The sequence below is a fragment of the Podarcis cretensis genome (assembly GCF_951804945.1).
Source record: "Podarcis cretensis genome assembly, chromosome: 5".
NCBI classification, from domain to species: Eukaryota; Metazoa; Chordata; class Lepidosauria; order Squamata; family Lacertidae; genus Podarcis; species Podarcis cretensis.
The window spans coordinates 80,939,528-80,993,953 of record NC_137174.1 but is presented as its reverse complement, the minus strand read 5'-3'; the positions used below and the strand labels follow the sequence as shown (position 1 = coordinate 80,993,953).

Below are 54,426 nucleotides of genomic sequence, written 5' to 3'. Positions count from 1 at the left end.
ACCAGACTTTTAGAAGACATCTGAAGGCAGCCCTGTTTAGGGAAGCTTTTAATGTTTGATGTATCACAGTATTTTAATATTCTTTTGGAAGCCGCCCAGAGTGGCTGGGGAAGCCCAGCCAGATGGGCGGGGTATAAATAATAAATTATTATTATATTATATTAAACACACATTTAAAGCATATGACTCCTCCCCCCAAAGAATCCTGTGGGCTGTAGTTTGCTCTGTGAGGGAGAAACTGCATTTCCCAGGATTCTCTGGGGGTGGGTAGAGTCATGTGGTTTAAATGTGCATTGAGTATGCTCTAAATGTTTAGGGTGGAGCTGATCAACGTATCTGTGGGTGTGTACACACCATACAGGTAATTTAAAACACATAGCAACTCCAAAGAAACACAGGAACCAGTGCTGGATTTATGTATAAGCTAAACAAGCTATAGCTTAGGACCCCACTCTCTCGGGAGGCCCCCCCCCAAATTTCACTATTAATATACTTCTTCTTAATTGTATTTCAGTTCACATACATATTTTGCTATGTGCAAATGGCTTTAGATACCTATTAGGTCCATAAATTACCATATAGTAAAGGTAAAGGTGGGACGCAGGTGGCGCTGTGGGTTAAAGCCTCAGCGCCTAGGACTTGCCGATCGAAAGGTCGGCGGTTCGAATCCCTGCGGCGGGGTGCGCTCCCACTGCTCGGTCCCAGCGCCTGCCAACCTAGCAGTTCGAAAGCACCTCCAGGTGCAAGTAGATAAATAGGGACCGCTTACCAGCGGGAAGGTAAACGGCGTTTCCGTGTGCGACTCTGGCTCGCCAGAGCAGCGATGTCACGCTGGCCACGTGACCCGGAAGTGTCTTCGGACAGCGCTGGCCCCTGGCCTCTTAAGTGAGATGGGCGCACAACCGTACGGGCCAGTCTTGACAGACTCTGGGGTTGTGCACCCATCTCACTTAAGAGGCCAGGGGCCAGCGCTGTCCGGAGACACTTCCGGGTCACGTGGCCAGCGTGACATCGCTGCTCTGGCGAGCCAGAGCCGCACACGGAAACGCTGTTTACCTTCCCGCTGGTAAGCGGTCCCTATTTATTTACTTGCACCCGGAGGTGCTTTCGAACTGCTAGGTTGGCAGGCGCTGGGACCGAGCAGCGGGAGCGCACCCCGCCGCAGGGATTCGAACCGCCAACCTTTCGATTGGCAAGCCCTAGGCACTGAGGCTTTAACCCACAGCACCATATAGCATATATTAAAACACAAAAAAACAGTGACAATTTGTTGTTGACAAAGGACAGCTGGACATATAAAGGGCCCCATTACCTTCAGCAGCTTAGGGCCTCATCAGGAACTGTAGGAACTGTAGTTTAAGAGTGCTGGGAGTTGTAGTTCTTGAAGGGAACTGCAGCTCCCAGAATTCTCTGGGGGAAGCCATGTGCTTTGACTGAATGCATGGCGCTTACACAACCTCTGGCTGCCCTGCAGATATTCAGCCTCGGTTCCCTTTGCCTCTCCCCTTTCCTCCCCTGATGCCTCCTCCGCTGTTGAAATGTATATTGTAAACTCCTCAGGGTAGGCTTATGATCCTCTGCAAAGTGCCAAGTATGCTGCATAAACATATAGCATAGCTGGAATCAGTTTATTTGCTTAGTGGGCAAAATAAATACGTAACGTATACCCAGTGGTCTTATTTGCGGCAGCTGCCACTAAACAGAAATATGTGTGGATTCTGAACTAGTGGGTTGCCATGAAGCTGTTGATACATATAGCTAGGGAACAGGATCAGCTCCATGGTTGAGAGGACAACCTTGACAAAGTGGTGGGCCCCTCGTACGCTGGTGGGGTGCCCCGATTGTGGGTTTACCTGACTACAGCAACAGGTGACTGTAAATCTGCCATTTACATTTCCCACAGTGCCCTGGGGAAGCACTGGTGCATTGTGGGAAATTTAGAAGGGCACACTACACTACACTACACTACACTACACTACACTACACCACACCACACCACACCACACCACACCACACCACACCACACCACACCACACCACACCACACCAGTGTGGTGTAGTGGTTAAGAGCGGTAGACTCGTAATCTGGTGAACTGGGTTCACGTCTCCACTCCTCCACATGCAGCTGCTGGGTGACCTTGGGCTAGTCACACTTCTTTGAAGTCTCTCAGCCCCACTCACCTCACAGAGTGTTTGTTGTGGGGGAGGAAGGGAATCTTCTTCTACTCTACCGGTTGGCTCTGCCAGGGAGCAAAGATCCCAGCAGCTTCCAAGGCTTCCACATTATGCCCTCAAGCCTGCCTAGGAAGACTTGTTGATCAGAAAAACAAATGGGGCACTGCATCAAAATTGTTGCAGCATGCAGTGCTTCTCATCAGGGTTCCTGTCACTCCATTCTGTCTCCCCTCCCCCAGGTCAATCAATATTCTGTGCTCACTAAGCTAGTAGCTCTGTCCTTATTAGGGTGTTACTGTTTATGGGGGGTCCCCTCCATTTTTGTTTCGTTTGGATGGACAGTTGGACACCCTGATGCTCAATCCTGGGTGGTTGGGCTGCACACTCTTGCTCTGAATCCCAGCAACTTCAATTATTTGCTTTCTCTCTTGAAGTTTATGGGCAGATCTGCCCCTGAGGACATCTTAGTTCTCCTTATGATCCCTCCAGACAGTGAGATGGTTCTTCCTACTCTTTATGTATGTTAGAGGTAGAGTTGAACTGTTCATGTGCATGCCAACAGGACATTGTGCACGTTCAACACACAATCTCTCCATGAAGCAGGAATTGTGCACATTCCCCAGTCAATCTGCATATTGGCCCAGTAAAGGTGTATTGTTTCAAAACAATCTCTTTTGGAGATTATGTATAATGCCTGGAGAATGTTGACGCATTATGCACATTCCCCCAAGACCTATTGAGGAGTATTATAGTGACTGAATAATGTGTGCAATCTCATCTTCATGGGCACCTTATGTGCAGCTAACACCACCTAAATGTCAGAGTATCCCATCCCCCCAGCGCCCACCACATCAGTTTCTCAATTTTCCATGCCAACAAGTTGTTATGAGGCTGTTTTGGGGTCTTGCCTACCCCCTTAGTTCCCCCCCCCTGCCACAAAAAAATATTTTCAATGTTTTTGAATATGTGTGTATGTTGGGGTCTGCCAATACATCTCCCTTCTATTTTGGTGATGTGGTTTTGCCTACATAAGCATAGTCCCAGAGTATTGATATATAGAATTGCAGATGAGTGGCTTTTGTTGCTTTACTGTGCTAAATGTGCTCTGCCAAAGCCTTTTAAGTTTTGAAAGCAAAGTTATGTTTAAGTGAACTGGCAACAACGGTGAAGGCTAGGCAAACACAGTCTACTGCTTTCTGGACATCAATAACAGCCCGTCATCATAAGTTGCCAACAACAAGCTAGTTCCATGGGATTCCTGATGTGAGATGACTTGAGGGAGAGAAATCACATTGAGTTCATGTGAGTCCACCCACCCCTCTCTGTCCATAGTTCTCTTCTGGAAAATGGATTTAGGCAAAGCCTTTGTGGAGCCCCTGTGGCTAGATATGCAGAGCCTCTCATGTGGGTGTTGTAAATCATGAAAGGATGCTAAATCGTTGATCCACAGAGAACTTGACTATGCACACGAGGCAACAAAACGCCTCAAATAGGGGAGACAAACAAACATTCTGGAGACATTGGAATTCTTGCTGGTTTAGAGCATGCATAGCATGCATAGTTGCAGGAAGGAAACTCTCCCAGTTCAGATGACATGAACCCAATCCACCAGCCCCAGCCTCGCTCCCTCATGTTCCCTGGCCTGCAACTCAGTGGCCCAGTCGCCTGCATCTCTGAGAAAACATTCCCTGCTGGAAACCCTGGAGAGCTGTTGCCGGTCAGTGTAAACAACACTGGGCTAGGTTGGTCTCACTTGGTACGAGGCAGTGTCTTATGTTCCTCCTCTTCGGTCGCTTGGCATGCTCTTAATCGTAGTTTGCCAGGATGTCCAAATTGCCAAGCTATGTTTTGCACTGCCTCTAGATTACATCTTGCAAACCTACATTGAACCATGGTTCCAAACCATGGTTTTGAGCCTGGTTGGTGTTGAATTCAGAGGCCCTAGACTCTTGGAAATGAGAAGCTGGGCTAAGGCTATGATTGTTAAATGAAGACGTTTATTTCGGGGTACTTTCCAACCCTTGCACTCACCTTCTACACTATATACTGAAATTGAGGAAGACAGCAGAAAGGGACCTTAAGAAGTGTAGCAGGGCGCAGGGCCCCAGTACAGTGGTACCTCGGTTTACATACGCTTCAGGTTACAGACTCCGCTAACCCAGAAATATTGCTTCAGGTTAAGAACTTTGCCTCAGGATAAGAACATAAATCGTGCTCCGGCGGCACGGCGGCAGCAGGAGGCCCCATTAGCTAAAGTGGTGCTTTGGGTTAAGAACAGTTTCAGGTTAAGTACGGACCTCCGGAACAAATTAAGTGCTTAACCCGAGGTACCACTGTATCTGCCTTGGCCTGATGGATTGCACCAAACATGTCGTGGGCTGGTCCCTTCAGCAAAAACAAAGAGTTTATCGATGAGGCCTCACCGCTCCAAGTTCAGCTAAAATGCCAAATGGGAAACTATAAATCAAACAGCACTGCGGTTAAAATAAGTGTCCGACCACATTATCGTCTTATAAAAGAATACCAGTTCAACATAATGGCCTGGTTCAGATGTCTTAAGAGCTACAGTCGGAGGTTCTGGAAGGCGCTAAAGGCTCTTGAGCTCTATTTGCACACACTCCCTGCTTCATATTCTCTCAACATAGTTGGCCATGGTGCCCAAATTGGCAAATGATAGTTAGCGCCTTTGCCTCTAAAGCAGGGGTTGGGAACCTGGGGGCTGGCTCTGACCTGCTAAGCCACTGCAGGGAGCTTCTCAGGGCCTTGAAAAACTCAGGCAATCCCTCCATCACAGACTTGGTAACTTAAATCCATTGACTTTGATCAGTCTACTCTGAGTATGACATGTTCGGGTATCACTGCAATTATTAAAAATGCAAGAACACAAAGACGCTGAAAAGTCTAAACAGAGGAGAATGTTAAAGCCAGTGCTATTTTTCTTGAAAAAGAGGTGCCGGAACTCACCATGAACGCCTCCCTTGTTCCCTTATAATGGCAATGGCACCTACCTGAGAGGTGCTGGAACTGAGTTCCGGCAAGTTCCTGCCGAAAAAAAAGCCCTGGTTAAAATACTAGTTCCACATTATTATTATTTTACAGTCATGTTGTTGTTGTTGTTTCGTCGTTTAGTCGTGTCCGACTCTTCATGACCCCATGGACCTGAGCACGCCAGGCACTCCTGTCTTCCACTGCCTCCCGCAGTTTGGTCAAACTCATGTTAGTAGCTTCAAGAACACTGTCCAGCCATCTCGTCCTCTGTCGTCCCCTTCTCCTTGTGCCCTCCATCTTTCCCAGCATCAGGGTCTTTTCCATGGAGTCTTCTCTTCTCATGAGGTGGCCAAAGTATTGGAGCCTCAGCTTCACGATCTGTCCTTCCAGTGAGCACTCAGGGCTGATTTCCTTAAGAATGGATGCGTTTGATCTTCTTGCAGTCCATGGGACTCTCAAGAGTCTCCTGCAGCACCATAATTCAAAAGCATCAATTCTTCGGCGATCAGCCTTCTTTATGGTCCAGCTCTCACTTCCATACATCATACAGTCATACCTCAGGATAAATGTCCTTTAAGTTAAGTATTTTCGGGTTGCGCTCCGCGGCAACCCGGAAGTAATGGAACGCGTTAGTTCCGGGTTGCGTTGTGCGCGTATGTGCAAACAGTCAAAATGATGTCACGCGCATGCGTGGAAGCGGTGAAACGCGACCCACGCATGCACAGATGTGGGTTGCGTTCGCTTCAGGATGCGAACGGGGCTCCGGAACGGATCCTGTTCGCATCCCGAGGTACCACTGTATTTAAAAAAACCTAGAAAGACTGAAGTCACTTCCAGGCTGCAAGACTATCAAAGAGAAGGTTTGACAACACTCACAGCTTGCTAATTTTAGATCATTGTTGTTAATTTCCACCCACTGCCTTTACCAACTACAATGAAGGCACACTAAATCTTATCGCTTTAAGTGCTAACTGGGCTTTGTTGGGATTCATTCAGTCCAGTGAATGGTAACTATGTTATGCAACCAAAACAAGAGCCCACGACACCCATTCCGAACAATATTCTTTCTGTTCAGAGAGCAAAGTGCTGGTGCAAGGCGAGCGAAGGTTCCACAGGCCAGCAATAAATTCTCTTGTAACACAGTCTATTATGTTTGTCTGTTTGGAGCTGGAAATAGCTGGAGAGTCTTTCAGGTTGCACTGGGGCAAGTCCCATAATTCTCGTTACAGGGTTTTCCTGTCCTGTCACTTGTGGCATAGTAATGGGCTGAGATAATGTTTAGATTGCCATGCTAACATGTTCGGATGGCTCCCTACTGAGCAGTTTTAGAGGGAGTGCTCTACATACAACTCCAGAAACACACACACATCCCTATTCTAAGGATGAAGGAGCCGCAACATTTGCAGAATCAAATGTTTTAAACAAGGTAAGGTGTACCAGCTATTTACCACAGGATGCTTCCTTTTATTTATATTACCTTTGGTTACTGATGATGGTTATCCATCTAATTTCTCCACATTTTGAGATGCAGTTCTTCAGCCCAATAAGGTGGACCAAACGTGTGTCTTGAAGTAATCATAAGGTGCATATGCAAGTGAAAATAATGTACAAAAGGCATTCTATTAGGGGAAATTACTTGCAGAAATGTGCATTTTAGGCAAAACAGCATACAGAAATGGAGAGAAATGCATGCTTTTATAAAACTCTTTTTTAGAAAAAAAAAGTTTGCAAACTGTTTTGGAAATTTAGCACACTGAACCTAAGAGTGAAAAAAATAAGAATCAGAGAGAAACCAAAATTGAAGGATTCACTCATCCCGTATTTTATCTACACTGTCATGACGGTGCAAAGAGATTGGTGGTTCAATGGGTGTGATCCCAAACGTATCAAATGTTGTAGCAGTTTGCTACCAAACACCTACTTTCCTAGAGTTGTCCCTGACAGTAGAGAAGAGGGCCAAATTGAGAGGGCTGCATTCAGACCCCTGGCCGGAAGTTCCCAACTTCTGCCGTACGCGGTCTGTGCCCTCATACATTCTTTTAAATGCCTGAATGGCTTGTTACATTGACATTAAACGGACTCATACGCTTGTTCCTGTGCTATGCATTCATTTCATGTTCTCCCTAATTCAGTTGCTTATACACTATACAGCCTGCAGAATAAATGTTTGGCAGTGGTGAGCCATGTACTGAAAACTCCCACCTCGCACCTTGTTCCCGTGCATCTGTGCCAGGATGTCTGCTTTCTGTTAGACTAAAGCTGTGTGCAAACTTCCCTCTCCTGCTGCTCCAGTGAGAAGCAAAGGGAAAGTTCATAAAGTACTTTGCTAACCTTAAATCACAGCTGGCGTAGCATGGAGTGATCTGGGACCAGCCCCCCACACTGAGCCCTAAGAGCAAAAACCCTGACAAAGTGAGCACATCAGCGTGTTCTGCAATCTGCTGGCTGGTTTCGACATCTCAGTGGGGTATGAATCTTGAAGCAACTGACAACCAGCTCGTGCAGTGCATTGGATCTCACACATTACCTGGCTGTGCATTGGGACAGGAATCGCGTGCTGCTGATCTCTGCTCTAAATATTCATGTCACAGAAAAGAGCAATTAACACAAACGCCAAATCATCCTTCAGACTCAACTGTTGCTTGTGTCGAAACACCATCCACCAGAGATGGCCAACTCCCTCGGAAATGAATCAATTTGATTCAAGAATAAGGTATTTATTCTTGAATATTTCTTGAGCCAGCTCAAGGGGTGAAGGCAAGGAGAGGGAACCTCATGTCTGGGGGGCCAAATGTGGCCCTCTGAGTCTCTCTACATGGCCCACAGGACTCATAATATTAATAATTTATTATTTATACCCCACCCATCTGGCTGGGTTTCCCCAGCCACTCTGGGTTGATCCCAACAGAATAATAGTAATAATAAAGCGATAAAACATCAAACATTAGAAACTTCCCTAAAGAGGGCTGCCTTCAGATGTCTTCTACAAGTCAGATAGTTGTTTATTTCCTTGACATCTGATAGGAGGGCATTCCACAAGGCGGGAGCCACTACCGAGAAGGCCCTCTGCCTGGTTCCCTGTAACTTGGCTTCTCACAGCGAGGGAACCACCAGAAGGCCCTCGGAGGTGGACTTCAGTGTCCGGGCAGAACAATGGAGGTAGAGACACTCTTTCAGGTATACAGGGCCAAGGCCATTTAGGGCTTTGAAGGTCAGCACCAACACTTTGAATTGTTCTCGGAAACGTACTGGGAGCCAATGTAGGTCTTTCAGGACTGGTGTTTTGTGGTCTCGGCGGCCACTGCCAGTCACCGGTCTAGTTGCCGCATTCTGGATTAATTGTAGTTTCCAGGTCACCTTCAAAGGTAGCCCCATGTAGAGCGCACTGCTGTAGTCCAAACGGGAGATAACTAGATCATGCACCACTCACTTCAAGACACATACCCTCCCCAGACCTGCTCTGCACCCTCCTCAAGTTTCCTTGCCCGGGCGAAAGGCACCCTTGCACTCTTATAATGCTTCTTGCTGGCCTAGATAGAGAGGGGTGTGTGAATGTGAGGAAACTGGCTTACTGTACAAAGTTGAAACACACCTTTTACTTCTGGCACTACCCTCCAATAGTATGCATCCCCCCCCCAAGATGGCTGCCCAGAAAGGGATGTGGCCCTCGGGTTGAACATGTTTCCTTACCCTTGAGCAAAATAAATGAATGCCCACCCAACCAGCTCTCAGGACACCCACCCCCCGTTCTTCCCCTCATGTATGGTTGGTGGCGGCAGGTGGAAGGAGCAGGCCGAAGGAGGCCCAAGCGCCAACGTCCTGTCAATCTTTTTTATATATATTTTTATATTTTACAAGGTTGTTATTGTACTTCACCAGATACCTTCTGCCAAAAATCGTTCAATATAGAACAGTGAAAAAACATACGTTTTAGAGAAACATTATCCCTATTGCATCTCCAACAGTTAAATACCTTAGATAACCCTTTTCTAAACAAACATAATGGGGTCCAGTCAGTGGCGTAGCGTGGGTTGTCAGCACCCGGGGCAAGGCAAGTAATTTGCGCCCCCTAACCTGAGGATTTTGGTAGGGGCAGAGAGCTGCGAGTGCGAGCGCCCCCCCCGATGTTGCGCCCGGTGCGGCCGGCCCCCCTGCATCCCCCCACGCTACACCACTGGGTCCAGTATATTCCAAATCAGGGGTCGGCAACATGTGGCCCATGGGCCGGATGTGGCCCACGAAGACCATTTTACCGGCCCACGAGCCACCCCTGAACTGAGCCACCACCACCCCACGTGCAGCGCTAAACCGGTGCAGCGCGGCGCAGGGACTCACGAGTGGCACCGGAAATTGCGTCCGTGCATGTGCAGATACTGGAAATCGCATCTGCACATGTCCAGATGTCAAAAATCACTTCTGCGCAGGCGCGATTTTTTGTGTCTGGGCATGCGCAGAAGCAATTTCTGGCGCCGCCAACATGCGCAGACGCGATTTCCGGCATCGTGCTGCACCAGTCCAGCCCACGGACAATCTCCGTGGGAGTAATCCAGCCCATGACCGGTAAACCTTGCCGACCCCTGTTCTAAATATTATTTTTTATTGTATGAGTCTCAATTTAAGATCCAGAGACACCCTTGTTATAGCAGTTAAAACAGTTTCCCACTGTGTGGTCAAAATCGAGATATCTAATTCTTTATTCCAATCCTCCCTCGGTACCTGTATATCAAATTGGTTTGCTAATAACAAAGATTTATATATACTGATGTCCGGTTTTTTTGTTGCGTAAGAATTAAGCAACTGCTTCAACCCGCCCGTTGCTGCCCGCGCTGCAGGACACGTCAAAGGGCTTTCTCAGAGACGTGCTCTTTCTTCAGGACAGATTCCTTCTGATTCAGGATGGTTAAAAGAAAGTTCTTCTTTAAATAGAGTAAGCCCACAACGTCTGCACATTTAACTTGTGCGTATTCAGCTTTATGCGTTTGACAAAAAAAAGAAAGAAAATTACGTACCGTTAAAGGGGGTAGAAGGGCCACAGGTGGCGCTGTGGGTTAAAGCCTCAGCGCCTAGGACTTGCCGATTGAAAGGTCGGCGGTTCGAATCCCTGCGGCGGGGTGCGCTCCCGCTGCTCGGTCCCAGCGCCTGCCAACCTAGCAGTTCGAAAGCACCTCCGGGTGCAAGTAGATAAATAGGGACCGCTTACCAGCGGGAAGGTAAACGGCGTTTCCGTGTGCGGCTCTGGCTTGCCAGAGCAGCGATGTCACGCTGGCCACGTGACCCGGAAGTGTCTCCGGACAGCGCTGGCCCCTGGCCTTTTAAGTGAGATGGGCGCACAACCCCAGAGTCTGTCAAGACTGGCCCGTACGGGCAGGGGTACCTTTACCTTTTAAAGGGGGTAGAAAGCAGGCAGGCACCTGGGGGGAAAGGCTTTGGCAATTGAACCCAGTGTGTTTTGATTATGGTTTTGTTTTAAGGTCCCCACACGCTGCACCTTAATGTGCTTGTAGGACCAGGTGGTTCAATTGGTATTTGAATAGCTGAACTATAAATTGTGGAGTACCATTATCCAGAAGTGTTCTAAATGAGCGAGTATTTAGTTCATCTTTCTTTTTACCTGTTCAGCACTTTTTGGATAATTCTTATAGTGGAATGCTGCCTCCTGCTGGATCGAACAGAACATGGCAAAGGGAATGTGCTTCATTTAGGAGACGTGCTTAATTTTCACCAACAGGATGGCTATATTTAACATTAGAAACTAAAGAGTAGATTTTCCGAAGACATCAGAGGTGACACATTTATATTGATGCTTTCTTTTTATGTATCCAGATATACACCCACACCACTTAATAAAAACCTCTAATGAGTTTACATACATTTAAAAAGCAAATACACATAAAATTTATCAAAATATAGATAAAGCCATCAGTTCTAAAACAAATCTACATAATAAAATTACATATCTGGGTAACCTTGTCTAAACAAAAAAGTTTTTGGGAGGTTTTGAAAACTTTACAGCAAAGGTTCCTGCAGGAAATTCAGGGGAATAGGTGCTGCCACAATGAAGGGTCAATTTCTGGCAATTGCAGAACAAACATTTTGTAGCACTTGAATAAGTTCCACAGATTGAAGCAGTCAAGTGGGCACATATGGGTTAAGATAAACTGGTCCCAAGCTGTTGAAGTTTTTATTTGTTGATTGTTGGCACCCACCTGGCATCTGGGGAGACAATGGAGGAGGGTGCCTTTGGGGGTGAAGTCAAGCTGTTGAAAGATTGCAGCATTAGTTGGGGCTGTAGAGGCTGATATGGAAGAGAAAAATGTCTTGTCGTATCTGGTGCAGATGAAGGTGTCTGCCTGCTATCAAAGTGGCAGTATTACCAGAGGAAAAACTAGAACAGAGAATATATGAATAATTTCTTAACTGTGTCTAAAAACTGTTTTGGCGAAATGCTGGAAGGCAGGAACAATGCTGGATGAGAAAGAATGGGGAAACTGGGTTATCTGTCATCACACCTTTCCTGTTCGACAAGATACAAAGCATCTCACATAGCCCAATCCTGTGTGTGCTTGACTTTAAGTCCCACAAAGGATACCTAGGACTCAGCTATAAAATGTTTTAAGGGTGTTTTAACTGCAATATATAATGTGACACTAGATGGCGATGGTGAGCCTTATGGAAAATTCAACGTGTTTTTAAAAATGCTTTTTAAAAAAGCATTTTCAGAATGTTTTTTTTTATATGTGTGTAGATTCCACCTTCGTGTGTGAGAGAGAAACCGTCACCAAAAGAACTGACTCAAAGCATGTGTGTGTTGCTTTTAAATCAAAGTGAAGATGCCCTGATTCTCAGCACATCCTGAATTTCACAATCTGCGCTGCACAATCAGACTGAGTCCCACTACTGCACACAGCAGATAGAAAAATTTCAGGGTCATCAAGAGTGGAAAAGTCCACAGAGAGGAATGCTGGACTTAAGCCTGATCACTATTGACCCCCTCCCTTCCTGGTGACTGAACGAGAACAGTGACTCACACACGACAACATGTACTGGGATCTAAAATGGCCACAACTTTCATTACCAATATCAGATGTAGGAAACCTTGGCTTAGGCATTGGGTGTGTATCCCTCTCACACCCCCAGCCGGTGGAGCTGAGGCACAGCAGGGTTAATAAGCCTGATCACTATTGTTTCTCAGCTACCGTTTACTAAACTTTAATTTTAGCACTGAACCAAGAGAGTTCAAAAGTCTCATACATAACTGCTGTGCTCACCTTGATTCTCCAAACAGTGAGACCCGACCTCCTTTGGAATGAGGTCACCAGAAGCCTTTGAACATACAGTATTTGTGTTTATTTACATTTATACAGGTTGAACATAGATGGAGGGGCAACATTAAACCAGCAGACACCCCAAGTTCGCAGTATTCACATCCGGTCTTTAAGGGAGGGAACTGGCAGCCCTAGATACTGTTAGGCTTTTCAGAGTCTAAACTCAGCCCTCTCTCTCCTGTGTCTGTCTCAAAGAAACAGAGTTTGTCCTTTCCTTTCTAACACTTATTAGCCAGTTGAGAGGCATCCCCGTTCCAGAAGCCGTTCTTAAAACCAGCTATTGTGAGCCATCAATAAAGCCCATCTACCGGGTGGTGCTATGGGTTAAACCACAGAGCCTAGGGCTTGCTGATCAGAAGGTCAGTGGTTCGAATCCCTGCAACGGGGTAAGCTCCCGTTGCTTGGTCCCTGCTCCTGCCAACCTAGCAGTTCGAAAGCACGTCAAAGTACAAGTAGATAAATAGGTACCGCTCCGGCGGGAAGGTAAATGGCATTTCTGTGCACTGCTCTGGTTCCCCAGAAGCGGCTTAGTCGTGCTGGCCACATGACCCAGAAGCTGTACGCCGGCTCCCTCGGCCAGTAAAGCGAGTTGAGCGCCACAACCCCAGAGTCAGTCACGACTGGACCTAATGGTCAGGGGTCCCTTTACCTTTTACCTAAGAAAAGGGGATCTCTGCCAAACTAAACTGGCTCAATACATTTGACCCATATGAGCAGCTGCCTTCTTACAAACGCAGAATCACAGGGTAGAAAGGGACCCCAGGAGTTCATTTAGCCCAGCCCTTAGCAATAGGATTGCTGAACACAAATTCCAAGTGTGAATGGCAAAAGGCAGCCATTGCAATAAAAGGATCTGGCTTTGAATGAATGTTCGGACTTGTCAGATGGAGCGACATTGCCCTGCGCCTTGCTTGGAATGAAGGCCAATCCGTCAGACTGAGCGATACACACAGCACTCTACATCACCATGCACACATTACAAAATAGTTGCTTTCTCAGGCACTCATCTCCGCAAGAAATTGTCCCGGCAAACTGAATACCTCTGTGTAGGATTCATTTGTCAACTGCATTGGTAAGGACGGTTATGTGAAACCAAATAATTCCACTAGATGGCACAAGATTATTGGCGTTGGAAAGGGAGCACAGCTAAAATGAAATTCTACGGACCTGCAAATTCTACCTAAAAGCAAAATGCAAGCTTAGTTTCCCGTTCAAGCTCTGTTTAGGCCCAAAGTACAGCTTACAAGCTAAAGAGGAGGTGCAGACCTTTGTTCAAAGTGAAAGCTCAGATTGTAGCCCAGTCTTAAAACTTGACTGTGTAAGTTTGGAAAAGTGCACACCGAGGCAGGGAGTATAATGAGCTGAATATTTGAATTCCCAGAGGAATGTTCACACCCTCTCCTTAATCCTCACTCAGTCGTCCATTAGAGTGTCTGACTAGGACCTGGGAGATCAGCGTTCAAATCCCTACTCAGCCACGAAGCTCACCTTGGACCAGTCACTGCCTCTCGACCTAACCCACCTCACAGGGTTGTTGTGGGAATTGAGGAGGGGAGAACCATGTATGCCATCTTGAGCTCCTCAGCAGAAAAATTGGGATATAAAGGCATTTTTTAAAATAAATAAATCACCATTTCCAGGAAGGGGAGGGGAGTGTGAATTGATTTAACAGCACCATCCCCTTTTAAATTTCCACTCACTCGAGTCTAGAGCACTTGATTCACACACTTATTTTTAAGTAAGCTCCTGCTACTTTAAATGGCTGCTACAACAACTAGGGGACGCCAGCCAGGAATGTGGCTAGCCACAGCTGACAAAGCATCTTAGTCCCAATGACAAAGGGTCAAAGTTAAACAGGCAGGTGAGTTAGCCACCTGTGTGACTTTAGCAACAGGATAAGGCCAGAGGAATCAACATTCCCTTTTTTTATCTCACAGATTGCAAATTTCCAAGTAAACAGCCCTAATTTACCGTATTTTTCCATCTATAAGATGCCCCCATGTATAAGACTGTTTTGGGGGACTCAAAAATACACAGTCCACCCTCGGCACTATCTGTGTATAAGATGCCCCCTAATTTCTGACATTATTTTTTAGGGGGGAAACCTAGTCATACACGGGAAAATACGGTAATTTTTTAAAAAAGCGATTATGAAGGTAGTTAGCCAGCAGAGATGTGGCCCTGACCTGGTGTGCTGCAGAGTTAAATGTCCAATGATTTGCCTGCAGGCAGTTGTGTGCAATGCTTTTTTTCTGGAGGGACGCAGGAGGACACATGCCCCTAAACATTTTGTGAAAATGAGGGGTGGTTTTTCAATATGAGTAGGAAAATGAGAGTACCACTAAACTTTTTTTTTTTTAGGGTAAAAAAGCACTGGTTGTATGTGTGATAGGTATAAGGAGACCTCTAAACTTTTTTTTTTTTTAGGGTAAAATAGCACTGGTTGTATGTGTGATAGGTATAAGGAGATATTGACCAAAAAGGCTGGCTACTATGAACTAGGCAATAGGGTATAATAGCCAGCCAAAGGTCGTAAGAGAAAACACATGTGACCCTTAGATGAGAACAACCATGAAGATGTTGACTCAGAGGACACCAGCTGCGAAAAGGGAATGTTCAGTGCTAGGGATCGTTAGGAAATGGAAAATGAAACTGCCCAATTCATGATGCTTTTATGCAGATCTATGGCGTGGCCACATGTGGAATGACGTCCGTAGTTCTGGTCACTGTGCGAAGGTTTATATAATTTAGCAGAGTTTAAACAATCCCCTGTTTGAGTTTATGCAGCAATAAGCGGGTTGCTAACTCGTTTGAGTCCTATCAATAATTATACCTTCCTGGTTGATAATCCCTTTCTGTCCCTCTTAAAGAAAACACACATGAATCTGAATCATATTAACATAAACTACTTTACTATCAGATTCATTCAGGTTTACAGAGTTGTTCCTGAAGGCAGGCTTCGGTTACATAACAGATAAACTATATACTAGATAGTAGTGAGTCAAGAGAAGACTGCATCCGTGCAGTTACCAGTTAACACTCCTTGCAGCAACCAACTGACTAAACTGCCTGCCACATAGAGGGCAGTTAGTCCTCTTGGAATGTTGGACTTGACTGACAGCTTTATATCCCACAGTCCCTGCATCTGAAACATCCTGTTGCAAGACAGGAAAAGGTGCAGAAAATGACGACCAAAATGACCAGGGGGCAGGAGCAAGGAAAGTTTACAACATCTGGGATGTCTAGAGAACAAGTCAAATAAGTGAGGGCATGACAGAGATGTAGAAAGTCAAGCATAACGTGGAAAGTGTTGATAAAAGGCTTTTCTCTTCTCATAATCCTAGAACCTGGGTCCTAGGACAAATAGTGGGAAATTTGCGACAGGCAACAGGAAGTTGTTTTTTCAAACACAGTGTGTTTAAACTCTAGGACATGGGCAGGCAAACTAAGGCCCGGGGGCCGGATCTGGCCCAATTGCCTTCTAAATCCGGCCCACAGACGGTCCGGGAATCAGCGTGTTTTTACATTAGTAGCATGTGTCCTTTTATTTAAAATGCATCTCTGGGTTATTTGTGGGACATAGGAATTTGTTCATTTTCCCCCCTTCAAAATATAGTCCGGCCCCCACAAGGTCTGAGGGACAGTGGACCAGCCTCCTGCTGAAAAGGTTTGCTGACCCCTGCTCTAGGACCTGCTGCCTCAAGTTGTGGCGATTGCAGCCAACGACTTTAGAAGGTTAGGCAAATTTATAGTGAAGACGACTAAGAGCAGCTGCGAGTCGTAATAAATATACGCTATGTATAGGATCCTAGACAGGTGTGGCTCCACATTTGGGAGCGGGGGCTGAGGAAGCTACCCACTTGGGACCCATTGATGGAGCAGCTGCCAATCTCCCCTCTCGTTTGCGAGGGTGAGGAGTCAGGCAGCCAGCAGTGACCCGACTCCGCTGCTTGTTCACAGCGTTATTCGGCAAAAGCATCGTTGCCTCTGGCTAGGAGACCGGTGGCCACTTGGCTTCTGCCCCACTACATTGCCAGCAGCGTTGATAAAGTGTGCCAGCAAGCGGTGGAAGGAGGAGCAGGACGTCAGCTCTGTGGCAGCAGACACTGGGCAGCAAGCAGGCAAGCCTCACAGGGTGCCTTGGGCCCCAGCAAATGCTCAGGTATGCTGGGGGCTGCCACCAAGCCTCCATAGCTAGTATGCCTCTAATAGTAGTTGGGGGGGGTGGGGGCGGCATGTTACAGGACCAGTTTTTTTCTTATAACACTGCATACATGCGCAAGTTGAACTTCGTTGGAAGTTCAGGAGAGGTCGTGGGCGCAAACAAACCACACACTTCAGTAATCCTCATAGAACTCTAGCCCAATGGTTGCCATTAATTTGATTCTGAATTGATTTTAGAATGTATTTCAATTAATTGTGATTTTATCTAAACTCTGTTGTTTTTACTGTTGTTAGCCGCTCTGAGCCCAGCATTGGCTGGAGAGGGCAGGATATAAATAAAATTATTATATTTTTATTATTATTAAGCGAAAGCATCCTCAACCCTTCCTCTCCTGTGTGCACAGCAACCTAAAAACGTGATTTGCAAGTGCAAAGCCAGTATTTTTTTAGGGAGGGCAGGCTTTTGTTGGAGGGGGGTTCAGCACCTCAGATTCGCATTGGTTTGTATTGATTTTGATTGATTTAGCAGCTCCCCCCCCCCTTGGGGGGAAGGAGAGAAGGACCTCGCTGTCCTTCAAGCCTCTAAGGTGTGCCCTGAGAACGGGAACCGAGCGCCTGCCACATTATAACTGCTGCCACATTATTTCTCTGTCAACCACGGCACGTTCCCCCCTTGCCCGCTTCTTCGGCTCTGTGCCGAAAGAAGTCCCGGCTCGCCCTGGAGGCTGCGGAAGGATACGAGACCGACCAGAAAGCCGCGGAATGACGACGGTGCCGATTCCGAAAAGTCGGCTGGCATGCTGGGAATTTCCCACGTGCGCGTGCGAGCTGCGCCAAGCTCTTGCGAAAAGCCGGCGAGGGCGGAGACTGGCGGAGAGGGACGAGGGGACGGCGGAGGTTAGTTTGCAAGAGGTCGCAGCAGTGAGAGAAGAGACTCAGCCGCTGAAATATGGAGTGGAAGTCTGTTGGGTTTGCATCCTTCCAGGCGCGCTTTTTTTATAACAAGAACACAAAGCTGAAAATGAAGAAACTGCAGCTAAAATATTACGTTCATTTTTCACATGGTCTAGTATTAATCTGAAATCTTAGGCGCGGGACCATAGCTGTCGACTTTTCCCTTTTCTTGCGAGGAATTCTATTCGGAATAAGCAAATTTTCCTGGAACAGAAAGGTTGACAGCTATGCGCAGGACAGTACCCAGAGCTCAGAAGCAGCTTGCGGTAATGGAATTCCCGGTCTCAAAATGCACCTAGAACAGGGATCAGCAACCTTTTTCAGCTGTGGGCCAGTCCACTGTCCCTCAGACCATGTGGGGGGCCGGACTATATTTTTTTGGGGGGGGGAGAACGAATTCCTATGCGCTACAAATAACCCAGAGATGCATTTTAAATAAAAGCACACATTCTACTCATGTAAAAACATGCTGATTCCCAGACTGCCCGCGGGCCAGATTGATAAGGCGATTGGGCTGCATCCGGTCCACGGGCCTTAGGTTGCCTACCCCGGCCTAGAACAATGGGAGTTTTGGACACTGCTCCTGAGCATACGCAGAGTGCACCTTTCTCTCGCTTACCAGGAAACTCCAGCCAGAGCACTTATGATGCAGACAAGGAAGTCTCACCTCCTGGCATTTGTTCGCCTCGTAAAATGAAGCGCAGTTTGGGACATTTGCTCAGTCACTCAGCTGAACAGAGGGAAGGCAACTATTTTGACCTGCGTTCAAAAAGCGTGACTGGGATAAGAGGCCTTCATATTGGCTCAGAACTCTGTGTTGCTTCTTAACTGTCTTCACTTTGATGGGATTTCTTCATCTGATGCTTTGTTACATATGTAAATGTTGCAGTGAGGTATAGTGGTTAGAGTGACAGACAAGAATATGGCGCGGGGGAGTGAGGTCCTAAGCTACTGAAGGTAATGGGGCCCTTTATATGTCCAGCTGTCCTTTGTCAACAAGAAATTGTCGTTTTTGTGTGTTGAATATATGGTAATTTATGGACCTAAAAGGTGTTGCTGTATGTAGGTTTTATTTTATTTGTTTTTTATCTTATATTTTGGAAATGTACATCCAGTTGTTTTTTTCCTTTAATTTTTTAGGGGGCTCCCAAGAGAGTGGGGCCTTAAGCAATAGCTTGTTTAGCTTATACGTAAATCTGACACTGGGAGATACTATGTATATAGCCTTAAGCTCTTTGCAGACAAATGTCGACAAACAATTACTGTATTTCCTACACAGAAAGCACTTTTTAAAGCATTTAAAAAAAAAAAAAAAAAAAACAACCCACAAAAACACCCACTTGTGAATAGATGTATAATACACGACGTGAGTTTTCTGTGGCAAAATAGTGTGGTGTTTGAAACAGCTGTGAATCAGACAGGAACACCATCTTGTGGTTTGCTTCAGGTGCCAAAATGTCTTGGGCGAGTCCTGCATCCATCTTCTTTTGGGCCTTTGCCCAAACTTGCAACAGCATGGAATGGTGCAAGCAGATCTGTGAACAGAACTATTTCTAAGAGCACATAAAGGGAACATACTTCTCATGCTTCCCTTTGTGTGTTCACGTGCATAATATACAGGGGAGCAACCAGGAAACTGGGGGGGTGGAGGTAAGCCACTCCCCACCTAACTGATCACAAGATGTGGCACACATGCACCATTTGAATGGCAATTCCCATCCACTTCCCACAAAATACTTTATGGAAGGCCGTTGGTTCCTATGCATGGGCGTATCCAGGATTTTTGTGGGGGGGGGGGGAACAGAAGCTCAGATTTGTATTTTTATAGGAGGGGCAGCTGTCCCCCTCCTTGGCTATGTTCATGCTCCTATGGCAATTTTTTATGTCCTTGCAAGTAGAAACATAGCAGAGCAGCGACAGGCTGAACTAAAACATCCCTGAAATGCTACGTTTCTTACTTGCAGGAGGAAGTGGACTGCCAACTAGCAGCTGTTCGTAATTTTTTTGTAACATCAAGCAACATTTCCCGAAACTGTATTCTGACGCCCTGAAATCGCAGGCCTGAAATAGCTTTCCAAGCGCCTCTTTGCAGCTCGAGCTCACCATCCCCTCCCCTCGCCGTCTCGCGCAGGCGAGTTCACGCGCGAAGAACGTGCCGCTCGCCTGACGTCAGCGCGGGAGGGACTCTTTTTTCCCAGGGCGCCCCGCTCCGCGCTGCGTCATCAGGCGCCGGGCGCAAACGCGTTATTCCGTGCGTGGCCGGCTCCGGGTGCGGTCGTTCGCCATGGCCTCCTCCAGCGGGACTCATCCTTCCCCGGCCGCCTCAGGCGCCTCGCTCGCCCCGGCCGCGTCCTCCTCGGCTCCCCCCGCGGGGATCCTCATCGGGGACCGCCTGTACTCGGAGGTGTCGCTGACTATCGACCACTCGCTCATCCCCGAGGAGCGGCTCTCGCCGACGCCCTCCATGCAGGACGGGCTGGACCTCCAGAGCGAGACGGACCTGCGCATCCTGGGCTGCGAGCTCATCCAGGCCGCCGGCATCATGCTCCGCCTGCCGCAGGTCAGCGCCGGGGGAGGGGGGGGGGCTGCCTCCGACGGGGCCTACCGCGGAGCCCAAGGCCTCGGCCTCGGCTTTGTGGGCAGGGGAAGGAGAGTGAGGGCAGGGAGGCCGCCGCCGCCGCCACCTAAGGGCGCCTCTTCTCTTCTCCCGCCCGCGCTGACCCGAGACGGGGCTCCGTGAGGGGAAAGGAGGGCGCTGGACACAAGATGGCGGCGGATTGGCGACCTCGGCCTGCTTGACAGGCCCGGCGCCGATGCCGCTTCCGGAAAAGGGAGGGTGGGAGGCGTTAGCTGGCCTCCGCGCATGCGCGCTTCGCCTGTTACTAACATGGCTTATCTTCCTGTCTCTTCCCCGCCGGGGGATTGTCTTCGCAGGTGGCGATGGCGACCGGGCAGGTGTTGTTTCACCGCTTCTTTTATTCCAAGTCGTTCGTCAAGCACAGCTTCGAGGTGAGTTTTTTTGGTGGGTGTAGGCAGGCTTAATGTTTTCGTTGGTTGTGGTTTTTTGGGGAGGGAGCAAGAGGTACTGAAGGCCATTCAAACGTATGAAGTGAGTGTTTTCAGCTAGGATTGTTCATCTTGACTCCACTCTTTTGCCTCAGGCAAGGAGTCTCCACAGCAGTGTTTCTGGCTTGGGTGGATGTCTCTTTGGCGTATCTCCCATTAGGGTTAGCTCCTAGCCGTGTTTATAATGTGTTGTGTATGAACTCCTGGGGAAAGCAAGTTTCTCACGGCAATGAGCTTCTTTTTCAGATTGTTGCGATGGCCTGCATCAATCTTGCTTCCAAAATTGAAGAAGCGCCTCGTCGCATAAGAGATGTGATCAACGTTTCCCATCACTTGCGCCAGTTAAGAGCTAAAAGGTAAGATCAGCTCCACTTTTGGTATACACAATGTACCACTGTACACTGTCCCACTGTAATGTAGTCCAAAGGCTGTAGAGGTTCCGCTTGGGTAGGTTGGCTTGATCAGGTTGAAGGTGATAAACAGCTGACATAGGCTTGAATTTTGTTGATTTTGTGTGTTAGTGTGACTTAGTGGATTGAAGTATCTCTTAACTCTGGATCTTGATGAGCTGGATGAAGTCAGGTCTGAGCTAGTATTGTTTGATTTGTTTTGCTTTGCTTTTTTGTTTTGTAGTGGAAACTTGTAGTTATCTTTTATTACATGTTAACTACTGAAAATGTATATTGGGTCTTGTTGGACCACTGTCCATGTTTAGTGTAGTAGAGAGTGTATAATTGTCTCTCAAGCTCTTAGCAGAAGACTGAAGTTTACCCTATTTACGTTTATAGTAGTGGTTTTGTTGGGAAAGTTGACAGCTTGGTTTGGTTTACAGCATATACCTGTTTTAATGGTATCTTCACGATATAAACAAAGGAATCCTGGAAGCAATGTGCATCTAGAATTACAGGAACAACACTTGTCATTCAGCATGATTGTCTATACATCAGATGAGTCTCAATTTTGTGTGTGCTTTTGTGATTGTTGTAGAGCTGTCCCTATTTGTGGGTTTGTAAAGCTTTAAATATAAAGGAGTAAGGAAAGATTAAACATAGGAAAACTTGCAGACTATCTTGAATATTTTTTTCTGAAACTGTCTCTTGATTAATTAGTAAATACGTATAGGCTTGATATCAATGATATCCTCACTACTTAGGGACATTTTTAAGAGCTTATTTTTCTTTGCCAAATCTTGTGGGATACTGAGGCATCCTAAAAACAACATACAAATATGTGTCTTACCGCTTAAAAGCATATCTAGGCAAAACAAGTTATTTTTCAGAAAGGTAGATTTAGTTTATACACAGGTAACGTGCACATGTACTAATATACTTTCTTTTCAAGTCTTTTTTATTTTAAAAAGAATATTCAGCTTCATTTGAATGAAACAGTTGCACCTAAGACTTTCTCCCTCACTGTCTAGATTTCAAGTGAAGTTATAATTAATTAATAATATAAATATTTATTGTCCGGCCAGGATTTGAAAAGTAGCATGGCGGGTAGATGAAAAACATAATTCTTTAAAAAAGAAGTCTTCCCATAAAAAACCTGGCATGTCATGTTGGGTGCTGATGTCTTACTCAAGCAGATGTACTTTACTTGATTCATTTTTAGCTAACTTAAAAACAAATACTGTCTGAAAAGTCTGGAGCAAGTCAAGTATAAGAAATCTTACATTTTTGGCATGCAGGCTCATTTTTTAAAATGGGATGAAAGCATTATTCTGTGCGTGTTACAGTTTTACAAACAAATCAGTTGTACATGTTATTAACTTTAGCTCTTTTTTCCCTTGCAACCGACTATACAGCGACCAGCTACATTTACCAAAGCCTGGGTGATGTGGAGTGGTTCATAGAGATGAAGCTGTCGTCATGGCAACAGTGAGTGACGTATGGAAAATCCCCAAGGAGAAGCCAGTGCTCTGAGAATAGGTCACTGGAATCGGGGAACTGACAGGTTGGCCGTTGGTGAACCATTTGGAAGAACTCCTGTATCTTGTTTTAAGCTTTCATCTTTGCTGTCCAGGTTTTTGGAAATTAGCCAAATGTTAGAATTTTAACTAGCAAATTTAGGTATGCTGTGCTTAATAGTTTGTCTGTCACATTTCAATGCTTTATTTTGTGTATTTAATGAAATCTTCACCTTTAATGTAGTTCACTCAAGTACAATTGTAGTATTTGTTACTAAAATCTAGTACTCGCTGGAAAAAGACTCATTAGAAAAGTTTTTACTTTAGAATGCAAAAAGTGGTTGATGTTGTATAGCACTGACTGCCACAAACACGCACATTTTTGTTTAAGAACATAAATAGCATTTAGTAAACCAGAGTGCTTTTGCTGCTACCAAGGTTATTCACAATTAGTAAATTTTGTGCACATTCTATATGATGTACAGTTTTGTAACAACTGGGGGAAATAAATACTTTAAAAGTAAAAAGCATTGCAATCATAGGCAGGTGTGCACTAAAAAAATCAAATTTTTAAGCTCTCTGCACATGGGATTTTTTTACTGGGAGGAGCAACATCTCATTTGGCTTTGCTTGCCTGGAGTAATTCTCAGCATCTCCAGTTAAAAAGGGATCTTTGGTAGTAAGGCTGGGAAAGCTGCTACAAAAGTCAATTGTCAGCAGACAAGAATGGTTGGATTTTTGTCAACAGTACATACTGTTAATGTGAAGCATTTGGAATTAGCACAACATTTGTGCATGCATTGGAGCTGTCACATAATTTGTATCGAAGGCTATGCCAACAAACCAACAGCAGTGAAAACATAACAAATATAATTTTCTCTTTGCTTGTACATATTACTGCATTCCTAGTGGGTCAAGTCACTCTTCTTTAGTATTTCACAGGTTGGGGCTTAGATCCTTAACCTGACATCCTTTTAGGCAGAATTTGAAAGAGTGTCATCATAACTCATGCCATATCTGCAAATATACATGAATGTTGATGGGCTGCTCGATGTAACTTCTGGATACATTTATACAAGGAATGTTAAAAGTTAGTTACCTTGCAGACTTGCTGCTTGATCCCAATCGTGTGCATGGTTTAATTGGAAGCAAGTCTCACAAGTGAGGATGAAATTAATTGGGAGTAACCTCTGTTGAACTCTAAAGTCGGACTTTGATTTGATATGCATGTGTAACTGATAAGATGCCTACTGCCATCTTAGTAAGAAGTGCTTCCCCTTGTTGAGCCATTATTCCAGCGCTGAAGCAGTGGAGTGAAATATGTGGGAAAGTTTTTTCCTCAGGGTATTATGCTTCAGAGAATCATGTTCTTGTCCCTCTAAAATTGTAATAATTACACTTTTTAACACAACTCTAAATTTATGCAGCGCCATGGCTGTTTTCAGTGCCTAATATTTAAGCATAGCTGATGTAATTCTTGGTTTGATATGAAAGCACCCTTTTTGCGTTCTTACTGTTAATGCTACGGTGAACTCTACACACAACTGCATAAAATTTGCATATGCCAAGGAAAGGAAGCCTGTCACTCTGCCTGTCCTTTTGCCAGCTGAGGGCATTCTTAAAAGTAGTCTCCCAAGATGCTAGTAACCTGCATTTTCATAGTAGGTGCAGAGAGGGGGACTTCCACTTTTCCCTGCCCAGCGTAGAAATGTAGGATAGCTAGCCACTTGGCAGTCTGTGGGCTTACTTGATTGAACTGGACAGGTTGCATAGAGCCGAACAGGAGTTTGGTATGTAGTTAAAATGCAAAAATGTAATGACCACAACCCAGGACTCTAAGCCCAATAATTGACATGCTATCGCAATAAATATAAGATCTAAAAAATTTTGGTAGACAACTAATCCGGTATCTTGAGACAGTTTCTACAATCTTTTTTTGGCTCTATAAGGTGGCATCTATTCCCCCTCCCAACTACTTTTTCATAAAATATCGGTATTCAGGTTAACAAGTTGCCAAGTCTAATTAGATTTGCACCTAAATTAGAAGTAAATTAATTTGCGAAGTTAAAAAGGTATATTTCTCTCTCAGAAACAGTTTAGTAGGGCTGATATTGCAAATATGCGCTTTGAGACATTTAGTAACTTGCATTAAGTTGTGGATAAGGTAGCTGTGCAGGTCTGTAACAGCAAGATGACTGAGAGTTACATTTGGAACAGGGTGTGCATGATAATGAACATTCCTCTGAGAAGTATATAGTGCATCAACACTCTGCCTTACAAATATTTGAATTAACCTTGGGCAGTATACCAACAAGAAGTGGAAACAGGAAATACCTGTATGTTATGAAGCCTCTTTCACAAGTGCTAATATACAGATTTCTTAAGGTTTTCTATGTTGAGCACAAGGTAAATTTATATCAGTGCACAGAATCTTACAGGCTGTTTTGCCTAGGTTAGCACTACCAAATAATTTAGCGAAGCTAAGCTGTCTTCAGTGCAGTAATGTGCATTTGGTTTTTGGATCAGGATAATCTAGGAAATATATAGTGCAACCTCACTATCAAGTTTTCATGAATGAAGTGTCATTCTACCATAAACAGCTAAAGAATGCAGTTTGAATTGCTTTTATCCCTGTTTTAGTTAAATGCAGGGGCAGAATTCAGATGATGTGCTGTAGGCAGTTTATGATTCTTATACATAAAAGGATTTGAAACACCTCCTAAAAAAGCCCCATAATCTTCAGTCAGTTTGCTGAATGTCAAACATTGTAAAACGCAGTAAATAGTACTGATTGTGTATATAGTTCAATCCCTGTGCATGGTGCTTTAGACTATAAGAGGACACATCACTACCTGAAGATGTTTACAATCTCAACATAGAAAACAATGGAAATGAAGGTAGGGGAATACACACACACTACACACATGCAAGCTAAAATATTTTAATATTAAAATGGTATTCTGTGTGCATCTTTACATAGAAAGGCATTCTATTGCTTGTAGATAGTACATAACTAATGAGAAGAGACTTTGTTTTAAGGCTATCCATAACCAGTATAAATTATTTATACATAAAGATGCTTGTATTATGCTCCATAATAATGCCACAGTAAAATATTTTTAACTTGCTCCTTGCAAGATATTTTAAATTTAACTAATGGAGAACAGTATAATGTTGCCTCAACTGTATTAACAAACTAGGTTATGTGCTTTCTTAGTGATTTGTGACATAGATACAAGATAAAACAGATGATTAAAGGGATTTAGAGGTAGGGAATATGTTCATCATAATAATAATTTATTGCTTATACCCTACACATCTTGACTGGTTTTCCCTAGCCACCCTAGGGAAATATTTAAGAATATAAGAAACATAACGAAACATTAAAAACCTGCCGATACAGGGCTGCCTTCAGATGTCTTCTGAAAGTCGTGTACTTGTTTATCTGTGTGACATGATGGGAGGGCATTGGGACAGGGCAGGTGCCACTACTGAGAAGGCCCTCTGCCTGGTTCCTTGTAACTTCACTTCTTGTAGTGAGGAAACCACCAGAAGGCCCTCTGAACTGGACCTCAGTGTCTCGGCTGACCGGTGGGGGTGGAGACGTTCCTTTAGGTATACAGGGCCAAGTCCGTTTAGGGCTTTCTGATAACATAGTTCTCGTTACTATAGCATAGTATTCATTTTTTGTTTGTTAGTACATTTTTAAAAATAAGTCTACATACAATTTAGAAATCTAGATTATTCTGTGATCAAGATAAATGACTGAAGCATAACTTTGTTTTATTTCCCATGCGTAACACATTTATTTTTACAGATGTTGAAACTATAGTGGTAATTTGAATGATGAATTCACCACTATGCTCCTTTTCAGAGTGGAATCTTCCCAAAAGACATCACTAGGAATTACTTGGAATTTAGCCTTGTATATCATCTCTCTTATGTGAAGTGAAATGTTTTTGAATGTGAAATTCTGAATGTTAATAGGAAAACTTTTTAAAGTTAACATAGTTGTACTGAATTAGTTAACTTGGACAGCACAAGATTAAAGCTAAAACTTGTTTGCAGGAGTTTAGAATCTGGTTTCTGTTGCCATTAGTTGGTTGGAAGGGAAAACAGAAAAGCCGTTGTCTTCGATATAGAAAACCGTTTTGACTCTATTTCTTACAAACTGTAGGACTCCAAGCCCATTGATACTTGATCAGAACTACATAAACACCAAAAATCAAGTAATCAAAGCAGAAAGGAGGGTGCTGAAGGAATTGGGATTTTGTGTTCATGTCAAGCATCCACATAAGGTGAGTCCACGAAAGTTTCTTCAATATTGAACTGCGAAAATGTCTTGATGGTGACAGGAAAGGTAAACAATTCCTAGACATGACAACCTGTATAACTCAAGAACACATGCCTGTTTCTAGGAAGAGGGTAAAACTCCTAATTGTAAGCTAAGGTTAGGGGGAGTGGAATTTTGAATTTTCATCAGAAATGGGGGTTGATAGATTATGAGATCTAAGACTTAAGTTTGCCTTGCTTTATGTTCAAGATGGATGTGGATACAGATGTTCCTTAACATTTAAATGGTGTTTTAATTACCTTTTTGTTTTTCTTCTTCTCTCAGATCATTGTTATGTACTTACAAGTCTTAGAATGTGAACGTAATCAAACACTCGTCCAAACAGCCTGGTAAGTTTTCCTCTTCTCTCTCTTAGCCAGGAAAATAGTAGCAGAAAAAAAACAAGCTTGGTGTCCAATATACCAAAGAATGAACTGTAAGTTTGTAAACGCTTTGTGAAATGTGTGTCGTTGCTTGTTTTCTGCCTACTATTTTCGTGGCTTTCATAGCACATTTTCTTGGAGAACTCAATTTAACTTTGTTCTTTTTTCTACTCTTTGATTAAAGGGTAGCCTCTGATGGTAAGTCATAGAACTCTGCCCTCTGCACCACAGCTCATGACCTGAGGATGGCCTGATTGGCTGCCTCTCTCTCCAGCCAGTGCAGTGCAAGCTCTCAGCCAAGATTTACTGAAGTGGTCCATATCCATCTGGCAGCATCTTCTAGTTCTGTCCGGGTGTCAAAAGGATTTGTATATCTGATTCTAGAAGTATCTGTTCAACATACATATGAAATGTGTATTTGTTTTTCTAGTTATGACATGACCTGTCAGCATAAATGGTAAAGTCTAGCTGTAGCACAGATTCCTAATTAACTGCTTTTCCAGTTTTGTCTCAATTTGGATTCTAGTGGTTGGGGGTTTTTTGGCGGTGGGTTGTGCATGCAGAGGGACTAGCACATGCCTAACTATTTACTGTTTTGTGTATTGAGCATATTTTTCGCAACCAGCAAACATCCACAGTAGATTAGTTGGCATGTTTGGAGGTCTCGCCCTTATGTTCAGAAGCAAAAGTTTATTACTAAATTCTGAAATAACAATTTTGAGTACCAACATTTTCAGTGATTAAGAATGTTTTTAATTTGTTAGAACTTGACTTCACAGAGTTTTTATAGTTTATATTTGTATCTCATCTGTATAGATGTCATTCACTTTGTAAAGTCTTTGCAGCCTCTCTGCACATGGGCCGTTAAAAGTCCATGGAAACAGCTGATAAAAATGATTTAGCAAGTTCCAGTCACATCCCACTGTTTTTAGTAGAAGTGTTAAGCACGTACTTAAATCATTCCCATGACATAATTGGAATGCACAAGTGCTTAACCGTTTACAAAAATAAAATGATGCTAAATTGGTATATAAATTTTATGAAATGAAGTACATATCCTGTAGATCTTGTTTTTACATTGTATCATAGAAGATGCATTTAGCTATTGTTGCTGTTAGCACTAAATAAAACATACTGATTTGTTTGACAAAAGAATGAATTAACAATTTAAATATGTAGTTAGACTTTTTTAAAGTGGTCATGTGAACAGATGATTTTAGAGTTAAATCTTAGTTGATGGACACTTCATAGAATAATCATGAGGTACATAATAGTATGTAAAGCCATAGTGACGACTTGCATAGTGACGACTTGTGGTGATAAAGATTGAACTCAAAATAAAACTCAGCTTGTACTTTCCTGAGTTCTAGAGAGATGACAAGAGCCTGTACGTTGGAATGATCCTGGGGCATTTGAGGCATTTTGTCTTTAAGACTTATTTTGACGTTTTGGAATCTAAATTAATAGTATGAAGGTGAAGAAAAAATAATAAAGTAGATTGAGTCTCCAACTTCATGTTTTTGATTTCATAATAGGCCTTAGAACTTGGAACAAATTCACATTCATATTTTTCAGGAATTACATGAACGACAGCCTCAGAACCAATGTATTTGTTCGATTTCAACCAGAGACAATAGCATGTGCTTGTATCTACCTTGCAGCTAGAGCTCTACAGGTAAGAATTTGTCTTTTGTTTTCACTCATACCTTTATCTCAACAATCTCAAATAAAATTGTCTAGTTTCAGATTCTGACCCGCTTTTGTAATAATTTCTCCTCCAGATTCCTTTGCCTAACCGTCCCCATTGGTTTTTGCTTTTTGGAACTACTGAAGAAGAAATTCAAGAGATATGTTTAACAACACTTAAGTTGTATACGAGAAAGAAGGTAACTGTCTGTACTTGCAGGTGGGGTGAAATGTACTACATACATGCTAAAAGATGTGCTCTTTTAGGGAGTTGGGGGGGGGAGTGTTGCAATTTCTTACACAGAAATATTTTAAAATTTATATCTAGAAGCCTTCACCCCACATCAAGTGTGTAGGAGTGTGTGCTATACTTTTGAGAGGCTCTGTTTTGCTTCCAAACTCAGCCATTAGAGGAGGGTCTGAACAGCCTGGAACAGAAGCTATGTATTCCTGGGAGCAAATTCAAGCAACCCTGATGCAATTGCTAAGTTGTATAAATTCCAGGATTCTGTGCTGCATGGAAGCTGCTATCATGCTGTGATAAAGTAATTTAATTTTAAGCTCCATTTTGGCAACGACAAGGTTTAGTATTTTAATTGCTTTTTAAAACTTGTATTTTATTTTGTGTGCCTCTTTGGCCACAATCAAAAGGAAGGGTGGAATAAAAAATTAAATAAGATACTTTGCTAAAAATCAAAGAGATACATGTGTGTGTTTATATGCCCGCTCTGGTTCTCCTTGCAGCCTAACTATGAATTACTTGATAAGGAAGTTGAAAAGAGAAAAATGGCACTTCAAGAAGCTAAACTAAAAGCAAAAGGATTAAACCCGGATGGAACGCCAGCCCTTTCCACGTTGGGAGGCTTTTCCCCTGCTTCCAAGCCCTGTAAGTTTTTTGTAACAATGTCCACTTGATTCTGCGTCTACTTACTTAATTCTTAAAAGAAAAATCGGAGCAGAATTAGGAGTCCCTGAATGTCTGACTGAGCAAATATTACAGCCTTTATATACAGGCATCTCCCCACTTACATGGGGTTAGGTTTCCAGGTACTGCGTGGATATGGGAAATATAGTGGGGAAACCCCCTATAAACCTTTGAAAACCCCTTTAAAAAGCCAGCAGTACTTGCCAAACTGGCATGAATGGTGACTGTCTTCCTCATTACCAGAGGACTCCACTAAACTCCACCACAGCTGCTCCCACCAAACCTCCTTTTTCAAATTCTCAGCACTCCACAGGCCTCAAGAGTCTGTGCAAAAACTGTCATGGGATTGCTAGCTGTTTTTCTGCTATTTTTGTGCCATTCTTAAGAGTTTAACTTGATTTATTGAATTATTTACTGGCACCACACATATATACAGTCATGCACATGTGGTAAGATACCTGTGCTAATCATTTTAAAGATGAAAATGAATTAAAACTACGTTAGAAAGAAAATTGGGGGGATGTGACATCTTATAGGAGTAAGAAATTAAATGTAAATCTGTCGTGTGATCAGAACCTTGTTTGATGCCATTTGTAGAAACTTGCATTAGCAAATTCACTATAAAGTATAATATCAAGAGTTCTGTTTCTTCAACATTCTTACCATAAGTTATTTCAATTAATAGGCTCTCCAAGGGAAATGAAAGCGGAAGAGAAATCTCCGTTGTGCATCAATGCAAAAATAATCAAAAAAGAACCAGAAGACAGACAAGTGGTTTCCAAGAGCCCTTACAATGGGTAGGTAGCAGTCTGTAAAATATGATTTATTCACTTCATTCTAAGTTGTATGTCGTTATATGCATTTGTAAATTGATATGATGCTTACTGTTTTAATCCAGTATGAGAAAAGAGAGCAAAAGAAGTAGAAGCAGCAGAAGTGCTAGCAGATCAAAGTCAAGAACAAAGTCACGGTCCAGATCCCATTCCCCAAGGAGACAGTGAGTATTTAAATAATGGTTAAATATAACTTTCCTTCTCCTATATTTTTCTGAAGGGAAGCTTAGTAACATGAAAATAAAGAGCAGTTAAAGGCTTCTAATGTGAAAATATCACACCTTCTGCTTTGAGACAACATACAAAGTTACTAAAGCTGTTTGAGTAACTTTTATGATTAAACATCAAAAGTTGGCAACTTATAAGCTCTTGGAACACTGAAATGAAATAATAAATATCACCACAGTGTTTCAGCTTAAATATGCATTAAAAGCAAGATTATCTTTTGTGGATTTGGTACATGCGACCTAGCCACTGCTGTGCCAGTAAACTAAATTTTGTCACCCTACTTAACTGAAGAAATACTGCATGAAATAACATTTATGGGAGTTTATGTAGCCCTGGGATTCTCCCAAGTGGACAGATTCAATAACACATTCTTGCACCTAAGAAATCCCGTCTGTTAAAATTTGAAAGCAATTTTTATATATTGTAGACAGATACAGATATGAGTGAGAGAGAATCTCAGGTGTCTGATACGGTTTTCTTTAGTAATGAGGTGGAATTTGTGTATTGGGACAAGTTTAATTTTTATTTTGCAAATAGTACAATTAAGAAACAGTAACAAGATACAGCCCCTCCAAAAACTGAGCACAAGTAGTAGGAGGTGATCTCTCAAGAGAGTTATTCATGAAAATTAGGAACAAAAGACCATATCGTGTCAAATTGATTAGATGTAGATGCTGTTTCACATTGCGTAAGCAATAGACAATTTGTATGCTGTGCAAGTATAAATACTGTGCTGTTTTGCATTTTAAGTTACAACAATAGACGGAGTCTCTCTGGAACCTACAGCTCAAGATCCAGAAGCAGATCACGTAGTCACAGCGGCAGTCCTCGGAGGCATCATAATCATGGATCACCACATTTAAAACCCAAGCACAGCAGAGAAGAGTTGAAAGGTGCAAATAGACACGGTCACAAAAGGAAAAAGTCTCGCTCCCGTTCTCAGAGCAAATCCAGGGACCACACAGATGTTACCAAGAAACACAGGCACGAGCGAGGACACCACAGGGACAGGCGAGAGAGATCTCGCTCGTTTGAAAGGTCGCATAAAGGAAAGCACCACAGTGGCAGTCGCTCAGGACACAGCAGACACAGGCGCTGACGGGGCAGACTGAACTGTCCTTTAGTTACACTTGCATATTATACCATGTGCGGGACTGTTTGAAACTTGAAAAGAAGTCAAATTAGGATTTGATTTGAAGCCCAACACCTTCAATAAGTAGGACTTTTTTTAAAAAAAGGTGTTGAATTTTTGCACATAAAATACCTTAGCAGTATCAAACTGATTTAAAACAATGATCAGGTTAAATTGTATGTGTTAGAGTTGTATCAATATAAAAACTGGAGAATTTGTTTCTGTACAAATGTACCTTATTTTTATACACGCATACTGCAGACATTTCTATTTAAGTATAGTTATTTGTTTAAAATAATGGTGAATACTTTCTTACACTGGTTTTAGTCTGCATGTGTGAAAACCTTTTTACAAGAAATAAAATATACCAACTGTTCTTTTTTTTTTAACTACTCTGTTGAATACCTCATTAAATCATCAATATGTGGAATTTTTCATACCAAATTGCTTTAACTCTTTAATGCTTGGTAACACAGACACAAATCTGCTTCACTGGAGCTTGTTTTGAGTTAAATGGTATAGGAGCTTGGTGTTTTACAAGTAGCATGGCTTGATTATTTTTCAGAGTATAATTCAAGGAGTGAGTTGGATGGAACTAGTCACTAGACTTTCGTGCATGTAAATGGCCAGTAATTATTTCCCTTCCTCCTCATCCCTACTTAAACTTCATATTAGTGTTTTGCAAGCTTGCTGCTCAATTGCAGTAATAAAAAGGACTACAGCCAGTCATCATTGCAGCTTAAATACAAACTGAAAAAGCTGTTGTGCTAGTAATAGGAAGTGCAATAATATTACAAGATTTTTAATTCTTGGTTTTTCATGACTAGGAGAAGAGGGTGGCCATAATATGTTATCTGTCCTGGAACAAATACTGTGGATCTATTGTAGCTGCCCTGAGCTTTAACTTTCAGAGCGCCTTTCGGTAGCAGGAAGAGGACCCCCTGTATCTTATTCCTCATGTCTTATGTCCTTTTCTGCCACAAAAAAATGTTCCTAATGGTGACCTGTAAACATGCTACCCTTCCCAGCTTGTACAGGAATTTATATGTAGAATTTGACATAGTTTTGAGGGGATGTGGCTTATGTGTAGAGACAATAAGGATAACACTGTCCAACTGGAATAGAGATGGCACACTAACAAATTATTTTGACTACGCCAGCTCGTTCTGATTTTGTTCTTGGCAGACCACTGCATTTCCTTTAAAGCCCCTATTTGGAATGCCACTTAGACTTTTAAATTCAACCTCAGCTGCTGGAGGACTTTATTTAATTTTGCATTTATCACTGCTCAAAAAAAGTCCTAGCATTTTATTGTTTAATGTTTGTGGCCCATGAATCCTGCTCTGAACCCTGTATCATAACTTTAAAGCCACGCAAAAAGAAAAATATAGGCCTGGATGGTAGGAGGCTAGGCTTTGAATTCTGTTGCCTTATTTACAATAATGCTCGAGGATTGCTTTCCATCCAAAAAGTAGTCTGCTTTAACCATGTGATTAGACCAGGCTTCCTCAAACTCGGCCCTCCAGATGTTTTTGGTTCAACTCCCATGATCCCAAGCTAGCGGGACCAGTGGTCTGGGATGATGGGAATTGTAGTCTCAAAACATCTGGAGGGCCAAGTTTGAGGAAGCCTGGATTAGACTGACCTTGGTGTAAATACTTCCAATGGGGTCCTCTTGAAATTGTCCAAAAAAGGTAATTTTGAGGTTTGGTCTATAAGACACACCAGATCGCAAGACACAGCTAGTTTTTGGAGGAGGGAAACAAGAAGAAAAAAATTCTGAATCTCAGAAGCCAGAACAGCAAGAGGGATCGCTGCACAGAGAAAGCAATTCCTCTTGCTGTTCTGGCTTCTGTGATAGATGTGCAGTCTGCATTCGCTCCATAAGACACACACACATTTCCCCTTACTTTTTAGGAGGGAAAAAGTGAGTCTTATACAGCAAAAAATACGGTACATACAAGCATTCTAAACTGCTGCAATTGTACAAAATGAGTGCATTGGCTGCAATTCATGGCCCATCTGAAGTACTAGGGATGGCTAAATGAAGGATATTGATGGTTATCACTGAGGAAGGTCAGAAATAGCATAGAGATGGCAATGTCCTGTCCTGAGTAACCTTGGAATCATGAGTGATCTGAGAAGCTGACTGCCTGGTGTGAGTTTATCATGCACACACACACCCTTTTTAGACTGAAATCAGTAGCCCCAGGTACATTCATTGATTATGGTCACATCCATGCCATACATTTAAAGCACATATCCTGGCAACTACTGTTTAAGGGTACTGGGACTTGCAGCTTTATGAGACAAATTCCCAGGATTATTTGATGTCAGCCACACACACTTTAAGTATACAGTGTGGATGTTACCTATAAGATGGCATGTGCTGCTTTCACATTTGGGAGCAGGTTATGGTTAAGTTTGAGCCTCAGCCCAGAACATCTGCAGGAAACTAGGTGACACACTACTGCTAGGGTTGGAAAGAGGGCTAGACAGATGTCCTGGCAACTTCCTAGCTGCCACCACCCTGCGTTCTCTGCCACTGCTGGTTGTATTATCTTGCTGAAAGCGATGTATGACTCCCATTGATTATCGGAGTTGGATTGCACCCTTTGTCCCATGAACCTTGACCTCCTGTGGTATCATCTTTGAAGATAGATTTAATATAGCCTGCTATTTGGACACTGAATTCTTTATAACAACTGACCTCAACTGGAAAAAGACCAAGTTCTCATATGATCATGGCTTTCGCAAGCCCAGCAGAGCTGTATAGCTCAAGTCGCAAATTCCTTTTGACCTCAGAAACATAGCAAAGCCTTGCTTGATGAGCTCCGAGAGCTAAAAGCACATTTTGTATTCAGAGTTTTAATTGCAGGGAGGACTGCAAGGTGCTATCCCAAGTATTAATTTACTTGACCCCAGCCTGCGTCTCTGATAGCAACTTCGATGACTGGCTAGTCAAAGCACAGCTCTTGGTACACCTATTTGCCACTAGATGACAGTGTTTATTAATAGGAATCAGGATTTCTGATGATAGTCCACAATAATGTTTTAAAAATGATTTTTACATCGAGAACTGCATATGCTAGAGCAGGGGTCAGCAACCTAAGGCCCATGGGTCAGAAGCGGCCCACAGAGGTTGTTTGACCGGCCCACGAGCCACCCCTGAACCGAGCGACCCGCTCGTGTGCTGCACTAAACCAGCGCAGCACAGGTGCTCGCTTCCGTGGTGCCTGAAATTGCATCTGCACAGGCGCCGGAAATTGCAGGCACATGTGGAGATCCACAAAGGGATCTCCATGGGACCGATCCGGCCCAGGCAAGATATACCTTGCTGACCCTTGTGCTAGAGCTATCAAAAAGTAGGAGCATACAGATGGTGGCAATTTTATCGAGGAGGCTTGGGCGTCCTACAGATTGCTGTTTTCCTGCCTTGCTTGAAGATCCTCAGCTGAAAGGCCAATACTACCTGGAAGCACAATCTTGCACAGCAGGTGAGCAGAGGAACTGGCGTGTAGCCTCTCTGCTTCTCACAGCTGTCCAAATCTTCACTGGCTGAGGAGCAGCTGCTGAGGAAATAGTATGCCTACTCCAAGACTGATGCTGTTTCCTTCCCTTGTCCAAGGCTGACCCAAAGCCTTCACTATTCACATCATTCACTATTGGCATGCGTCCCCCCCCCCCACACACCTCCTTTACTGCTGTAGGAACACCAGCAGTGGAGGAGAGACACCCATGGAAGATTATGCTGCTACAACCAGAAGTATCTCTGTGGGGTGAGGGAGGTCTTCAATATGTCATCCTCCCAGGACAACTTCCCATCCTTAAAAGCACTCTTGTGTTACTGTTGATTTCATTGAGATTTTGGCATGTGCATACTTTTGGCCCATTGAAACCAGTAGTGCTTTAAAGTGTGTCTTTGATTTGTCTGCTCTCAAAGAGAAGTCTCTCTTACAATATGTTGTTGTTGTTTAGTTGTTTAGTCGTGTCCGACTCTTTGTGACTCCATGGACCAGAGCACGCCAGGCACTCCTGTCTTCCACTGCCTCCCGCAGTTTGGTCAAACTCATGTTTGTATCTTCGAGAACACTGTCCAACCATCTTGTCCTCTGACGTCCCCTTCTCCTTGTGCTCTCCATCTTTCCCAACATCAGGGTCTTTTCCAGGGAGTCTTCTCTTCTCATGAGGTGGCCAAAGTATTGGAGCCTCAGCTTCAGGATCTGTCCTTCCAGTGAGGACTCAGGGCTGATTTCCTTCAGAATGGATAGGTTTGATCTTCTTGCAGTCCATGGGACTCTCAAGAGTCTCCTCCAGCACCATAATTCAAACGCATCAATTCTTTGGCAGTCAGCCTTCTTTATGGTCCAGCTCTCATTTCCATACATCACTACTGGGAAAACCATAGTTTTAGCTCTTACAATATACTGTATATCAATTGCTCTTACGTGCCACTTGTAACACTCCATTAGCCAGTGTGCTTTCCAAAAGCCTCTGGGTAGCTATTGTGACGAGCCAAGTGCTGTTTTGATCCATCAAGTGATTATATTTTTATAATGGCAGATGGTTTGCTAATGTGTCTGAAATGTAGGGTCCAACCTCAGGGTTCTTACCTCTCCCAGAGAGGGAGAAAGGTCTTAGGAGTATGATCATACAGAAATACAGGATCAGAAGCATCTTACAGGTCACACTGAGCTCTGGGTTAGCGTTGCATCCCAAGTGGGCCATTGTGTGCCCCAGATGGATGGAACACCTTCATTTATTTTGGGAATTCTTTCTATAGAAGGGAAAGCAAAACAGCAGTCTCTATACTCTGGGGGTCCATCTCGAGAATCCCCATTCCAAGACTTGTCGATTTGCTGAACACCTGTCTCTGAACCAGACACCTGAGTGATGGTGAATGGGGATTTTTTTTTCTAAGGTTGCCCCCCCCCCTTTAAAGGAGAGATTATTTTGCCTTTTTTCCCTTCATAATGATTTAGTTAAATTTATGCAACCATAATTTATCAGTATATTTTTTAAAAAAACCATTTAATTTCAATTCATATTTTGTATGAACTGAACTAGTATTTTAAACTTTCTCTTTTTAAAAAAATGCTTTGGACAGCCTGCTGTCTTGACAGTGAAATAAGGGCAACCTTTTTTTTTTAATTTTTATTGGTTTACAAATACAAAAAAAGAAAACAAAGTTGTACATTCAAACTTCTTAATTACCTCTTAATTCCATTTTTTTTACTTCCCTCAATTTGTCTGAACTTCCTTCATTTTATAACTTTTAACACAATCCTACTTATTGTTATTTATTCTGGTAGCTTCAATTTCATTGTTTATACTTATTATTAGATTTTCACATCACAGAGCTTCCTTAAAACTTACAAAGGTAATCTGGTTATCACTTAGTTTTTGCAAATATTGAATAAACTTCTCCCAATCTTCTGTAAATCTTTTGATCTCATCGATTCCGAATCCTTCCTGTCATTCTGTCCAATTCCGCATAGTCCATCATTTTGGCTCTCCAATCTTATATCGTAGGCAGCTCCTCTTGTTTCCATTTCTGGGCTATTAATATTCTTGCTGCAGTCACTGCGTATAAAAATAACTTCTCTTTCTTGTTTATCTCATTCCCTGTAATACCTAGTAAAAACACTTCTGGTTTCTTAGTAAATGTATATTTCAACATTTTCTTCAATTCATTATAATTCATTTCCCAGAAGCATTTTACCTTCTTACACTCCCACCACATATGAAAGAAAGTGCCTTCCTTTTCTTTACATTTCCAACATTTGTTACTTATCTTATACATTTTTGCTAACTTTACGGGGGTTATATACCATCGATACATCATCTTCATAACATTTTCTTTTATAGCAGTACATGCAGTGAATCTTAAACCATCTTTCCAAAGTCTTTCCCATTCCTCCATTTGTATATTATGTCCTATATCTTTGGCCCAATCAATCATCACAGATTTTACCTCCTCATCCTTTGTATACCATTCCAGCAATATCTTATACATTTTTGCTAAGATCTTACAGTCATTATTTAATATGTCAGTCTGAAATTTGGATTCTTTATCAGCAAAGCCCCTTTCATTTAAATCTTTTCTGAAAAAATGCAGCCAGTCATTCACATGATTCTTGACTTCTTCAAATGGTCTCATTTTCCATTTTCCTTCACTTTTACATATTAATTTCTCAATGTTACCCAACCCCCTGTCATATTGACTTTCTTCATGCTCGTCGCTTCCAGCGGTGATAACCAATAAGGTGTTTTTTGTTCCAACAGATTTTTGTATCTTTCCCATACTTCAATCAAGGACCTTCTTATAATATGATTTTCAAAACCTTTGTGGACCCGTTTCTTATCGTACCACAAGTACGCGTGCCACCCAAATCTATTATCAAAACCTTCTAAGTCTAACATATCCGTGTCTTGTAATTTTATCCATTCCTTTAACGAACAGAGGCAAGATGCTTCATAATATAATTTCAGGTCTGGCAGGGCGAAGCCTCCTCTTTCTTTTGCATCTGTTAAAATCTTAAATTTTAACCTTGGCTTCTTACCCTGCCAGATATACCTTGAAATTTCTCTTTGCCAGTTTCTAAAAATTGCTGCCCCCTTGATTACGGGAACTGTTTGGAATAGAAATAACATCTTCGGTAGCACATTCATTTTTATCATTGTAATTCTTCCCCAAAAGGAAAGTTTCATTCTTCCCCATACCTCAAGGTCCCTTTTAATCTTATTCCATGTTGGAACATAATTGTTCTGAAACAAGTCAATACTCCTGGGGGTTAACCAAACCCCTAAATATTTTACTTTCTTAACCACTTCTATCTCAGTTTGCTGCTGTAATCTATTAACTAACTCCTGATCAATATTTTTATTCAACATAAATCCTGCCAATTGTCCAAACTTATGAATTTCTTTCAATACTTCCGATACTGTATTCATAGGATCTTCCAAGGTTAATACCAAATCATCTGCGAAAGCTTTAACCTTATATTCTTTTCTGCCCACCTTTACCCCATTAATTTGCTCATTACTCCTGATTGCCCTTAAAAACACTTCTAAGACTGCGATGAACAACAATGGTGATAAAGGACATCCCTGTCTTGTGTCCTTGGTTATCTTTATATTTTCCGTCGTCACATTATTAACTATCAATTTAGCTCTTTGGTCCTTGTATATAGCCTTAATACCATTTAAAAACATTTGCCCTATTCCCATCATTTCAAAATTTTTTAACATAAATTCCCAAGAGATATTGTCAAAAGCCTTCTCAGCATCAACAAATATTAACATAGCCTGTTTGTCATTTTTAACATTCAGATATTCCATCACATTAATTATATTTCTAATGTTATCCTTTATTTGTCTGCCCGGCAGGAAACCCGTCTGGTCTTTATGTATTAACTCCTTCAAAACTTTCTTCAGTCTGTTTGCAAATAACTTATAATCATTGTTCAAAAGCGAGATCGGTCTGAAATTTTTAACTTGACTTAAATCAGAGTCTTGCTTGGGAATTAAAGTAATGTACGCTTCTTTCCATGTCTCTGGTATTTCTCTATTTGCTAGAATGTTATTCATAACTTCTTTCAAAGGTACAAGTAGGATGTCCCTTAATTCTTTGTAATATCTTACACTCAGTCCATCTGGTCCCGGCGTCTTTCCAGTTTTCATATCTTTTATTGCATTTCTAATCTCCTCAAATTCAATCTTCTCATTTAAATTACCGTATCTCTTTCATTTGTCGGAATTTTCTGCACCCCTTTCTCTTTTAAATATTCCTCTATTTTTTTTATATTGACCTTTTCTTTTTTCTTGTATAATTGTCAATAAAAGTCCACAAATTCTTTTCTTATACCTTTTGGATCATCAATCTCTTTATTTTCCACTATTATTCTATGTATAGTATTTTGCTCTTTCCTTTTTTTTATCTGCCAAGCAAGCAATTTTCCCGATTTGTTTGCAAATTCAAAATTCCTTTGTCTCATTCTTTTAATATTACATTCCACTTCTTTGTTAATTATCATTGCAAATTGTGCTTGTAACGCTTTGATGTTGAGTTTAATTTTTTTGTCACCTGGGCTAGTAACCAATTTTTTCTCATTCTCCATTATCTGCTTTAAAATTTCTTTTTTCCCTTTTTCTCTTAGTTTGTTCTTAATTGAATTCTGTTGAATAAAGAATCCTCTCATTACTGCTTTACTAGCGTCCCAAACTGTAGTTATTTTTGTTCCCTGATTCATATTATTTAAAAAATAATCCTTCAAGCAGTTTTGTGCTTCTTCTGCAACTTTTTGATCATCAAAAAGATTTTCATTTAGTCTCCACCGGAAGGATTTTTCTTCATATCCTTTCAATATACATTTTATTGGGTTATGATCCGATAAAACCATTGGTTGAATTTCGATCTTTAAAATTCTTGATGTAAGCTCATTCTTTATCCAAATCTGATCGATTCTTGACATTGATTGGTTTGCCTCTGACTGGTAAGTAAATTGTTTTTCTAAAGGGTGTTTCAATCTCCAAATGTCTATTAAGCTGCAATTCTCTACCCTTGGAAAAAAGAGACTTTGGTAATTTCCCTTCTTTAGGTTTACCCGCAAATCTTAGTCTGTCCATTTCCATCGACACAACTGCATTCATATCACCCATTATGATAATCTTTTGGTCCATATATTCAAATAATTTTTCTTCTAAATCTTTTAAAAAGTCCATTCTATTTTCATTTGGTGCATATACTCCGACAATTATTAATTTTTCTCCTTGCCATTTAACTTCCACAGCCACAATTCTACCCTCCTCGTCTTTAAAGATTTGTTGAGCTTCTAATTTGTTTTTAATGTATAATACAACTCTCTTTTTAGTTTTGTCTGATGAAATAAATTCATTTCCTAGCTTTTTATTTATTATTTTTTTTGATGTTTTCTCATTACATGTGTTTCTTGTTACATGTGTTACATTACATGTGTTTTACTGTATTTTTGGTTTCTATGGAAGCCGCCCAGAGTGGCTGGGGAGGCCCAGCCAGATGGGCGGGGTATAAATAATAAATTATTATTATTATTATTATTATTGTAAGCAAATAATGTCCAAGTTTTGTTTTTTTAAATAGTGTACAATTTTATTCCTCTTCTTTTTCTCGTTCAAACCTTTAACATTCCAAGACCATAATTTCAACGCCATATTGATTTCTTATTAATTTTAAAATATAAGTCTTTAAATTTTATTTCTCCTCCCTTTCTTCTCCCTCCTCTCCCTCTTCCTCTGATTCTTGTGAAGCTCCTCCTCCAGCTCCTGCTTCTGCCAGTGCTGCTCCTTCTTCTTCTCTTCCCAGCTCTTTATATCTTCTTAAAAATTTGTCCATTTCATCCAATCTTGTTATCCTGTGTTTCTTTCCTTTATATGCAAATGAGACTCCTTCTGGGAATTCCCATCTGAACTCAATTTTGTATTTCCTCAGAGCTTGCACCAGCTGTTGGTATTGGTTCCGTTTTTTTAACAGCCGAAGTGGGACATCTTTAAAAATAATTATGTTGGATCCATCGATGTTCAATCTTTTCTCCCTATTCTTTTGTAAAATTAAATTTCTCATTTCTCAATCTTTAAATATAACCAAACAGTCTCCTGGACATTTCTTAGCCTTCGGCAAACATCATCAGATCTCCTTTAATATCAGGTTCTGGTCTAGAACTCCTCCTTTCTGCTGGTGTCCCCCCATCAGCCTTCTTCTGGGTATAAGACATTTTATAAATTTAATTAAATTAATTTTATGATTTTTAATGCAACGCTGAAGTTGACCACCAGGGAGCAGCGTCTGCTTTAAACCTAATGTCAATGCTGTTAGAACTATCTTTTTATGTCTGTCCAATAGGGGGCGTTTCAAGCTTATCCAACAAACATTAGTCTAGAGAAATTCAAATAAAAACCAGACCCCAATAAAGTCTCAAAATCTTCCCGCCACTTGTTTGGCCAAATCTGAGGTAATAATTATAGTAAAAAATAAAAGAGCATACAGGAAATCCAAGATATAGTCTTAAAATTCATTCAGATCCTTCCAATCCTTAAAATCATGATAGCAAAGAAAAACCAGGAGAAAATACATCCACAAATCCTAACATCAAAAAAAAAAAACACACCCAAAAAAGAACGAATCCAAAAAAGAAGACTCCTTCCCAAAAGTAGGGGGAAAAAATAATCCAATCCAAATCTGCGAGGAAGAGAGAAACAGCTACAAATTCCTTCCAGTGTCCCAAAAATAAAATAAATTAAAATGGCGTTTTCTTCTGAGAGAGAGTTGAGTTACCGGGGGGGGGGGGGGGTGAACATAAATCCTTTACGTAAACTTTCTCAAATCATTCAAATTATATCCTGTTCCAGACTCCAATCAAAAATTAAAGGTAAATAATATTTCTTCTCCTTATTTTAAACAGTACTACCCGGGTAAGGGTGTAAAAATAGCTGAAAAAAGCCGCGTTTCAACTCATTACGCAGTTCATTTAAAATCGAAAGTAAAATGATCAAACTCCAGATCCTTTCTTGGCATCTTAAACAACCACCAGTTCAAATAGAAAGGGAATTAATCCCCTATCCCCTCTATCTTCTTTACCCCTCAAAAATTGTTTTTTATGTAAGTCCCTTAAAAATATAACGCAAAAAAGAAAAATAATACAACAGAATAGTTCCAATCGCCAACAGTCTCCGCTTGTTTTTTACTCACGGTTACGATTCGCCCTGATAATAGTCCTTGTGTGCGCTTTGGAATTCAGACAAAGTTGACCTCCTTTTTACCCTTTGTCTGCTTCGAATTGGGTCTGAATACTCAAAATTTATTCTTTTCGCAGTCCCCAAACGATTTCTTTTGTTTTGGAAAGCCGATCGCTTCAGTGGGCAGGCTCGGAGCTGCGCTCCTAGAGGCTGGCAATGGCGTCCCGCTGCAAGCCCTTCTACCCCGCCGCTCTCGTCTCCTCTTTAAAGAAGATACCTGGCGGCCGAGGGAACCGCTATCACGCAGCGTCGGGATCCTTACCCCCTGAATATCCTTTCAGGAGGGTTTGGGGGGGCTAAGGCGCCCTTTTAGCACCCCCTTTTGTCCTCTAAGGGACGCAGGTGGCGCTGTGGGTTAAAGCCTCAGCGCCTAGGACTTGCCGATCGAAAGGTCGGCGGTTCGAATCCCTGCGGCGGGGTGCGCTCCCGCTGCTCGGTCCCAGCGCCTGCCAACCTAGCAGTTCGAAAGCACCTCCGGGTGCAAGTAGATAAATAGGGACCGCTTACCAGCGGGAAGGTAAACAGCGTTTCTGTGTGCGGCTCTGGCTCGCCAGAGCAGCGATGTCACGCTGGCCACGTGACCCGGAAGTGACTCCGGACAGCGCTGGCCCCTGGCCTCTTAAGTGAGATGGGCGCACAACCCCAGAGTCTGTCAAGACTGGCCCGTATGGGCAGGGGTACCTTTACCTTTACCTTTGTCCTCTAGGAGTTGGCCTCCCTCTCCCGAGGAAAAGCCCGCTTGCTGCCACCTCGCGATCCGACCGGAAGTGAAATAAGGGCAACCTTAAATGGCTTGACACCGACAAACAGGCTTTACCCTCCTGTAACACAATACTGCTGAGTGTGAGAATTCACAGCTTCATGCTGGTAACTGCAGCTGCAGCCAGTGGCGAGGCAAGTTCCCAGAAACTCAAGTCATCTGGTGAAGTCATGCCTTGCCAGGAGTCGTGAGTCGAGGGGCCTCGTAATCTGTATAATCTTTGTGCATAATCAATGCGAGAGGTGACAGTCATCACACTCCCTCTATTGCAGATGCAAAAAGCCAAAGAACATTTAGCAAGAGAAGCTAAGTGGAGTAGGTGTTACCCTGACCAACAACCTGATGGAAATCGAAATGACCTCCTCTCTGACATATGCTGGAGGGAGAACAGCTGTAGCTTCGGCAAACAAGACCACCAGGAGACTATACATAGGATCACTTGGCAAGCGTAATTTGCATTTCCCAGCTCTCTTGAACATTGCAGCTGAAGGGCCGCAAACCTTTCCAGGAACCGTCTGAGGGCCACATGCTAGTGGCAGAATGGCAAGGGTACTTCCCAGCCAAAGAAATGCACACAGCACCTTCACTGACAGAAATAACACAGTTCCCCTCCACCAGTTGATGTACCTTTCCCCAGTGGCCTGCATGCATGTAGCTGAAGACTACGCCTGCACTGAAGCCTCCTCTGCTCTTCCTGCTTCACTCCTCTCCTGGTCCTGGGAGCCAGTGGTGCAGGAGAGCATGGGGAAGCACCCGGCCTTTCACTTGCCTGGCCTGCCTCTTCCTCCTCTTCCTTCAGCTCTGAAGCTTCCCTGCCTCTGATTCTTGCCCCCTGACTGGCACAGGCCCACACAAACCACTGCACCCCTCTCCTGAGTCAGACTCCAGGCCCCCTTCCCCTGGCGCACCCTCGTAAAGCGCCCTGCCAGTCCCTGGCACAAAAGTGGCCAGAGCAACAAATGCAAGTTTCACAGTTCCCAGGCAGGCTCACGTATCCTCTATCCTCCACTGAGACAAGCAAGAAACATGATCAGAGTTCAAGGCTGAAATGGTAGCAGTGCCAGTTAATGAAACAGCTTATTCTTGCTCTGTTGCAGGAAAGATATAGCTCAAGGCACAGGGCTCGCTCTTTCCCAGTAGCGGTATGTGATGTGGCAGCAGGTCACATCATGTACTTTTGAGAAAGGTACGCAGAGGGATCCTGGGCTGAGGCGCCACCATGTCACTAGGACACAAAGGTTTTAAGAGGATGTTGCTTAGAACACTGGCTTCTTTCTAAACAAGCATTTTCAAAGTTCTGCGTGTTTGGGGTGTGGATAGGGAAGTTCAGGGTGATCACTTCGTAATGTTCTTTTCCGTTATTGTTTTGGTTCACCAGCTTCTTTGCACAGGATCAGGGCTTGTACTAGTGAGTTCTGGAGGGTTCTCAGATAATTCTTTTGAGGACGGTGTCCTGAGTTCAAAGTATCATCAAGCTAAGTTGCTGTTGTTCCTCTGGGGAGATCATTTCAACCTTTCAAATTTCAGCGTTTTCATACTTTTCTTGTTCTTTTGGATTTAGCCTTGAGTTTTTGTACCTTCACTAAGATGTTGGCTGCTGTCTTAGTCTCTGGGGACCAATACAATTAGCTGAAAGGGCATCACTCAAACTGTATAAAGCTGCTATATTATTATTATTATTATTATTATTATTATTATTATTATTATTATAAAAGTGACACCTGGAAGTGCAAATCTGAATCTTTTAGCAGTAGTGTCCTATTTTAAATTGAGAAATCAGGGTGGTGCTTGTTTCATTAAGGGTTGCCTGCTTTGGGGGGCCTATGTTTCATTTGCTTTGTAGGTCAAGGTAGGTATTTTGCCTGTTGGGGGGTGAAGGGGTTCTGAGCATCATTAGTTTTTCTTCTGCAAAATGGGCATTTTGTGGTGCACATAACCATTAAAACTCCGGTGAGGAACCTGTGACGCTCCAGATGTTACAGGACTACAACTCCCACCAACCTTTGTGTCATTTGCTCTGAAGCATGGGACCTACAGTGGCCCAGGTATTTCTTTTCGCTAATGCAGGGATGATGGGACTTGGAGTCCAGCAAAATCTGGAGAACTTTAGGTTCTCCATCCCTGGTCTAGAAGATCATAGCAATTTAGTGGAAGAGTTTTCCAGGACAGTGATGTGACTTCTAGCTAGGCTAGAAACCCAGAAACTTTCATTCCCCCCCCCCCCCAAGAATAAAACACTGTCAATACTAGACTGACTTGCCTGTTTCCTACCCACAATTCTTCTTCCAGTTAAACAACTATTCGGGTGAATACTTGTTACTAGTAACAGGTGGGCAGCGCAGGACTCATTGATTCACCTAATCCTCTGTCCCATTTGCTCAGGAGGTTGGTACCTGCGGCAAGCCAGATGTTTTTTCTGGGCAGCTGCAGCTAAAGCATGCTCTTTGGATAGGTTTGCTGAAACTAGGGCTGGCCCAAGTCATTTTGGCACCTGAAGCAACCCACAAACTGGCGGGCTCCCCCACCAGGGAAGAAGGAGTGAGCAGAGAGTCGGTGGGAACAAAGTGGGGAGGGGGCCAGCAGCACCTCCTGTTCGTCAAGGGGCTGCACTGGGGGTTGGGGGAGGGGTCTGCCAAGGACACTGCAGATCCGGTCCCTAAGGAGAATCCCACAGCTGTTGTTGCTACTGCGGCGACAGCAGAAACCAACACATTCCTTGGAGGCCGGATCTGCTGTCCCTGTGGATCTTTCCACCTGAGGCAGTCTCCTTACTCTGTCTCATGGGTGGGCAGGCCCTGGCTCAAGCCCAACTTCTTCAAAGCAACGGATAAAACTGCCAGTGACAGAATCCATCTTTAAACTGTGACTAAATGCAGACTCCATCAGCATCAGCCAGCTTCCCTCCCCCACCCCACCCCCACCCCGCTCTCCCCTCAGCCAGTCTTTTGCTTAACACCTAACCTGATGAAGAGTTCTGGCAAACTGGAAAGCTTGCCCGCTATTTTGAAACAGTCTGTCTGGCTTGATAAAGGTGTCATAGCCCTGTTGTGGTTTAGTCATGTCCGACTCCTTGTGACCCCATGGACCTGAGCACACCAGGCACTCCTGTCTTCCACTGCCTCCCGCAGTTTAGTCAAACTCATACTTGAAGCTTCGAGAACACTGTCCAACCATCTCGTCCTCTGTCATCCCCTTCTCCTTGTGCCCTCCATCTTTCCCAACATCAGAGTCTTTTTCAGGGAGCCTTCTCTTCTCATGAGGTGGCCAAAGTATTGGAGCCTCAGCTTCAGGACCTGTCCTTCCAGTGAGCACTCAGGGCTGATTTCCTTCAGAATGGATAGGTGTGATCTTCTTGCAGTCCATGGGACTCTCAAGAGTCTCCTCCAGCACCATAATTCAAAAGCATCAATTCTTCAGTGATCAGCTGTTGCTTTTTGCAAGCAATTCTGACTACCGGTCGGTAGGTGGCAGTTTTGCTACACAGCCACAGATACGCCAAGCGTCCTTGCTTGAGGTCTCGCATCAGGCAGAGACATCTTAATGCACATGTTTTGAGCACAGGGCATGCATTACAGTGAGGTGGGGCTGTTAGAGCTCAAAAGCAGAGTTAAAAGCACATTCCCCTGGGAACATGTCTGACCTCACTTGAGACCCTGGAGAACTGCTTCCAGTCAGCACTGGGCCAGATACGCCAATGGCTTGACTCAGAATAAGGCAACTTCATGCAGTTTGATGCTGGGCGAATCCTACAGCAGGCTGGAGGCAGGAAGCTAGGGCCCAGCCTAATGCAACTATTCCCAACTTTTTAAAACTCTGGTTAATTTATTGTTTATTTTAGGTATTACGTTTATGCACCACCTTTTCCTCCAAGAAGCTAGGGAGCGTCTGTAGCCAAGCCTGCATTACTTGCCTAAACCAGAGGACGGGGCTTCTTTTTGCAGTCCCAAACAGGCAATGAGAAACAGGAAGTTTATCGCACCTTAAAGGTAAAGGTAAAGGGGCCCCTGACCATTAGGTCCAGTCGCAGATGACTCGGGTTGCGGCGCTCATCTCACTTTTTTGCCAAGGGAGCCGGCGTACAGTTTCCGGGTCATGTGGCCAGCATAACTAAGCCGCTTCTAGTGAACCAGAGCAGCGCACGGAAATGCCGTTTACCTTCCCGCCGGAGTGGTACTTATTTATCTACTTGCACTTTGACATGCTTTTGAACTGCTAGGTTGGCAGGAGCTGGGACCGAGCAACGGGAGGTCACCCAGTCGCGGGGATTCGAACCGCTGGCCTTCTGATCGGCAAGTCCTAGGCTCTGTGGTTTAACCCACAGCGCCACCCGCGTCCCTATCACACCTTAAGTGGGGCCAACATATACCATATGTGCCTGAAGAGCTGCGGCTGAGTTAGGCAACCCAGAAGTGGGCTCTTGCCTGGGTAACAAAGGCTGTGGCCAGCCCTGAATCAAGTCAGCAGAACTTCCTTGGGCCTTATCACCACTTCTCTGTGTGCAGCTCTGTTCCTGGCAGTCCTCCCAAGTACGTTTCTGAGCACAATTCAAAGTGCTGGTACCGACCTTCAAAGCATTATAAGAGTGCAAGGGTGCCTTTCGCCCAGGCAAAGAAACTTCAGGAGGGTGCAGGGCACGTCTGGAGAGGGTATGTGTCTTGAAGTGAGTGGTGCATGATCTAGGTATCTCCTGCTTGGACTACTGCAATGCGCTCTACGTGGGGCTACCTTTGAAGGTGACCTGGAAACTACAACAAATCCAGAATGCGGCAGCTAGCCCGGTGACTGGGAGCAGCCGCCAAGGCCACATAATACTGGTCTTGAAAGACCTACATTGGCTCCCAGTACATTTCCGGACACAATTCAAAGTGTTGGTGCTGACCTTTAAAGCCCTAAACGGCCTCAGCCCAGTATACCTGAAGGAGCGTCTCCACCCCCCATCGTTCCGCTGAGGTACAGCGCTGAGGGCCTTCTGGTGGTTCCCTCACTGCAAGAAGTGAAGCTACAGGGAACCATACAGAGGGCCTTCTTGACAGTGGCGCCCTCCCTGTGGAACGCCCTCCCATCAAGGAGATAAAGAACTATACAACTTTTAGAAGACATCTGAAGGCAGCTCTATATTGGGAAGCTTTTAATGTTTGATGTTTTATTATTTTTTAATATTTTGCTGGAAGCCACCCAGAGTGGCTGGGAAAACCCAGCTAGATGGGCAGGGTATACATATTATTATTATTATTATTATTATTATTATTATTATTTCTTCTTTCTCCTTTGCCCCCTATGCATTTTACAGCAAGGAATTATTGCTGCACAGCTGTACTGGCTTAATAGGCTCAGCTTCAGTTGTGCCCATTTATTAATAGTTGCACTGCCTGTTTTCTCACTGTGTGTGCTGGTTGCTGGTGTCTATTTCATTTGAACCTAGTACTGGAACATACCATTCAGTATCAGATACAAACAGACTGTGTGCCATTGATTGTGTCCTCCTCCTGATTTGCAACAGCAAATGACACTGCACTCATTTTCTGCTGATGTCACCCTTGGGCTGGCAGCTGCCCGGCTCCTGGGCTCCCCCCCCCCCCAACATCCCTGCTGTCTGGGGCTGATGGGAGTTGCAGTGCAAACCATCTGAAGGGCACTAGGTTGCCAAAAACTGTGCTACAGCAATCTGTCTTTGTTTCACCACGCCATTAAAATTGCTTAATAAGATGCCTATTCTTGGATTTGTCTTGCTGTGGTTGGCATCCATCTGTCTCGGGAAGCAATAAAAGAGTGCACCTTTCAGGGTGAAGTCAAACTGTTGTTGGAAGGTTTCAGTGCCTGCTTGTGGCTGTAGAGACCAATATGGGAGAGACATGTTTTCTTGCAGCTGGGGCAGACAAAGGTGTTTCTTCGCTCTGTGCTTCTTTCTAAATTCCCAACATTCTAAAAACTCTGCAAGTGTTCCAAGATTTAGGTTGTATCCAATGGTAGTTTTGTCTTGAAGAAAGTGCTTCTGCTCCCACAAGTCTGAGCTCCCCTGCTTTTGAACAATTTTGCAATGGCGAGCACCATTCAGGGCTTTCTTTTGGCTGGGCAGCATAATGAAATGCCAAACAAGTATTTATAATATCTCGTGGTGTAAATAGTGTTTTCCCAACTCTGTAGAAGTGTAGATATACTTCCCCCTCCCTTAGTATTTAACACTTCCAAATTAATGAATGGCTTATTTCTGTAAATTTAAACATATTTAAATAGCATTTGCATATTTATTCAGTTAGGACTTCCACATTTACTTCCCCATGGAAGTGATTCATTCCTTTGGCTTGCTCACTGCCGCCCTGCGAGTGCTGAGATTTTCACCCCTCCCATTGACAGAATCTCCTGATCTGATGTTTTGAGAAAGGAGGGGGCGGAAACTGCTCTTCTACTCCTGACTGCTTGCCTGACTCTGTGTGTGGACAGAGTCTTATCTATGTAGTGACTAGATGGCTGAGAGAGAGATGTAACACTCATGCAAGCCAGTAGTTTGTTAGTTTGTAGTAGCTATTAGAAATAATAGGAGTTATGCTTCACAGCTAGATTCCGCGTTATTTATACTCTGCATGAGTCTGGTGCTCACAATGCACAGCTGTGAGTCCAGTGCACTGGGACCTGTTTTCCAGGATTAGAAGGTCTCTGAAAGTGCTCCAGTCGCATAGCCCAGTCGGGGCAGAACCAGTTATTGAGCCCAGTCACTGCACATCGGTCGAAAGGCATACTGACAGTGAGCCCCTGATTCACTCAATGTGAAACAAGGGTGTCTTGTTTCCATCTGTTGAAGTCACGGGGTGTGTGTGTGTGTGTGCATTTCCTGTCTCTTTTCTGCTTGATATCTGTTGTGCCAGCAGCATGTTTTGAAGGGCCCTTGGCCAGATGCCTCCAGTGGGCAACTTCACCAAGTGGCCCCAACTCCTCCTTCTTCTGCCATTTCACACTTGCTTCCTCCTTCTGAGCCCGGAAGGATTAGCGCATGGACAAACGGAGGGGTGCTACTGCAGGTCTCCTCATTTTGGTCGCTGCTTGCATGCTCAGAGAAGGCAGGTGGTCAAACAGTGTGGGGTGAGGAGAAGCAACAGAAACAGAGCCAGAGGGCCCTGTGCAGAAGGATGGCCTTGTCAGGTGCCCAGTCAAGCATACGCATGGTGCCCACTCTGTCCCTCTTCAGCACAGTTTCCCCATAGCCAAAGGAAACACTTTAATATGGTTGCAAGGACCGCCTGGCAGGTACATCAGAGGCTTAGCCAAAAGCACACTATGTAGTTGGCCCGCGGGGAGAATGACGGTGCCTGCTCTGCTCTGTGCCAGTCGGTCGTGTTGCGGCGCAGCAATTAGGGCAGCGTCACTCACCAGTCTTGGCAGGGGAAGAGCTCCTCTTTCCAAGTGCAGCAGTCTAATTGCAAACATAGAAGTGCTTCCACTACAAGTCCGTGGCACTTAATTTATTGTGGCACAAACAAACGAGTGAACAGGGCATTCTCTCCAGCATCCTCATTGTGGGCTCAGGAGAGCTAGAAGGGATTAGAAGAGAGAGGCAAAACAGGGTGGTGGCGTCGGAGGCATTTATCTCATGCCCTGGACTCGCGGGGTCGTTTGGGCACCGGGAAGCGATCTCCAATGGAACTCCTGGAAACAATTCCAGAAACCCAGCCGGCGGGATGCAAAACGTGTTAATAGTTTAGAAGCTGCTTTTTCACCCAAAGGCCGCCAAAGCAGCTTACAGTTTAAGACGCATGATCAAATACAAAATCACGGCCATGAAGCAATTAACTGAAAAATAGCAGGCACAAGCAGCAGTTAAAAAGAACCCCCAAATGTAAAAACGTGACAGCCAGCCCAAAGCATAGAGAATGTGAGCAAAGTCCCAGAAAAATAAAGGTTTCTTATTTGTAAAGGTAAAGGGACCCCTGACCATTAGGTTCAGTCGTGGCCGACTCTGGGGTTGCGGCGCTCATCTTGCTTTATTGGCCAAGGGTGCCAGCGTACAGCTTCCGGGTCATGTGGCCAGCATGACTAAGCCACTTCTGGCGAACCAGAGCAGCACACGGAAACGTCATTTACCTTCCCGCCGGAGCGGTACCTATTTCTCTACTTGCACTTTGACGTGCTTTCGAACTGCTAGGTTGGCAGGATCAGGGACCGAGCAACGGGAGCTCACCCCGTCGCGGGAATTCAAACCACCGACCTTCTGATTGGCAAGTCCTAGGCTCTGTGGTTTAACCCATAGCGCCATCTGCGTCCCTGTTTCTTATTTGAGACCTTAGCAATTGTTTTTCCTACGTAGCCCACTGACAGTCTAGATCTACTGCTTTTTTCTTTTTTCTTTACCTTTGAATAGCATTTCTTGACAAACTGGTTTCATTGAAAAAAATATAAGTTCATTGCAAATTGGTTATGCATTACCCCACAGTGTGTTCATTCGAAATCAGAGGTGGGTGGTCCTGGCAATGGAGAGGGCGTGTATCTACACCTGCCTGACGTTGTTGTGTTTTACAGGGTAAAAGAGCTTTAAGCAACAGCCAACAGGCAGTACCGGGATGAGGTAAAACTCTTTGAAGAGCCATATGGCCCGTGCAAGTCACATTTGAATGCTGAGGAAGTGCAAGATGGAAATTTGTACTGTTAAGTGAGAAAGCAGCTCATCAGTGCAGAGTGACTTTTCTCCTTACCTGGATGTGGGAGGAGTGCAGGGGAGAGAAAGCTTGGCTGAGCCAGGCTTCCTGTTTATGTGTGGCAGGTACAATGCCTGAAAAGGAATTTGTGTGGGGGTGCCAGGAGGGATGATACATAAGTTCTGGGGTGTGGGACTATCTTGCACAACTCCAGTCGGAACACTTTGCCTGCTGTGAAATAAATAAGCAGCACTCACTTGCCCTATCTCATTGCACTAAGGCAATAAACAAAGCAGCGCTATCCATCTAGTTCTGTTGTATTCCTTGGCTGATGAATTCCACACCTTTGTGGAATTTTTGAAATCAAAAGATGCATTCATAGCAATGAACTTGGGGCATGTACACATGAGGAGCATAAAACTCGACAAGGACGTTTCTCCTGCTGTGTTTCAGGCTGCCTTTTCTATTCCATCACCCGATCACCTAATTTGTTTCCCCAGGTCTGCAACCCCTCCCCAAACTCCTAATCCATGAAGCTGTCATCTGCACAGGTGCAATGGTTGTCTCAAACAATGTGTACATCTCAGATTAACTCTGATCCAAGTTTTCAAATTGGATGGAAGCTGGTTTGAGGGAAAACACATCAAAGAGCAGCATTCCTCAAGAACGTACAGGATAGGTATGGATTGAGGCCAACACCATGTGTTCTAGGTTTCCAACAAATGTGGTGGGAGCACACTAGAGTAAAGGATAATATGCGCTTTGTAAGAGTGTGCACACACTGTGTTTCACCTAAATGTACAATTTTCTCTTAAGCACGGAACTCAAGAGAACTGCGTTCTCAGAGCCAACAATAGAGACTGAACAAGGAACCTTCTGCACTCAAAGCATATTTTTAAAAAGGTAAAAAAAAGGTAAAGGACCCCTGTACGGTTAAGTCCAGTCAAAGGCAACTATGGGGTTGTGGCGCTCATCTTGCTTTCAGACCGAGGGAGCCAGTGTTTGTCCACAGACAGCTTTCCGGGTCATGTGGCCAGCATGACTAAACTGCTTCTGGTGCAACGGAACACTGTGATGGAAACCAGAGCGCACGGAAACGCTGTTTACCTTCCCGCCACGGCGGTACCTATTTATCTACTTGCACTGGTGTGCTTTCAAACTGCTAGGTTGGCAGGAGCTGAGACAGAGGAACAGGAGCTCACCCCATCGCAGGGATTAGAACTGTTGACCTTCTAATCGGCAAGCCCAAGGGGCTCAGCATGTGTGCTACCACTGAACAACAGCCCTTTGCTCAGAATAATTGCAAAAGAACAATCCAAACAGAGGGCTCATCCACACGTCTGCTTGCCTTGCAGCTTTCCCCTGAGGAACCTGCTCTTTGGCACTCAATTGGAGCAAACGTTGATCCATCCCCCCCCCCCCAGGAGCAGTACAAAACCAAAACCACTCAGATCCATGTCTAGAAAGCATGTGGCAAGTGCAAAATCACTCTGAGCCATGCTTTCTAGGCAAGGGGCAGTTGGAAGTGTGGATCAGCCCTAAGTAAATGCATCCACCAAAACAATCACAAAAACAAGGTTGCCGATTATCTGAAAACCTAACAGGATAAATGCACCCAGACATGTATATTATCACTGAGGAGGAGTCACAGTGTCCGAATGAACTGCCAGGGTTCAGCATGCACCAGCAAGAGGGAACAGGAGAGAGCTGATCAGATTAACGAACAAAAGCTTAAGTATTTACACAGCCTTCCTGTGTGCCTGCGAGTGATGCATTCAGTAATAACAGTAAGAAGGGTTTGGACACACTGCCTCCCAGAACAGAATGGCTACTGACCAGTGTCACGAATGAAAGGGTACAGAGGGAAAGAAAACTCCCTCTTGTTGTTTGTTCCTCTTTCAGCGCATTAATTCTCCGTGGTGCATTCCATCTGAGGTGGGGTGCAGCCAAACTTGTGCCGCTCAGATGAACCAACGCACTGAATTTAAGAGCTTGTGCTCCATGTACAACTAGCATTTCCAGTCTCCTTGTGGGTGAAAATATGTGAGTTGGTGTGTGTGTGTGTGTGTGTGTTCTGCATGTGCAACCTGTCTGCGGTGAGTGTGTGCTCTGTGTGAGTGTGCATGAGAGGAAGGCTACGCATGCACCACATGTTTAAAGGACATTTAG

At 43.7% G+C, this 54,426-nt stretch overlaps 1 protein-coding gene across 1 annotated transcript; it reads left to right on the top strand.

The window, feature by feature from the left end:
• The first annotated feature begins 19,854 nt into the window (after nucleotides 1-19,854).
• CCNL1 (cyclin L1) lies at nucleotides 19,855-32,484 on the top strand. Its single transcript, XM_079975807.1, has 11 exons — nucleotides 19,855-20,165; nucleotides 20,540-20,614; nucleotides 20,918-21,027; nucleotides 26,755-26,875; nucleotides 27,196-27,260; nucleotides 28,869-28,968; nucleotides 29,075-29,179; nucleotides 29,724-29,865; nucleotides 30,590-30,701; nucleotides 30,803-30,901; nucleotides 31,716-32,484. The coding sequence occupies exons 1-11, from the start codon at nucleotides 19,890-19,892 to the stop codon at nucleotides 32,062-32,064; spliced, it is 1,554 nt and encodes a 517-aa protein (XP_079831933.1). The 5' UTR covers nucleotides 19,855-19,889; the 3' UTR covers nucleotides 32,065-32,484.
• The last annotated feature ends 21,942 nt before the right edge of the window (nucleotides 32,485-54,426 follow it).

Coding starts and splice junctions, on each gene's coding strand:
- CCNL1 (XM_079975807.1), top strand. CDS start 19,890: ATGGCCTCCTCCAGCGGGACTCATCCTTCCCCGGCCGCCTCAGGCGCC. Junction 27,261..28,868: donor ACACTCGTCCAAACAGCCTG/GTAAGTTTTCCT, acceptor CATATTTTTCAG/GAATTACATGAACGACAGCC. Junction 29,180..29,723: donor AGTTGTATACGAGAAAGAAG/GTAACTGTCTGT, acceptor TTCTCCTTGCAG/CCTAACTATGAATTACTTGA.